Raw genomic sequence first — 72,089 nt, forward strand, 5'->3', positions numbered from 1 at the left:
CAGGTAAATATACCATTCACACAGATGGTGCTGAGAGATGGTTGTGTGGTGGGTAGGAGCAGGGACCCTGGAGCTGGACCGTCCCGACTTGGCCATCTAGCTCCACAGCTGTCTAGTTGAATACCCACTTCTACCACTTAATAGCTGTAATGCCTTGGAGAAGTATTTTAATGTACCTGTTTCCTCATTTAATACAGGTCGGTGAGAACAGAGCCGCCTTATCGGGTCACTTGACGGGATCAATGAGATACTCCACAGGTACAAAAGAAGGGGGCAGTGTTCACAGGACTACCCATCAGAGACCTCCACAGCTAGCAGTGTTAGAATGGAAAACACAAATCCGGAAGAAAACGAATGGTCATGGGACATCCCCCGAAAGACTCTAACGCACTTTAAGACAGAGTCTCCAGGGCCTTGTTTTAGGACACGACCCCCTCCCCTTGTTACCATCCTGTCCTTGGGAAAGGAAGGACGTGAGGTGACAGAGCTCTTGTCCCTTTTGCAGAGAGGATGTCTGTCTGGCAGAGTTGTGTGTGTGTGTATGTGTGAGAGAGAGAGAGACAGACATACACACACACACACACACACACACACACACACACACACACACAGAGGAGGACAGATGACTTCACCTGAGCCCCGAATCAACTCCTCCTCAGGAGACAGCTCTGTCTCAGTGTTTCCATCTACAGGAACCAGTCAATCTCACTTTGTCTTAAGCAAGTGTGCACAGTACCCCCATCGAAACTGATGTTGCCCTGGCAGATGCAGTTCTTCCTAAAAATGTAAAGGACTTTGGGGATAAATATTACTCTCTCCCAACTCCAGTGAATTCTCTCAGCAAAAGCGATGTGTGCTCACTTCATTCATTCATCCATTTCGTGAATTCTCACGGAGCACCTACAGCAAGCCCACATGACTTGCATTATTCTTATTTCTGTGACATCAGCCTGGTGGTCTCAGTTCGTCGCGGTCTGTCTTTCCTCGGCTGTGAAATGGTGCTGCGCATCGCTCACTCCCAGGATGGTGGTGTCCACGTAAGACTTACAGTGTGAAAACTCTGAAGGGTTTTATAAATGTGGGATGATATGTTCTGGAAAGAAATCTGAGCAGGAAACAAGACTTCTACAGTCGTGCAAGTGGTGGTTTTACAGCACCTCTGGGGAGCAGGTAAAATATAATGGTTAGTGGAGACATCGGTGGTAAATCAGACACCACCAGGATTCCACGTGTGAATGAGCAGAGTAGCGCACGGGGATGAACACGTTTAAGCCTGAAGTTGCCTCATGATTATGTGGATTCTTTCACTGGCTTTCTAGACTCTTGCAGGGATTTTTTCAAAGGCAGAACAAAGCTATAGGCATATATTTCTTGCCACCATAAAATAAGGTAGAAAGAAGTAAGCATAATAATAAATTTATAAAGAGACATTTTTAAGCACTACACGCCAGGCACTATGCTCAGCACACCTATAAGATTCTCTCAGTAAAACTGCACATCACCCTGTGAACTTATCTCATTTTATAGCTGATAAAATGGAGGCTCAGGAAAGTTACCTAACCAGCCCCAAATCATAGTGCTAGCAGATGAAAATGGAAATCCGGAGTAAGGGTCATTTTCATGATCGATGTTCCCTGGGAAGCCTTTGAAGAAGGTGAAATAACAAAGTACATGTTTTAGAGTAGGTAGCACTTGGACATAAGAAGTCGGGAGAGGAGAGTGTCTTTTGGGAACAGAGTGAACTGCAGTAGGTGAGACGTGGATTTGGAGAGCAGGGTGCATGAGCAGAAAACCAAAAGCAATATTAATTGTGAATACGCTTTTGAAGTAACAGGAACAATTAAGATTGAAAAAGCAGTGTGGGAGCAGTCTAAGGAAGACTTTGAAGGCGAGATCAAGAGTCTAAGGCTGTTTTGCAAACAAGGGGGAGAAACAGAAAGTTAGAAACCCTGCAATGGTATCATCAAAATGCCACCTCAGAGGCACATAGCAGGCAGCAGAGAATGATCATGGGGTCAGGGTGGCCGAGCAGGAGGCTGACCCAGCATGGCAACAAGACAGACTTCATGCCGACAAAGGAAACTTGAAGAGGAAATTCTATGGTCAATGCCAAGGAGTCTCTTTTCTGATGACCTATTTTAGATATTTTGGTTTTGTTTTACAGCTTTATTTTTGCAGAGGATCAACTTTCTGGCGTAGAATCTAATAAAGCATGTGATTGCCTTTCACATTGCACAAACACATGGGCAGAGAAAAGACTACCCTGCAGGTTCTTGTGATTCCTCATCCAAAGGCTCCATCTGCTTGCCAAGAATGTGCTTGGTGCAGCCAGCCAGTCTGGCACAGTCCCCTCCTCCTCCTTCTCGTCCCGGAGCCCCACCCGCACCGACTCACTGGAGCCCGAGAGCTCCATCTAAAGCTAGAAAACCTGTGGCCACCCCCGGCTTCCCATCTGCTCCCACTGCCTCCCAGTTCAACCAGTGCAGCCTTCTGGCTGAAAACTGAATATTGCTGACCTTGAAGAAAACATGCTCTGTTTTCCCTGATGGCATCTCCAGTGTGGAGGGAAATAGACTGGCCTTTGTTACTGTCCCTGGTAGAAGATTATGGGCAGTGCCCAAAGTTGGGGGGGGAGGCGGGGAGCGGGTGGCAGCAGGAGGTGAGGTCTGGTCAGTTGACTTAGCATAAGGCCTGTATTGTCCTGGAAGCCTCCTTTTGGAGAGACAAAACCCTCCAAGGAGCTGAGCTGCCCACTTGGGCTCAGATCCCGACAGGACTGATGACCCCAGGGCTTTTTCATGAATGTTTCTTGTCCCTCTAGATTGATATGCAGGGTCACATCAGTCTCACATGAGAAGTTTCCTGAAACAGTAGGTAAAACAGGAGAACCCAGAGGATCTTAGGCCCTGCATGACTTAGAAAAGAAGGGATCCTGGAGAAGTCACCATTCCCTGGCCCACACTTTTGACGTTAATAGCTATGGAACACGTTGTACCGGACAAGCTTGAATTTGAACCCAAGACCATCAACTTGAAATTTCACTCTCTCCACCAGCCCAGTATTTTCTGTTTTTTCTTTTTTTCTATAAAGTATTGTCTTCAAGTGAAATCTTACATAGACCACTAATCGGCACACTATCTCTCTCAAACTGTAGGTGGTATGCTAATATAAACATTCTATTTGTTTGAACTTTTGCCATTCATTTAATGGATAAAACCCAAGAGCCATTTCAGACCGTTAGAGTTTTCTGTAAGCCTCGGCATTCATTTTAAGTCTTGCTTTCATTGGATGGAATTAAACAAACTCCTTTTCTATGCAGATAAGTCATTGCAAAGGATTAGCAGTTCTCAGATGCTCATCTTGAAGACTTGGCATAGTTGAGGTTTAGCAAAACTAGTCCAAAAGTCAGAGCTGAATTTCTCTTAATATTTAACTACAACCCTACAATCTTTGTCAAAAACTTAAATGTCCAAATCAGGGGGTCAGTGCTTAAGTGTACAGTCAGCTAAGAAATTGCCTGTGCTGCGATGATTGCCGTGTAAGGCACACTATTCCTTACACTTCAATTCTCCTCTCCTAGGACATGTGAATGCCTAACTGTATTGCAAAACGATCTTTATATAAGCAATTTTATGTGAGAGGATTTGATAAAGAAACAAGAGGCTTTCTGAATCAATGGCACGTTTTAAAAATTTCAAATACAAATATCAGGAAAGGTCCATAGGAGGCCTTCTCCAAAATGACACAGCCTAACAACCAAAAGTAACTCACTGGTGGCCTTGGCTGAGCTAAAATTTAATCGGAGACATTTAAGTGTGTGCTTTTTTTTCAAAGCAGTATCAAATGTATAAGAGAAATAATTAAGGAATAATTTTAAGAATTCCTAAAGCATTTTTTAAAACATGGCCCTAGACCCCCAGGTCTCCATCTCAGTCCCCAAACGGCTTTCACACAAAAGGATAAGCCAGACTGGGGGAAGGCTGTTAGGAGGCGTGGCCCAGGGAAGAGAAGCCTTTCTCTAACCCCTGTTCCTGGGGACACAGCTCAGGAGCTGAGTTCAGAAAGCAGACTGCGAGAGTCCAGTCATCTGGATTGGTTGACTTCATAGTCAATACGTGCTACGGGCTGCTTAGAGATGAACCAGTGAACACAAGAACAACAAATGTCCCTGTGCTCACAGCGTGAGATTTCTAGTTGGGGGAACTAGACATAAAATTCTGGAAGGGCAAGTGCCAAAAGGAGGTATAATTAAGTGTACACACAAATCCAAACCAGTGGGAAAACAGTAAAATATTAGTAAGATGGGTGCTGAGAATTAAAACAGGAGGTTGTTTTGGTGAGTGGTTAGTCTTGACTTTAGCCTCTGCACTGGGAGTCCTGCTGGAGAATGTGAGGCTCAATCTCTCTGTCTCTGTCTCTCTGTCTCTCTGTCTCTGTCTGTCTCTCTTTGTGTCTCTCTCTCTCTCTCTCTCACACACACACACACACACACAGCCACACGCGCACACATGCACATACACCCTGCCTTTTTATTATGACATTTCTTAAGCATCCACAAAGGTCCAGTGACGCACCCCCACTGACCCCAACATCAGTGGTCTTCAATATCTTGGCCACCTTCTTCCATCTATCTCCCTTACCTTCCCTATACTTTCTTTCTTTTTTTTTTTTTTGCTATTCTTAGAGTATTTTATAGAAAATCCAAGAAAGCACATCATTTCTCCCATAAACACTTAAGCATTTTTAACAAAGACTTTAAAAAATAAACTTAAAAACTGATCTCATTAACACACTTTAAGATGAGTATTCCTTAATAGCATCCAATACCAAAACCGTCCCCAAATTTCTTCTAATTCTTTCAATCATGTGTTTTTGCCATTAATTTGGGCAAAAAAAAGTAAGGACGTGGAATTTAAATTGAGACTCCAAATGGCAAATAGGGGCAGGTACAAGACACAGACAGAAAAAGGGCCACCAAAATACAAGGTGGCAAAGGTCCAGTGACATACCAGGAAGGAGCTGTTATTTGGGGAATCGAAAAGCCATTGTGACCCAGCACTGATCCCAGAAATCTTACCTGCAGGGCAAAAGGTGAGTGGCCTAAAGCCAAGCCAAGGAGTTCTCTGGGGCAAGAGTATGGTCAGTGTTACACATGGCTCAAGGTCAAGGTCAAGGTCACAGAAGTTGGCCTGGACAATAGAGGGCCAAAAGCCGCAGAAGAGGATGTTGCCCTGAGACTTGGCAGGGACGGATGCCCCTTAGGTAAGACTTCCTGGAGCAGGTCTCGAGGTCGCACGGGACTTCAGTTCTGTTCTGGGACCAGTGGTCCCAGCAAATCAAATGAAAAGCAGAGGCAATGGCGGGAACCCAACCCAGAGGGCGCGGGCATGGTGGAGTACGGAACAAGCTCTGGTCAAAGGCTTTGCCACTGTGCGGTGTCTTTTTGGTGTTATTGCTACATAGCTGAAAATCCAGAATTTTACATAAGATATCCTAAACTGTTGATATCTAAGGGCTACTATAATTTTACTAAATTCTTCATTCAGGTGAAGACCTGATCTAGCCTTCTGGCCTTTGGTTTTCAATCTTTGGTTGTTTAAAATGATGATTGGGACCTTGGGCTAAGGTAGTCTGCCTGGGATTTGAATCCTGTTTTCACCCATTACTAGCTAGCTGTGGAACCTTGGAAATGTTAACATCTCTGAGCCTCAGAAAGAAAATAAAAAGATAAAAGTCTCTCTGTCAGAGGCCCAATGGTGGTCCTCCAAACAACAAGTCCACATCGCATCCCCTGGAATAAACCAAGAGTCTCAGAATGTGATCACCCTACATTGTCTAAATATGTCCCGAGTCCAATGACAAGTGTCCTTACAAGAGACACACAGAACAGAAGCTGATGTCAATATGGAGGCAGAGATGGGATCCATGAGCCCACAAGCCAAGGCTTGCTGGTGACCACCAGGGGCAGGAGGGAATAAGGAACAGGTTTTCCTTAGAGAACATCCTCAGCCACGCCTCTGGAGGTCCAGGTCTACGACCTCCAGAACTGTGAGACAATGCATTCCTGCTGCTTTAGGCCACACAGTTTGTGATCACGCATTATGAAAGCCACATGTCTTTGGGTAGGAGCAGAGAAAGAGAGAGAATTGAGGAAAATATTGACTCTGCCCATGAATGTTCCGTTGATTCATCTGTAGGTAGATATGGCATGGCCATCTGTATTTGTTCATCATAAGAGATAAAAAGCCCTCCTCAAATGTGTTTATCAAAGAGAAGCATTATCTGTTTTATGTCACTGAAAAGTTCAAAGAGTCACTTGCTTCAGGCATGGCTGGATCCAGGTGTTCAAAACCTATCATCAAAGTGTTACCTCTTTTCCCCCTCAGCTACGATTTTTCTTGGGTTGACTTTCAAAAGTCAGTTTCAGAGGACCAATTTTCAACTAATCCTTTGACTGGAGGTTGGAGAATGCTAACTGATCTGCTTGGGTCATATGTCTACATGTGCTATAAGGTCAGTAGGTAGGTGTTTTGGTCTGTGCCTCTATAACAAAATACCTAAGATGAGGTGATTTATAAACAGAAAATTATTTCTCATAGTTCTGGTGGCCAGAAGTCAAGGTGAAGAGGGTAGCCATCTTGGTTCTTGATAAAGACCCCGTCTCTGTTTCCGAGATAGCACTTTGTTACTGCATTCACAGGAGAGGGTAAATGCTGGTCTGAGGTAGTTTCTTCCAGCTTTTTTTATAAGATACTTATCCATTCATGAAGGTGGAGCCACTGTTACTTAATCAGAGGGCACCTACTCTTCATTGGTATTAGGAGTGGCATGAATCTCAACACCAATGAGATTAGGTTTCCATACACAAATTTTTCATGCTATGGAAGTAGGGAAGCGACAGTATCAAGAAAAAAGAAAATACTGTCACACAGAATAAAAGGAAAGGAGGGTTGGACGGGCAGGTGATAAACTGCATCCATGCATTCAGAGGGGCAGAGGGAACAAGCCACACACGCAGGACCTGATCACATGAGTGGGTGGCATGGCGGGTCCGAGGGGGAAATGAGAAGTGACTTATTAAGGGTCCTGGTGAAATTGTTGGTCCTACTGAAAAGCAAAAAAGGTGTGAAATGAGATAGTTTCCTTACACTAAAATGAGAGAGGATTTCAGATGAATTGAGTACCCAAGATTCATTCTAAGAGCTTTTAAACTTTTATCCAATATAAGGAAAAATATCTTTCTTGCTTTAAGGTAGGAAAGGAATATTTTAGAAGACATAAAGCACTCATCATAAGACACTGCTAAATTTAAGCACAATATAATCAAAAAATCATGTTGATAAATCTGTATGTAGCGTCAATAAAGGATCAAAGTATAAAATATCAAAATATATTTTAAAACTCTTATAATTTAATGCAATATGATAAACAAACCAACAGGAAAAGGATGTTATAAATAAGAACCAAATGCAACTAATAAACACAAAAAGCTGCTCAACCTCATTAGTAATCAAGGAAATACAAATCGAGATCCTAATGTGATGTGAAATTATGGTTGTATAATTGACAAAAATTTACATTCTGACAATGCCAAGTGTTGGCAAAGATGTGAAACAGGAAGAACTCAGGCACACTGCTGGCGGGAATGTGAATTGGAATGTGTGCCCCAAGTTAATCTGTGGCAACCTGACTCCAAGGCCATAGTTTGGGCAGAGAGTCTCTGGGGGCTGATTAGGGCAAGATGGCAGAGCACTCGCCAATGGAACTCATGCCCTTAATGAAAAGAGCCTTTGGTGAGCCAGCCCCTGTGCCACGCGAGGACACAGTGGAAACTACCATCTGTGGAGCTGACGTGTGACCCGAGCAGAGCCTTCTGATTTGCTACCTCTGTGCTCCACAGGTGGTGACGATCACAGAGGATGAGCCATCGGCTCTGTGTGTCTACACAGGAAGGTGGAGATCAGTGCTGGGGACGGACGTACGACTGGGGATTACTGCTCCATTGGTGACGTCTGGGAAGAGTCAGATGAAGAGGGGGAGTCCAGGAAGAGAAGCCTGTGGTCACCCCTGCTCAGGGTCACCACAGAGGAAGATGAACCAGTGGACAGGGCCTGGCCACCAAGGAAGGGGGACAACCAGAGGAGGGCAGGGCCCTGAGAGCTGAGAAGAGAGAGTCTCTGAAGAAGCTGGTGATTGACTGTGGAGGAAGGTGGGGTCAGACAAGGTACCACTGGGTCTGGGAGCCCAAGGTCATGGGTGACCCTGAGCAGAGAAGAGCCTGTGCACTTGCCCCCCACCATGCTGGCTCAGAGCTTCTCGCCTGGGCCCTGGGTGTGTCCCTGCCCCGTCCTCTCCCTGCCCAGCCCACCTGCCCCAGCAGGTGCTGACCCAGCCGGGGCACTTCCCACTCACCTTCCTTGGTGCCGCTTCCGTGACCACAGGCCCACAGCCATGCCCAACACCCTCTCTCGCACCTCCCACACCTGATGTCAGGCATTCCAGGTCATTGTCTCTTGAGTCAGGTGGCCGCCACCTGTGCAGGCTTGGCCACTCCGCCCTCCTGACAGCCCTGTCCCTCCCCTTCTTCTGCTTTCCTGATGAGTGGGGGTCTGGGAGCAAGCTGAGCCCTGGAGCCCAATCCTAATTCTATTTGAGCCACTTCTGTGGCCTGGATGTTGAAGTGTATGCACTGGAAACTCCATCCCCAGCACGACCATGTAGGGGCCTGCCGGGAGCTGCTGGGGTCCCCAGGGCTCCTCCTCGTGTGTGGATGAATCCCATTATCTAGAGAGTGGCCTGACACGAGCAGGCCTCTCGTGCTCTCCTATACATGTGTGGCTTGTCCTAGTGCCACATTAGGGTGCCCCAGAAGAGCTCTCCCCACAGACTGCCCCTCCTCCGGAACTGTAAGGCACTCTGTTACAGCAGCTCCACGTAGGCTAAGACAGCCACTGAATAGCTCAGTGACAGCAGTAAAGGCTTCAGCCGCTTTGGGTGCCAGACTCTTACTCTCTGAAATGAGTTATTTCTATTTGGGTGAGCTTAATATTCTGGAATGTTCTCTGACTCTAAGGATGGTAGTGTAGGTTTACATTTTGGACATCTACCACCAAACTTGTGGAGAGGCCGCTATCCTCTGTTAACTTAACCTGACCTGGCCACTGGCTTAAGGAGAAGGAGGTGGCAGGTGGCCTGTATGTGGGAACTTCTTGGGGTGGGGGTGGGGGGTGCCATACCTATGATGGAGCAGCTTCATTTGCATCTGACAGAAAAACTTGCCCGGGATCCAAGACTGGCTAATGGACCTGCACCGAGTTCAACATGGCCAGTTCTGGGTTTCAGATACTGCTGTGGGTGGCCAAGGCTTTAGAGGCAGAAAGGGGTTTTATTTTAAACCACTGGTGAAAGCATTTTAAAATGCCTACTGATGACTGGCTTTATTTTTATACCCACCATTTTCCTCGCAAAGAAATTAAACAAATAAACAGATGCCACCCTCTCTCCCGCTCTCTTTTGGCTTAGGTCCTCCGACACTGCAGTGCCTTCTGCACCATCTGCTGGCTCCGCAAAGGTAATTAACAAATGCACACTATTCCCAGACGAGGCTGGTTTTTAAGGACAATCACGCCAGGAAAACAGAGAGGAAAAGAGACTGTGGCAGACCTGCTAGGCGTCTGCAGTCCCAGACTCCACTTCAGTGTGTCGTTGGAGATGCTTGTCGAATTGTAACTTCTAAAAATGAATTTGAACGGATTTAAACAAGGAAATGAGATTTCACCTCTAGTGGGAGACCTTAAAGGAGGAGTGAGAAAAATCGCAGGGTGTCCAGGAGTGTTGGACTCCCAGAGCTAATTTTTCTGTACTAATTGTCATCTTTGATTTATTGTGGATATTCTAAAGAAGGAGAAATAAAAACAGTCATCAACAAAAGCACGAGATAAAATGTTGTGCCCAGCGCTAAATGTTGGGTCACACGCAGGCAAATGCTGCCCTTCCCTGAAGGACCTTGTACCTTGAACGTGTCAATCAACCTCTCTGAGCCTCCTTCTCAGACCTGTGAGCTGGGAACAATAGAAATACCAAGCCTTCGGGGTCACTCTAACAATAAACAAGACAATGAATTTGGATCAAGAATCACATGCAGAGACCAGCGAGTACAAAGCCCTTCTTAAGTGCTGGTTGCTGTTAATGTTGTCTTATCAGGTGAGCATCCGTGACAGATGGCCTAGTCCAGCCTTAGCGGCAGGGAATTAATAACCCTTCTAGCAAGCCCCATGTTCTAAAAAGGGCAGAAGCACTGTAAATAAAGTGAGAGAATAGAAGGGTTGACATTAACAAAAAGAAAGCAAGACCTGGGGGTAGGGGGGGACGTGTTGGAGACAAAAGATACAATTATAGCCTGCGTGTATTCAGAATCCATGAACAAGGCCAGTCGGGGCTCACGTGGACGCAGATGAAGGGGTTGGAATAGGAGATATGTTGTCAGAATTTTAAAAGGGGAAAAAAATGTCTGAAAGATGGGTTGCAGTAAAATTTAAATATGAATGTGCATAAATAGAGAACCAACTTCCCGGGAAGGAGGCCTTCCTTTCTTGGCATGTTTAAAGTTAGATAGAACCAAACAGAAGTCAGATCCAGCAATCAGACAGAGGCTCCTAAAAGACAGAGTGTGATGTCTACCAGGGTGACTGTGTCTGTGTTCCCTTTGTGACTGGATGGCAGAGGTGGGGCTCAGGGAACCTGCTTCTGGTGGCCCAGAGACAAACAGCCCTGAGAGTGTCCTTTTAGGAGAGTCGTGGGGCTGCTCAAGGCAAAGTCAGAGAGTTGGCGTTTGTTTTCTGATGGCAACAGAAGATGTCCCTGGTCAGTAAAGTAATAACGTCAACAGTCACGGTCCGTTCCTTGATGGACGGAACGTGATATTTCTAGAGAGAATGAACCTTGGTAAATATCAAATTCACCCATACTTGCCGTTCGTTCCAGATCTCTTACAATGTCAGTGTGCTGCAGGACACCTGGCGGGTTGCCACCAGCTGGCGACAAAAGACCCGGCCATGGCGGTTTATTTAGAGGACTTTCCGTCCTACTCCACAGGCTTCAATATTGACACTCTCCTTGGTGACAGCTGGGAATCCAGGGCCTGACGACCTAAATGTAATCCAATTCTTCCTCAAAACGCAGCTCTGATACCAAATGTGAGCTGTGTTCCCCAAGACCACTACCAAGAACGGAGCTAAAGGACCCTCCCTGTACCCCACCTCGGGTCAGGGACACCCTGGTTATCTCGTTCACCAGCTCCTCTGCCTCCTAATATAACTAGCAGTTAGAGTAGACAGGGAGTCGCAGGGTGGGTTGGCTCACGGAGCACATGGTGTCTCCGAGGAAATTCCTGTAAGAGGAGACAGGAGCAGGATTTCCCCAGATGGATGAGGGAGAAAGCAGAAACCCAGCAGAGACCCAAGGAAGTGGTCATGGTGGGCGCTGACTTCAGTTTCGTGTTCTCAACTGGAGGGGCCAGGGAGGCACGGGAGAAGGTTCCCCAGGAAGGTCGGAGAGGGCTCTGGATGCACATCAAGGAACTTAGACCTTTCCTTGTGCCCTCGGAAGGCCACTGAAGAGTCTTCAGTAGCACCGACATGATGACGTCTGCATTTGAGAAGTCTCCCTCCAGCGACCATGGTTGGGGGAGGTTTGAGAATTAACAAGAGAATTGCAGGGAGCCCATGGCACTGGGGATTTGAGTCATCTGTTGGAAATGGGGGCCCTGGCCTGGGTGGCCACAGTGTGGGCAGAGAAAGGCAGGGAGGCGGGAGAGAAGAGTGTGACCATGATAGGACTAGTTTGCAGGAGGACGGTTTCAAGGTGGGGGACAGGGTTTGAATTCTGACTGGGCCGTTCAGTGGTTGGGTGGCCCTGGGCACATTTCTCTGATGCAATATTGTTTGAATGATTCATAAAGCTGGTGCTTTGTACTTAGAAAGTGCCCAAGGCGGCTGCGCGAGCGTTGGGAGGGCTGAGGAGGAAGAATCTGGGCTGCCTTTGGTCATTTTCATTGATGTTTGGGATTCCTCTATTCAAGAGAGAAGTTTCAGGACAGAACCGTTTCTGTTTTACTCCTGCATTCCCAGGGCCGACTGGTGCCCTACACGTTTCTCAAATGGAAACTCATTATTGGATTTAATGAAGTCTACCTTGGAGCGGGACTAGGAGGGGGCAGGTCATCAAGATGGCAAATGGAGGGCTTGGAGGGCGACCTTGCACTTCTCACAAACGCACACTCACTCCGAAGGTCCACACAGAGCAGAGGACTCTATGTGCTCCCTGTTTTGCAAAAGGAAACAAGGTCTGAGGGGTGAGGCTATCGTGTGTGGAAGACATTGTACTGTGGAGCCACTGCAGCTCTGGGGAAGCCCACTGAGGAAGGCCAGGACACAGCCTCTTGGGACAGTGCCTGCCCAGCAGCACTTTATAGTCAAGGGAGCTGTCTTGGCGGAGGTGGCAGTTGTTATAAACAGGACATGACTGCAGTTTGCAGAGCATCCAGACACTGGAATCCTACAAACACCAGTCATGAGCTGCAATTTGCATCTTGAAAGTCCCCCAAAGGGCCATGGGTTGAAGACTTTGTCCAGCAGGTGCTTTGGGGAGGTGGCGGAGCCTGAAGGAGCGTTTCTCTCCCTCTGCCTTGTGGCTGCCACGAAGTGAGCTTCTTCCTGCACCACATGCTCCTGCCGTGGTGTAGTTACTGCCTCACCACACACCCCAAAGCACTGGGGCCAACTGCTTAGGGCCTGAAACCTCTAGAACTATGAGTCCAAACAAACCTTTCCTCTTTTTAAGTTGATTTTCTCAGATATTTTGTTGTGGGGACAAAAATCTGACTCATAGAACACATCGTGTGTCCCATACTATCTCCCCCTGCCCACCAAGGTCAGTTCAAGTCTAGCCTCATCCATGTCCTTAATCGTGATACAAAGCTATTGACCTTCTCTCTCTCTCTCTCTCTCTCTCTCTCTCTCTCTCTCTCAGCTGAACTTTGTTGTGCATTTAGTAGAGGCCCAGGACTATTTACATGAATAATCTCGTCTGATGTGTACCACAACTTTATGAAGTATGTGTCATTGTTGCCTATGTCTTATAGTTTTGGAAACTAAGAATTAGGGAGATCTGAGAATTGTCTGAAGTCAGGAGGCTGAGTAGGAGAGGGTGAATTCCCACCTAGGCATGCTGATGGAGGGTCCACATAGCTGGAGGTGAAATGCCTAAGCCCTAAGGCAACACTCTTATGAGACTACCATACCTTATATTATGTGTTCAACTCACCCAGTGCTTATAGAGGCCCTACTATGCATCTTCATGGAACATGAATAAGGAGGGGGCCAGTCCTGTAAGCTCAGAGTCCATTGAGAGGAACACAAACAAATCAATCACACCCAACCCTGCAGGCGCACCAGCTGAGCTTGTGGCCAAGTGTGACCCCTGTCCACTCAGCCTGGGGAAGCCAGGGATGTCTCCCCATTTCAAGGCTTTTCATAATTGTCCTTTGTCTGTCAACAACTTTTTCCTCCTCCTCTCGCCCTTTGTGGGGAGGAACTATTCATTAATACCAAGGAAATAAACAGACAGGATTCTATGGGGATAATGCCCTGGTGAAGTTATACGAAGAGACAGGTGGAAAAGATAAATGGGCAGTCTTTACCTATGGGGCGGGATTCCTCTGGGAAGAGTCTGAAGGTTTAAGTTTGGAAGACCCAACAGCACTGCTGCAGGCTGCAGAAAGAGGGCAGGCGGGGCTCCCCCACGTTCTGATGGAGGTCCCCCCCCCCATGCAAAGGCAGGGAAGAGAAGGAGGAAGAGGAGAAAGAGGCTTCAGGAGAGAGGGAAACACTTAGCAGCCCTGCCCTGGGCAATTCTGCATGGAGCAGGGACAATGGAGACACTGGTGTGGGTGTTAACAGCCAGACTTTGTAGATTAAAACTGGTGGAGCCTGGGTGCCTCCCGGACACCTCGGATGTAAGTAAAGGGACAGAACACATCATGCTAGTCGAGAGCCCTGCTCCTCTTTCTCCTCTATACGCTCACAGATCTGTGCTTGCTCATGCTCCTAAGTACATTCTGAATGATGCTAATCGCTGTCGCACCCTCTCTCCAACACCCGTTTCTTCTCCCTGGTGGTCTAGACCCAATTCTAACCCCACACAGCATCCACCCACCACACAAGGGGTCACCCCTGCACCCCCAGCCCTCTGTGGTGACTCTGCCCTTCACTTTTCAAGTTTGAATCTTGAAAGCTCCAACCCTGGGGTTGTTCCCCATGTCGTTCCTGGTCCCATGCTTTTCTCTAGTGACATCGTGGTGCTTCGAGTTGGGAGCAGGATGGACGTCCTTTTTGGTTGGGCTGGTGGACAGAGCATGGCCTTGGTGTCAGAAAAGTCTCAGTGTGATCCCAGCTCAGTCACTTACTGGCAGGGCAAGTGTCAATCTCTCCAAGCAGAGATTCTCCTTCCAGGGTTTTCTGAGGCTTCTCACTGGAGCTGTGCAGGTTACCACCATGTACCCACCTTCTGATAAAGGGGGCCCAGAGGTGACATAAGCACCCTGTGGCTGGTGAAAAGGGCCCCCACTGGGGCTTCATTTACCTGGGGAGGAGAGGGAAGGTGGGCAGCTATAGAGACTCCAGGCCCTTCCAGGAGAACACACCAGTATAAACCCAATGGGCTCTTTCACTTGGGGAAATAAAGGTTCTCTTTAGGCTGCACCTCTCCCTCTGCATCTGCTTAAGAACAAGAGGTCCTTTGCTCCCCACCCCCAGCCTCTTCCTCCCTGTCCCCTTCCCCATCCACTAATTAAGCCTACTGAGAAGCAACAGTGCTCTTGTAGGCAAAGGGCTGTTGAAATGTGGCTGTGGGGAAATCCCAGTCGAGGCCCCCATCCTGGAAGACTTTCCCAGCCGAACACAGACAGGTGACATAGGATGTTTGGCCAGCCCTGAGGGGTGCTCGGGCTCACTTGAACTTGGAAGGTAAAGTAGAACAGAAAAGGAGAGTTTGAGAAGCATGGAGGACAGCATGGCCCAGCACCACAGGTGGAGGCTTATCTTGAAGTCAGATGAGGTGGGCCTGGGGGATGAGCACCCCCACCCATGGCCTCTCTAGAGCCACCTAAACGTCCCCCACTCTGAGGTCTGCCAAAGAAGAAAAACTTGGCTCCAGTCTCTTCCCTTCTAGGAAGGCTTTGCAGATTTCTGCAGGCAGAGGTGACTATTGCTCTTTCATGCCCCATCTGGAGCCAGTGAAAATGATAACAGATCTTCAGGGATGTGTGTGTATGTGTGTGTGTGTGTGTGTGTGTGTGTGTGTGTGTGTGAAACATTTATAAGTGAGATATATAGAGATTAGCAGATGAGAGACAAGAGATGAATGAAATCCACATTAAATTCTTACAGTAGTTCTGCATAAATATCTCATTTTATCTCCAGGCTTCTCAAACCAAGGCTCAGAGGGTTTAAGTAACTTGCCTGAGATGATTCAGCACCTACATTTAGACCAAGGCTCAAACTACTGCCTTCCATTCCCAGGCGCTACCGAAAGCTGCCCTATACCGTAATGCCTGGGTCCTCTGGCTCATATACCTTCCTGCCATCCCCTGTATCAGGGCCTGACACTGGAGAAGAAATGCAAGGCACATCTGTTGAATAGAATTGATTTGAAGAGTGCTGGCAATTAGAAGGCTTCGGAGATGGCTCCCAGACACGGGACAAGGTGCTTTGGAATAAAAGATGAATTGGGTAAGCAGGAGCCAATTAGCAGAGGATGCTACAGCCTATGATAAGGAGCTTTAATTTGATAGGAGACAATTGGGAGTCATTCATCCTGGAGCTCAGAGAAAGGCAGTGACAAGCCCCTAACGACACTCAAGGGCCTTTGAAACCTTTAATTGCTGCCTGCAATTTTGCAATTTCTAAATAGTGTACAAGTGACACAAGAGGATGAGCCCAGAGTTCCATATGCCCCCAGATTGTGCAAGGTCACCATGGGAGCAGCATGCCCCTGCTCTGGACAGAGCAGGAACACTGCAAAGGAGACCGGGTCTCTTTCTCTATGTCCCTGAACCCCAGGTTCAGGCTTTGCCTGACTCCCCTGCTCCACTCCTTGCATGGCCCTCGGACTATAAGTGGGCTCTGGGAGTCAGAGACATCACAGTTACTCTGGCCCTTCTGAAACTTCTGCCCGCCACCCTGACCCTGTGTGCTAACCTTTGCTGATTGCTGTCCAAAGAGAGAGCCTGCGACTTTCCATTTCACAGAGGCAAGACACTTCACCTTCCCCATCACCAAAACCCCGGCAAAGTCAGGGCAGGCCTGGAAGGGAAGGAGGGAAGCTGGGGAATTCTGACAGCAGAATCAGGGTGGACTGCTTGGAGCTTTTGTCTTTTATTTTTTCTAAGCTTGGGATGCCGTTGCTCTTCCATCTGGTGCACAAGCCCATGTAGGGCAGTAGTGGGTCTGGATCCTGCAGGCACCAACAGCAGGGCAGATTCCACACTCCCGGGACAATGGCCCTTTCACAACATGGAAAGCCACTCAGTATTGTATTGTTTGCGTGTGATGCAGCCTCTTGACCGCGCGCGCAAACACTCCTATTTGCACCAGCCCCCGTGACTCGACGGTGGCTTATTTACTGCAGGAGATACTGGGGCTGATTGAAGCGGCAAACCTCTTCCCCCGACCCTAAGAGGAAAACAACAAAAGCCACATATGAAAAATGAAGCCATCCCACTTAGAGCCAGGGATTGGAACGCCGGCGCGGGCACCAGGTGCGTTAATTACACTTGATTGCATGTTGGTTTATGGCTGCGGTCACTTGTGTGCTGTGTTCTGGCCCTGCAGCATCTGTGCTGAAGGACATCCTTGGTATTTCGTTAAGCAAGATGAATATTGGCCAGATGGTGACTTCACGAGGACATAGCTCACACAGCATTTCCCGGCCCCACCACAGATTTCTGTGAAGGAATCTTGAACGCCTTGCTGAACAAAACACAACAAGAAAACTCAGAGCCCTGAGAAGGCTCCACCGTAGGTTGAAGATTAATGGTCTCGATGGTAGCGGGGACAGGAGCCCAAATGGCACTGAGCTCCCAGGCTGCTCACTGCAGATCTCGCCAGCCCGTGTGTCTCTCTCTCTCTGTGGCTTGCAGAGTGAACTGACATCACTCTCTGATGCACTGCAGGGGGAAGGGCATGCTCAGAGCCCCCCGGAGGGACAAGCCTCAGGAAACTGGGTCACTTCCTTTTTAAAAAAAAAAAAATTTTTTTAATTAATTTTGTGTAGTGACAGGCCTCATCAGCACCTGCTTGCTCTGTAATTTGATTGTGACGGCAACCAAGTGAAGAAAGTGCAGTGGGTGTCAGCAGCCAAGGCCAGTTTCTCATGGTCTGGGAGGAGAGACAGGCAGAAGAGAAAAGCTCTCTCCCAGGACACCCTCCAAAGCACCCTGAGCAGCTTTGGTATTATCGGGTCACAAGCTGGCGAGCAAATTGGCCCAGATCCCAGTTGCTTTAGCAAAGTTCTTGCTCCCTGAGAATCGTCTCTGACCCACACGGAGGTTAAAAAAAAAAAAAAGGCAGGCGTTACATATTTGTTAGCTGCACTTTAAATGCCGTAAGCCTGTCTGGAATTTGTGAAATTTCTACGACCTACACACTTGAGTCCTAAACCATGAAATGAGGATATAGAGACTGAAGGTCATTTGGCTCGCAAACAAGGTCAGCCTGAGATAGTCCAGAAGCACATAGAACCAGGGCAAAGTAGGAAGGCAGAGTGTGTCCATGTCCCTGGGGTCCCTGCTCTCCTGCCCTCTATGAATAAAACCAGCTTCGCAAGACAACGTAGTGGGGTTGTTCACGGCTGTTGTCTGTTTGTTCAAAGGACTAGTTAGTAGCAATAACAGCAATGGAGGTCATTTCTTGCACACCTGCTCTATGTAAGACTTGCTGATGCATGCGTCCCATGAGTCCCCTCAGCCCCCTGGAAACCATACCCCTCAGGATACGGGTCCTGGCATCAGGCTATCTTCTCTACCACCCACCACTGTGTGACCCCATGCCAGCAACTTAACCTCTCTGAGAGTTGCTATCCTCATAGGTGAGACAGGAATAAGAAGAGAACCTAGTTTACCAGTTGGTAAGGACTGGATGAGAGGGTGCTTTGAAGTCCTGGAGAGGAGCTTGGCACATACCAACTGCTTTGAGAAGCCAGCAAGCATTATTACCCAGGGTGCATAGTTGTGGAAGCTGTGAGTCTCCAAATCTCCACTGAAGGTACATCATTTCTCCGACGTGAAAAATCAGATGGGAACCCAAGCCCTCCCAGGCTGCTGCCTCCTTCTATGGAGGGCTGATGCAAATTCATGGCAAGGAGCCCAGAGACAAGAGTCCCTCCTCTGCTGGCATGCTTTGGCAGGCCAAGCGCTGGCACACAGCCCACCAAACCCATAAAACAACCTCTATTGTTTCACTGGAGGCTTTTGATCACCCTTTTAAAAGAAAAGACTACTACCCTCCCCGGCCCACCCCCAAAACAGAATAGCTCTGGGAGCGGGGCTCCTTGGGCTAGGGCCTCGCATACCAGCCAGAGCCCAGCAGGTGAGTCAGCAGAAAACAGCCTGCCTGCAGCTCAGAGCCCGCCTACCCTCCACCAGCTGCTTCCAGAAACGGAAGGCCTCTGGGAGGCAAACAGAGGGGACCCTGCTCAGGTCCCCTGGGTGCACAGTGTCCTTTGTCGGCCTGGACTTCAGTCAGGAGCCGCCCATGTTGACACTTCAGCTGGCAGAGCAGGCTGGGCCTGGCTGGGAGAGGCGGGAACCCCCCCACTGCGAACAGGGTCCATACTTCCGCAATCCTGGCCAGACTCCAACGTCCACGGCCAGCGTTCTCTGTACATACTAATTCGGTGAATCTCAGACATGCGAGTGTGTTGTCCATTGTTCCTATTTCCTATGTCCAATAGCAGGTCTCTCCCCCAACCCCTTGCTGTCCCCATCTCCTGATGGGTCCTCTTTTCATGCAGACTCTCTTTCTGACCATCCTGGCTCCCATCTGATGCTCTAGCACCAAGTCCCCGCTGGAGGAGGCTGCACCTTGCTTTGTGCTGCCCTTATCTCCCAGAGCCCCTTTCATCCCCAGTCTCTTTATTGACAACTGCTCCAGTAGGACCCGCCACCTCCATGAATGCATTCCTCTGCCCTCGGACGGACCGTATGAAGTGGCTGGTTGAGGTGCACAGAAATGTCCAGTGGGTATTTCTAGTGTGTCACCTGAGGACACGGAACTTGTCTGAGGTTTGCATCCCCTGTGCTGGGCGCTGTTTCTGATGGCTAGGAGGTGCTCAGTGAACGCTCGTTACACAATGCAGACAGATGTTGCCTCTGTCAACACCACCTGTGTCCAATGTTGAATCTCTATGGATGGATACAGGGTGGTTCCTAACAATGCTGCCCTCCAAAGGCTTTCATTTCTCTGATTTCCAGGTAGCATGATCTTCCCTGGTCAGTTCTGTGGCCAATAAATTGTTGCGTGGAAGTGAGAGTTGTCACTTCTGGTTGGGCATTCAATTACAGACATGAGAACCCTAGAACAGCATTCCTCAGGTGTGGTGACCAGCCTGGGGACAGGGGGGCCTCCATTGGTTCCAGCCCCAGGTGATTGGCAGAAGTGGAAACCAGTGATAAGCATGCAATGAGATTGGCAGGAGTGGAAACCAGTGATAAGCATGCAATGAGAGCAAGAAATAAACCTTTGTTGTTTCAAAGTTCCTAATTTTTTTTCAGCATAAACTATTAGATCTTGAAGGAACATGTTTGAATCTGTTACTAACTACATACGTTATTGAGAGCATTTGCCCAAAGTGGTCTTTCAGATGGAAGGTTGGCTGCAGCACGGACTGCTACTAAGAACTAGCAGAGTTTAATGAGAGATGTAGGAACAAATGGTCAAATATATTCTGTGTGTTTCTAACCAGTTCATTTATGTTCCAGATCACACTCTGCCTTTTATTTCTTTTGCTTCTCACCACAAGCCTGGGCAAGATCCAGGAGATATATCTTCCATTCCACTTACTATGGAGAAAACTGTGGCTCAGAGAAGCTGTTACAGGCTTAAGGTCACAAAGTAGGAAAGGTGGGGCAGGCATCAGAAGTTGATTTTCTGCATCACAGCGGGACCCTTCCTCCTGGACCAAACCTCCAGGTGCTTAGGGTTTTAAATGTTATGTCCTGAGAGGTAAACTTTGAATCAAGCCATGGGGAAAAAATATCAAGCTCTAAATCATATGCCAAGGGCTTTAGCAATTTTTTATTGCTAGAAACAAAACCAATAGGAGTTATTTTCTGTTATCATTTTTTGTTACAAGGTCATTTTATAGCAAACACCATAATAACTGCTGTTTGCTTGTGGTGATGGATGATGACGTCCTTGGCCCCACACAGGGGTCTGCTCCAGAGATGACTAGTGGTGACGAGGGAATGCCTGGAGCTTCTAATCTGGTGTCCAGCTGTCTTGGCATACGGTGCTCATGCCAAATCATTTTTTCCTGGGGTCACCCAAATTTTAAATCAAGATGGTGGGTCCAAGAGCACCTCTTGGAGCCTTGGGGGCTTTAGACAGATGTCCACCCAGCGTCGATCCTGAGTGACGCTTACTTCACCTAAGTGGCAGAGGTGGCCCCCTGGAGCAACTGTGCTTCTCCAGCCCCTGCTGCCCTGTTCCCATCCTCTCTTTGGCTTTGGGTGCACCCTGGTCCCCTTCCACTTTCTGTTCCCCATGCTTATCATCCCTGCCCACTTTCTCTTCCTGTCCACACGCTGCTCTTCTGTGTCTCTGAACTACTCACTTCCACCCCTCTGTGGCTTGTGGATAGCACGAGGTGAACCTTGCTTCTTGCACCATTCGCATACCCTGCCGGGATGGTGGCTCTGAGAGGCTCACAGGAAGGACATAATTGGGCAAAGTCGCTGGGGTACAGGAGAGCTCTTGTAAGCACATGAGAGAGTTGATCATAAAATCACACTCTTCTTCCTCCCTTCCCTCCTGATTTCTTCCTTCCTCTCTCTCCTTCTTTCTCTCTTTAACTCCAAATGGCAGTTATAATAATATGGGCATTGGCTTCTAGAGTGATGGTGTTGGGGGGTCACCTCTGCTCTTGGGTTTGGTCTACTTTGCCTTTTATTACATTTGCATGGTAAGACCTCAGGCAGAGGCTCAGACCAGAGTCTGGGATCCAGAAGAAAGGACCCAGTGCCTGCAGACCTGCCTGGCCTGCGGTGAAGGACAGGTCAGACTCCGGAGCTCTGTGTTGCTGCCTGTCCTTCTCCATTAAGCAAGAACTCTCCACGGAGCGTTGCAGCCCAACACCTCTGTAGTAAATTGTGGATGGGTCGACAGTGTGTTCCCCTTTGCCGACTTCCCTGTAGGACCCTTGGCAACAACAGAGACCTTAGTTGTCTCCTGCTCTTCTTCTCCAGGAAAGAAACTTCTTCAATTATCATCTCTCAAGTGATTTCAATATAGTTATCTTTGTTCCGTGTTAGATTTGAATTCTGTGATCCTTTCAAGATTAATAGATACACAGATGAGAGAGACAGAGGCAGCACAGAAAGAGAAAGAGAGAGAAGAGAGAGGTTATCCTTACTCAGTATCAGTCACTGTGCTATGATTTAGATTCCTTATCTGAGTTCATCCTTACAACCACCGGAAGAGCTAACCGTGGCTCTCCTGGGCCCCTCGCCTTAACCACAGCACTAAACACACCCTCCAGGTTTACCCACGTCCTCCCATCCCTGCCAACTCCACCAGCCACAAACCCAGCTGGCTCCTCTGAAGTGCTTTGCTCTGCCCAGCTTCCGTCCCCGGAGCTGGCCACCCAGGCCTCACCTCTTGCGCTCATCCTCATCTCCTCTGTCTCCCACACCATCCGCTGAGTCACTGAAGTATGTTTCTTCCTTTGCATACTTCCTCACGTCCTCCCCCTCCTTCTGGTCTCAATGCCACCCCCCAGGTCCAGGCCCTCATGATGTCATGTCTATCTACTCTAATTGCTTCCTAATTCGTTTCCCTGATTCCTCCCCTAAGTGCACCCTCCGCTTAGGACTTGATTCATCTCCCTGGAACATGATGCTACCCATCAGCTTCTCCCTGCTGAGCGTCTCCAGGAGTGTCCTGTTTGGTGGAATCCATTGTTTTCCCAATCCTTCCAATGTTATCCATTTGACTTCTTTGCTAGAATCCTCATTCCTACCAAACTAATTGAGCAGTCGTTGTTTCTTCAACTTTCCACAAGATTTGCCTGCAGTGAATGGCCTTTGTTCTTCTGTCCCCTTGTGGATATTCTATGCTTCCTTCAAGGGTACAGTGTCCCTCACGAAGCCTGACCCATAAGCCTTTTTTGGATTATTTTCACTTTCTGAATCCTATCAGGTCTCGGGGACCACATGTTTGGTTCTAAGCCGAGGACGCCTTCGTCATTGTTTCCATGACAATGGCTGGTCTCAGCTGCCAGCTTATAAAGGCAGGGGACAGTGGATCAACTGTGACCAAACATCTTTAATGTTTCAGACAATTTTGAATCAAAATATTTTGCTTGCTGTAAAATCATACAGCTGATGCTCACTTCAGAAAAGAGTAGATGAAGAGCCACATATTTTATCTCTAGGGTCTAGTTCAAGGATATGTAACAAAGACCCTTCGGTCTGACTGGGTCTTTCTACAGCTATCTACAAACACATGCGTCTCTTTCCTTCTCTCAGCACATTACTTTAAAATGGTAGATTAGGGTTTGATGAGTGGCAGTTGGAATAGAAACCTTGGGATTCTTAGGGTTTTGGAGACCTTCTCAGGAATGCTCCAGGGCAGAGGGAAAGCAACCAGAGCCGAGCAGGATCCCTCATCTTTCAGATCCCACTACTTCTTCAGAAATGTTAGTCTTGGATTTTTTTTCCCAAGGGTTTATGTTTAAAAAAGTTTGAAAATCATCACATGGATTGTTCACAAAGCCCTTGCAGTTTTCCCATCTTGCATCTGCAGAAGAGGTTGAAGGGGAGCAATGGCTGACGTGGGTGCTGGATCCTATCAGGTGTCATGCACAGTGCCGACCACAGCTACCGTGATTTCCCTACTTTATAGGAAAAGATAAGAGCTGGCCAGGAAGTGGTGGGGAAAGTCGAGGCGGGGGTTCAAGTCAGCTGACTGACAAGTACACCACCTTTGGAGTGATCTAGGGAGAAAGGTTAGGAGATGGACTATCCTCCACCCCTGCCCCTTTGCCTGCTTGGTGGGAAGACAATGTCAATGGCAAAGCACGACATTTTTCAAGAATTGTTAGTTGAAGGTGGCTTAGTCAGTTGGTCAGCCTTCAAGTCATTGGTGAGCTTTGATAGGAATCTCTGTGACACCCATGACTGGTGAGTGCCTTAGCCATTCTGATTGGATTGTTTGGAAGCTGGCAGAAACCTGAGCTTAGGAGGATTTATCTAGATGTGACCACTCAAGGCCTTAGCATTCCCTGAAATATCACTGACCTCGCCAACAGACCACAATGTGACTCAGAACTTACTATTGAAATGAGTCCCAAAGAACATTCCCTGGGCTAGCCCAGGAAATCAGATACATGAAAATGGCATCTCTAGCCAGTGCACTCTCATATGTAACTGTGGAAATCCAAGACTTGACTGACTCTAAGCCACACCAGAGTGTCATCAAAAAAAAAATACAAAACAAAACAAAAAAACAACCATGAACCAACTGCTAATTCCATTTAGAGAGAGAGATTTCTCCTGAGAATGATTCAAACTAAGCATGATTTAGCCATAGCCATGATTTAGCCATAGCCGGACTATGTACTTTCGAACCTTATTCATGAACAAAGCTAGACAGTAAAATCTGCAAATTCCTTGTATCGTGTGCTACCAAGTTCTCTGAGAAGGTCTGGTCCAACCATCCAATCAAACCCATGGAAAGATGCTCCCTTCTGATAACAAGGATTCTCTGTGTGCCATGTCCTGGTTAAGAACCAGATCAGGATTTCACAGAATCTGCTCCCTGAGGCCGATTTTCCAGGAGCCACTATGTAATTTCACTCAGAAGTGCTGAACTTGATTTTGAAACTCTTGATATTGTTGTGAAAATTATCACCATCCTTGATTCCAATCATTCTGTTTGTTTGTTTTGGAACTGGGGATGGAACTCATGGGCGCTTAACCACTCAGCCACATCCTCAGCCCCTTTTATTTTTCCTTGTAAGAAATAGTCGTGGTAAGTTGCTTAAAGCCTTGCTAAGTTGCTGAGGCTGGCCTTGAACTTGTGATCCTCCTGCCTGAGCCTCTTGAATCACTGGAATTATAGGCGTGCACCATCCTGCCAGGCTCCAGTCATTTTTTTTTAAAAGAACTGGGGCAAAGGAATTGAATGAAGGGGGAAATTAGACCTTGACTAATGGAAGAACACACACACACACACACACACACACAGTTGGACATTTCAGAGGATGAATCCAGTATATTATAAAACTTAATAAAATAAAACAGGGTATTTTTCTCCTGTTTTTTCCTGCTTCCCACATCCTCCTTTTCATCCTTCAAAGAACTTGCCTTCTCTTCAACACATTCACCAATGGCCTCGGCTTCACCAGCTTTTGTTATTTTACCTCCTGATGTGGACTGGGGTGATAATGAGATCTCCCAGGCCGGGTCCTTGGGGATGGATAATAACTGTGTCGGCTGGTGTTTCTTCTTTCTTCTGAGACTTTCAGAGGCTGAAAATAAGGCCCTGCCAAGTGTGTACAGAAAATGCTGTTAAACCTCTATTTTCCTGGGTAAAAGACTGGAGGAGGTGACACCCTAGTGGAAGGATTGTGACTTCTATTTCATTTGTTTTCAAAGCCCAGCTTGAGAAGTTGTCATCGTTTGTATTTAAAAGAAAAAGAGGGAGAGGGGAGCTGTCTAATAATTTCCTATGAATATGCAGTGATATTTATATGAAAGAAAAGCAAGACACAAAGGCAAAGTTGAGCAAACCAGTTTACACTAACTCGTTCCCCATAGCATGAGCTTAAGAAATAGAGGTTTTCCCCTACAAAATCTGGAGTTTGCAAAAGAATGTAGAAAAACTAGATGCGGCCCCATCTCCTGGCAGTCTGAAGTAATAGCGGTAGTAATTCTGATCTTTTGGGTGTTGTTTGATCTGTTTTGATTATAGCTTAAGGTACTGTTCAAGGTTTGCCTTTTCTCAACGTTTTTGTCATCAGAAGATAACTGTTGCTTTGTCAATATTTTCATTCCCCAAAACAGAGGCAGAGGACCCTGCCAGGTGGACATGAAGGGAACCTGGGACCTCGCAACAAGCACATCAGAGGTCTGTTTGTAGTGACAGACCACATTTTGGTCTAAAAGTCTGTGCATCTGCAGCTGCCTTCTATACAGAGAAGTGGAAATCACCTTTGGGTTAGATGATTGAAATAGACACCTGTATGTTCTAGAAATCTCTCATCAGCAGGTGCTAGGGACAACTTCCTTCCCAAAAGTCCAGCATCACTGTACGTTTCCCTGAGCTCTGCAGGAAGGAGGGTGACACGCACATGCACACGCTTCTCAGGTTCCCCCAGGACAAGCATGCACAGGTCTAGATTCACCTGGGGCTCGATTCTGACTAAGAATTCTGTCAGGTATTGGTGTGGATCAGTAAGGATTATAGACAGGAAGGTACAATGATGCTTTCTTTTTTTCCGATATAAAATTGAAATAAAAAGAAGACTGTGAGGCAGCTGCTAACTCTGAGAGTTCCTGGTTGGTTTTCTTGCTCTGAGGGGCCTGAGCTACCCAAGCATGATTGGCTGTCAACTGTGTCATAGGATCAGTCCAGAACTATCAAGGTCCTCCCAGCCAAGGTGGCTCTGGATGGAAAGCTGAGCAAAAGGCCACATCTCTTTCCACATAGAGTTTCAAATGAGGTCTCAACATCCCATGGAAATGGAGACCTGTGTAGAAGTCAGATGGGAGCAATATTCTAAAACCTAAAATGGGATGGTGACGCAGGATATTAACTACCTACATTGGCTGTAAAACCCAGGGTGTCTTTATTCTGAAGCCAGGTAAACATCCAAATTTCACAACAAAGTATAAACTAAGGAAAAAGAAAAGCCCCTGCTATAACGTCCTGCAGAAACAGTAAGCAGCATCCCTCACACTGCGCTTGCCTGCTCTCTCCTGTCTCCTCCAACCTGCTTAGCTTTGGAATGGAGCTCAGTCAAGGATTAACTTTACATAACTGTCACATTGGTGACAAGAAGAACAACTACACTCCTTTACCATGTGCCAGGTACAATGCAGAGCGCTCTGCATGCATTGCCTCACTTAAATTTTAAACACTTCTGTGAGACAGTTTACGTATTATCTGTTTTTAACAAGCAAGAGATGAGAAAATGAGTGAGGGCAAGAACATGCCTAAAGTCATCAGCTTTTTTTTTTCCATGTATTTGTTAATGCTCAGGTTTTATTTTTTTCTTTTTCTGGAACTTTGATTATGTTAGGTGATCTTTGAGGCATCGGGGACATAGCCATGAGCAAAACAAAGACAGGTTTTTGCCCTCAAGGAACCCATATCACACAGATGACAAACACATGTGTCATTCTATGAACTGAACTGTCTCCCCTCAAATGTGCTATGTGGAAGCCCTAGGTGACTCTACTTGGAGATAAGGTATTTAGGAAATAAATAAGGTTAAATGATGTCTTAAGGGGGTCATAATTCTCATCTGGTAAAGATAGCTATCCATATAAAAGGAGAAACTCAGAGCATGCTCTCTCTGAGGAAAGAACATGCAAGAATTGCCATAGAAGGTGGCCTGGAACATATCATAAAGAAAGCCCTAACCAGGAACTGAACACTGATACACCTTGATCTGGAACTTCCAGCCTCCAGAACTGAGATATATATATAAATTCTGGAGACTGGAAGTTCCAGATCAAGGTGTACCAGTGTTCAGTTCCTGGTTAGGGCTTTCTTTCTGACAGATAGATAGATAGATAGATAGATAGATAGATAGATAGATAGATAGATAGATAGAGATATTGATATATGATGTATCTATTTCTGACATATATATATAATTATAGTTATAGTTATAGTTATGTAAGTCACCTAGTGTATGGGATTTTGTTACAGCAGCAAGATGACTAATACATGGCATATGTCAAGTAGTGATAAGTGCTATGGAGATTGCCATTCGATATTTCTGTGCCAGAGATAACTATTTCATATAGGCTTAGGTATCTCCTTCCTTAAGGAAAGCACACGCAAAGAAAGTGGTGAAAAAATTAAGTGGGTACCCAAGAAGAAGGCAGAAGGCACTGAGATACAGGTATGAGAAATTTCTGAGCGACAGCAAGACAGCATGGCTAGAGGGAGGAGTAGCAGGTGATGGGAACAAGTGGGCATAGGCGCAGGCAGTCTGAGCCAGAGATTTATTACTAAATGGCTTCTACAAACAAGTACATGGCTTGATTTATTTCCATTTTCCTGACATAATCTTTGTCCATCCCTTTGTTTGTAATTTATTAAAAATCATTCATTTTTTTAAAAAAAATCTCTGTATATATTATAGGTTAGTTCTTCCATTATAAGCCATTTTGAAGTCGTTTTCTTCTCATAGGTATGTTAAACCCATCTGCATTTATTGACATGACCAACATGCAGTGGTCCCCCCTTTGGTCTTATTACCTCATGGTGTGGTGTATGTGAGCACTGCATTATAGTTACTGTGTTTCATTCTCTATTTGACATGTTTCCCCCACCCTTTGGATTTTTAGAAGAACAAAATTATTTTTAGCATAGCACTTCTCTTGCTATTACTTTTTTTTCATATTCCACTCATTTCCTATTTTCCTTCTTAACATTTACTATCTTCTATGTAAGTTTTAAAAGGTATTCTTTCATGCATATTTTAAAAATGTATTCTCATTTCCACTATATACTCTTACTTTGTGAGTTTTATCTATTTATTAGCTTCATGAACCAGTTCTAGATCCACAGGAAATTGCAAACATCCTTCCCTCAGTTTCTACCAATAGTTATAAGTTAGAAAGGTCTGCAATTTTCTAATACATGATTACAACTGATAAACCATTTTCATATCATAGCAAAACCACAAATATTGAAACATCAGAAGGAGGAAAGAACAACGGAAATAGTAAAATTATAGGTAACTACAGCAGATTTCCTTAACTAGATGAAATGGTTCTCAGTTTCTACAGTACTTGAAACATCTTATTCAGGTCATCCACTTGGTCTTTTCCAGTGGGGGTTGGGAGTAGCAATGCCCTTCCTTCCTGTGTCCTATTGTGGGAGTCCAGCGGTTTGGTCTGAAAGTTTCCTTTCTTGCTGGCTGTCATGTCTGGCACTTGGCTAGAGAGTGCAGGACTTTCCTAGAGCTGCTTTGTCTGTACTCATTGGCTTTTCCAGCTTGTGGCTTCTCCAGCACCCAACCTGTGCTGCAGGAGGAAGTGGAGAACCCAGGAGACACCACCATCATCTGTTGGATCTCGAAGTCCCCAGGGAGGCTTCTTCTCCTCTCCCGGCTTTGCTGATTCCTACGTTGCTCTACATACAATGTTTACGTTTTCAGCATTATATACAGTAGGGATACAGAAAAGGGTGTCTTTTCCATGTTTCCAGAAAGCAGATGCCCCAACCATCTTCAAAGTTTCATTTTTTCTTCTTTGTCAGAAGATGTAATGTCTATATTTTATTCTTATTAGTCTTCTTGCCAAAGTTCTCTCAGCTATGTCTTGGTTGAGTGAACCTATTCAGTAATACAAAATGCTACTCCAACGCTGCTCTGCTTTGCCGGCTGTTTTTAAGAAGTCTGATAATGAACTGGTTATCTGGCCTAAGTTACTCTATCTTTTGCCTAGAAGACTCAAAGATTTCTTTCTTTTTTTTTTAAGTCTATTCATTTTTCTAGTCTATATCCCACAGTTACTAATACCAGGCCAATTTTTTTCTAGTACCCACTAGAAATCATTATGTGTCAATTTAGTTTCTCTTTTACATCTGTAACTTTTCTGGACTTATAATTTGAAATGTTATCTCTATCTGTTGTTTTGGCTTTCTTACTTGGAGATGCCAGTTATAGGTGTATTGTACCTCCTTTGTCAATTCCTTTGCATTTCTACCACTTCTCTTCTGATATTCTTAATTTGTTCCTCATATCAGTATTATTCATTTGAATTTTTTGATTGTTTACCTATTTTTCTTTTATATTCATCATTGAATTTGTATTCAATCTGTCTTCCTCCCAGGTACTTTGTAACTTAGTCTTCATCATATATATTTTTGTCTTAGGATCTATGTCTTTCCCATTCCTCTCTTGCTCATTTTGTTTCCTTCTGGGTTTTGTTGGGTTTGTTTATTTGTTTGCTTTCCTTTTTTGGTCTGTTTCTCTTCCTAGTTTTTATGTTTCTGACCTGTGATCTTTTTCGATATTCCTAAAGTGCTTCCGTTTGGAGTGTTGATTAAAGATGTCTCAGGTTGTTCTGCAGGTTGGTTGGATTACCTCGTCAGAATTTTCATCAGCAGAAATGCCTTCATTCTTGTTTTCTTAATATTTATGTTAGTTTTAAAGGGATTTGGTCTGTTTTTCCTTATTATTATTCCCTTCCTTAATGGGGTTCCTCGTTTAAGATCTCTCCTTTCTTTCAGTTCCTCCCTCTTTGAGCAATTTCTTTAATGGATGATTGGGGTAGGAAGCACATGACAGTTTATTTCACTAAAAGAGTGTTTTATCTTCTTTGCTTATTTCCTTCAATGGTTTGTCTCCAGCGGGTGGCACCCCTCTCTCTCTATGTATATATATCTCTTCCAGAGTAACATTTTTCAAATGATGTCACCTCCATTCTTGTGCACAGAAGAACCTTTCCGTGAACAGTGCCATGTGCTTTCAAAACAACTTGCATTTTGTATTTTAGCAATTATTGTTGGGCTTTCTGTTTCTGGATTGATTTTGCTTGTGGCCTATGTAAGTTCTCTTGTTCTGGAGACTCATAGCCTCCCCTTTTCTACTCTTCTGCTCACAAGTGAATTGGAGGCTAGGTCTCTGTTGCCTAGCAACACAACTTTGTTCTGCTGGTTGATTCTGTGCTTTTTCTTGAGAGAGTGTGAGGAAATTTTGAAATCAAGAAATCTCCATGGTCCTTTAAACCCAGAAGGCTCCTCTGTCTAGCTTTATTTCAGTTAGTTGAGGGAATCACTCACGTCTAGCTCTAACTCTTACTTACAGGTTACTGAGACAATGTGCCCCAGAGTTCCAGTGGTCTACTTCTCTTTACTATTTTTATTTTTCCTACAAAGGTATAATGTTTTCAATGATTTTACCTACCACAAAGGAAAATCTTATTGATTGATTAATAATTTCATTAATTGTAGCCAACGATGTCCCATCTGACAGCAGTATTAAAGCCAAGTTGATAAAACAATTACCACACAAATAAACTTTCATGAAGCTAGAGTTAAACTCATGGCAGCAAATGTGCAACCTTCACTAAAATTATTTAACACTAAAAATAGCTTTTGAATCTTACTTTTTGCTGTTGTGTCTGTCTCTGAATCAGTAGTCCCAAGGTTGGGAATTATTTCTACCTCATTCAAGCTCATTTAATCAGCAAAAGTTCACAGAGGATGGAAGTTAGAGAGAGACACATTCGACACAGGCCGTGAGGTCCTTATAGGCTGGAGGAGACAGATAGGCATCAGTTACTGCACAGGGTTAAGAGCCCCTTGGTAAATGTCTGCTCATAATAGAACAGAGTCAAAAGAGGACAAGGATCAAATTTGCTTGGGTGAATTAGAAAAGGCTTCATGATGGACATGTCTAAACCAGGTTATAAGAGGATGAGTAAGGAAATTTGTCACGTGGACTTATTCCAGCGTGCAATGCCTCTCAAACTGCCTTCCCCAGAGAATGAGCAGCGTAAGTCAAAATACTCCTCCACACCGGCACTCACACACACACAAACACACACACACACACACACACACACACACACACACACACACACCCCAAGCACAAGAAAAGCATAAAAAGAAAGCCAAAATGCATTCTGTTTTTTTAAATGATAAGTTGATTATGAGTGTGTGTCAGAATCATCCAGTCAGATTTTTGTTTTCAAAATGCCCAAGCCAGAGGCCTCTCTGCTCATCAGCCTGCATCACCTGCAATACGGACTGAGATGAGGGTATTTACTGATTTAAAGGTTTAGATAACTCTGTTTCTTAATATAGAGAAAACTAATTTGCCTACTACTCTAGATATCCTCAAGGGACAAAAGACTTCTCCCTCATACAAGAGTAAGTGGAAAGCCACACAGAATGCAAAGCCATGCGCTCACAACACCTTTGAGTGTTTCCAAAATAAGACATGAAAAGACTACTGTTTTCAAAGAACAGACTCATGTCCTCCATGATTCAGGGTAGGGGGCTAAATCCGTCTCGTGATGTTAGTCAACAACACCTTGAAGTGCTCTCATCTGAGTGCCTCTTTCACCATAGTGAGTGAAATGTCATCTCACTTCACGTTGTTTGATCAAAGGGCACAAAAAGTCCTTTGAGATGCTTCTCTTAGGTGGAAGGGTCAGCCTACTGCCACCTGCCATCCTTCCCACTGCCTCATGGTGTCTAATAATGTCCTGGTGAGAAGAATTTTATGAGTCAGTCTTTGAATTTGGCAAGAACCGTTCCAGTGGGACAGTGAGCAGGGTTGGGCACGTGTCCCAGGTCAGAGTGCTTAGCATTTTAGAATGGGAGTGAGTTTTCCAGCTTCCTGGGTCTAAGCTTCCCTGTAGGTTGAGGTGATGAGCATTGGAGGTAATGGTGGGGTGTGGCTGGAAAGATCAGAGGCGTGTTAAATGTTGGGGAGCGCCCTCCCCACTGAAGCCTGGACCTTGCGAAATGGGTTTGTGTGCAGCTATAGCTTTTCTTACTAGACTGCCTAAGGTTTCTTTGAAGAATCATTAGAAGGTATGTGGTACCTGTCTTTTTCTGTTCCGTTTCAAATCTGGCAGAATTTTCAAGTTTTGTTAAATAGAGATAAAATAAAAACACAGGGATGAATGGCTATCCCTTTATTGAGCATTTGTTATGAGCTAGCAATGTGTCGAATTCTGGGAAAATGTCAAGGACGAGACACAGTCCTGGGCTTCTTAAAGTTCCCACCTGAGGCAAGAGCTGGATGAGGGCACAGGTGGGCCATAAAGCATTCTGAAGCATCACCGACCTCGAGGCAGAAACACGGATGGCCAAAATACCAAGCAGCCCCGAGATCTCTAAGGTCCTGTAGCTACTCCCCCAACTCCCCACATACCACTCTCCCTCTTGCTCACTTTTCCCTTTTTCTTCTCTTTTTTTCCCCCAGATGTTAACTTCTGCTTGTGGCTCCAGCCTTTGTATTTGCTTCAGCCTGCTCCTGAAATCCTGGGAAGTCTGCCTCATTATGTTCTTCAGCTCTTGGCTTCAGCGTCTTCTCAAAGGGACCTTATTTAATGGCTACACTCTCTGAAGTAGGTCATAGGTCACCAGAGACCCAGAAAGTAGAGCCTATTATACTAACTCTTTTCAGGGTGGGGGGTACCAGTGAGTGATCCCCAGGGCACTCAACCACTGAGCCACGCCCCCAGCCTTTTTTTGTATTTTATTTAGAGACGGGGTCTCTCTGAATTGCTTTGCACCTCACTGTTACTGAGGCTGGTTTGAACTCTAGATCCTCCTGCCTCAGCCTCCCTCCGGAGCCACTGAGATTACAGAATGCGCCACCGCACCCAACTTATTACACACATCCTCATCCAGATATTTAAACACTGTCAGTGAGAAACAGCACCAGATACTTGTTAAAGGCCCCAAGATAGGTTTCATTCAGACTACTGCAGAAGAGGAGACTCCAGTATAAACTGAACTCAACTCTAGCGAAGACCAAACTGGCTAAGATTTTAAAGGGATGACAGGGAAGGAACAGAAGGGGATTTCAAAGAAGGGTAACAAGGAACTGTGGGGACTAGGGGAGGCTAAAGAGAAATGGAAAATTGCTGAAGGGGACATATAGAAATATCTGAATACGGTTTGGTGGTGTGGGTCTGGGCCATGTTCATTTTTAGGTCTAGCAGCATTGTGTTTTCTTGAACAAAATCAGCCTGTGAGCTGAGGCCGTCTTCAGGGACATGACCTCATGTGGGTGGAAACCTGGATGAAGCAGAGTCAGGTCCCTGAGCACAGAGTTCTGGCAAGCTCTTTGTGCTCAGTTCAAACACACACTTTTAAACACGGTTGTTTATTGTTGTTGTTGTTGTTATTGTCTAGGTTAATTGGTATTTATGGCTTCTTCCCTAATTGGACAATACCTAACCATATTTTAATTTTCTCTTTTTCCTTAGTCTACTTTCAGCTACCTTATTAGGGTCATCTGAGATTTATTTACCAGGCATTTTAATAAACCAAACACTGCTATTTATTATTGATATATTTTACTGATTCCATTTTCTTCTTTTACCACACATCTTCCTCCTTGGATTTATTGTGGTTTGTTTTTCCAAGTAAAACTTCTAGTTATTTAGTTCAAGGGCAATCAAATGACATGTCCAAGTCAGTGATATGTGTCTTTTTCATCCTCCTATTCAGATTGAACAATAGTTTGTCTGAGTGTAGAGAAACCTGATGATACTGTAGATTTTATTCTTGCATCTAATTTTATGAATGAAAATATTTATGTCAATATGATTCTGATTCTTTTGTAGGCAGGCTTTCTGAAATTTTCTTACCTGAAATGTTTTTGGATTTCCTCTTTTCCTTTGGTGGTCTGAGTTTTTCCACAACATATCATTTTTTTTTAATTTGGTATCAAGGATTGAACCCAGGGGTGCTTAACCACCGAGCCACATCCCCAGCCCTTCTTTATATTTTATTAGAGACAGGGTCTTGCTGAGTTACTTAGGGCCTTGCTAGGTTGCTGAGGCTGAGTTTTAACTCACACTCTTCCTGCCTCAGCCTCCTGAGTCACACTGGGATGACAGGCGTACACCACCGCGCCTGGTTCCATGATACATCTTGATAGGGATCGTTTCATATTCCTCCTGCCAGTACCTAGTAGGTCCTTTAAAGGTGAATGCTCATTTCTTATTCAAATTTATTGTTCTGTTTGTATTTTACCACTTTTCCCACTTTTCTGTGTTCTTTTCTTCCAGAACCCTTCTAAAGGACTTTTGAATTCTCCTTCTAGTTTCTTAATTTTTCTTTCATATTTCCACCACTGTCATTCATTTGGGGTATTCTCAGAATATTTTTCAAGTGGCTTTTCCAGTCACTGGTTCTCCCTCAGCTCTGTACATTCTGACTTTCATTACAGCTACTAATTTTCCCTTTTAGGTTCATGATTTTCTATATCCAAGCTCTCTAGTGGTTCTTTTTATTTGACTGCAATGCCGTCTCTCATCTCTCTGTATGCGCTACGTTCATTCGGTTTTCTTAGTTCTCAAAGAACTAAGTTGGGTGTGCTGTCTACCCGTATTAGACTGACTTTCTTAATGTGTGGCGATGCTTGATTTTGTAATGGTCTCTGCATTTTGGGGTTTCTGCTTATCCACTTGGCACCTTAGATATACTCCCTGTTGCTAGTGATGATAAGTCAAGGAATCACTCACTGGTACATTCAGTAGCCTGTATTCTCGTCATGGAGACTCTGTTTCCTTTGAATGCATCAAGCTTCTCAGGGGGCTATCTTGCCTCTCAGCCCCGATGTCTCTGTTTACTGCTCCTGTCAAGGTACAGACCCTCCTCTGTGACCCTCACAAGTGGGTGATGGTGAGGAGAGAAGGGAGGCACGACATGTTTCTCCATTGTAGAAGTCACCTTGACTACTCAGAGTTCCCTAGAGCTTCCTCTCGCTCCAGCATCTTGTCCTGAGCATCAAGACAGACCATCTACCACTCCCAATTGGAAGCATGGACGCCCTGGGTAAATTTATGGCTTGTCAATTATACCTATTCATCTGCCTCAAGCCTCTCAGGAATTCTGTATAATTTCTGGTCTTTGTGGAGTATTCTTATTTTACATCAATATTGTAGATAATTTTTTCTATGTATTTGAGGTAGGAAAATGACATTTCCACCTATGTTCCATTTATCCTCTGAATACCCTCTCCTGTGGTTAATCAGAAACTTGATTTTGATTCATAGCTGTATAAGAAATGTAAGCATGGGGACTATCTTCAGTGAATCTGTACACATGGGAGTAATCTTGAAATCAGTGCAATGGGACAAAACTGAGAGATCACTCTGTGTTTTTTTTTTTTAAATCTTCTTAGAAAGGGTGTCTCTATGCTATCCATGTTTTAGGAATATTGTTCTGGGTTTTTAAATGAGAACTTACTTCATTCAGACATGCAATTAAAAAATTACAGAGGAAGGGACTGAACACAGTTCTCTGTGCCTCAGCCTTGAAGTCCTAACTATGGAAACAACACAAGTGACAATTATTCCCTGAAATGCCACCTATCTTTAGGCTGTCGGGGTCCATTTTGGTCTGCTAACCTGCTGGTTAAAAAAAAAGGGTAGAAGAGGAAGGGAAAGAAAGTGGAGCCAAAAGCAAAGTGGCGTGTGTGATGCCTTCAGCGTGTCAAACAATATTCAAACGTATTTCATTGATTCTTCCTGATCAATAACAGCCTGGATGCTTTGATGTTGGGTGTTCTCTTCCTTTTACAAATGAGAAAAACAGAAGCTCACAGCAATCCAGTGACCCATCCAAGCTTCCAGGGCCACTCTTGACATGGAAGTCAAAATCCTTTGTAGGGTCTGTCAATCAGTGTCCTACAAAGACACAGTCAGTGTGGGCCAACCTTAGGACAACTGAAGGACTTGCAGAGGTGTGGAGGATGTAGGAAAACATAGGGGTGGTGCAGCCCCCCAGATGAAGGCAACGGAGGCAGTTACCGCTGCTAGGCTGAAAGAACCAGGGGAAGAAATGTTTACTTCATGGGCTTCTAGCCTTTTGTCACTCTGATCGACTCCAAATGTCCTATCCTGAGATAATGATTTTAAATGAGCTTGATAAAATATTTACAATTACCAAAGAAGCTAATTACCCTGGAATCCTATGAATAAAATGTCTGAGTCAAATAACTTTGCAATTTATTAACAGAGGAACTGCATTATTAACACACAACATGAAAGATCTAGTGGTGGGTCTGATGCAGTGGTGGGCACAAAAGAATCTTCAACGTAACTACGCCTTTTTTGAAGTGATATGGAAAGATCTGTTATAGCAGCCAGCCACGAGCATTGCTAATTCCAGTATGATGTGTAGCCTAACTTGATCACTGACGAGTATGGGTTAGAGGTTAGTGATTATAAACATGCATTTTCAAACTCTCCATTAAAGTTCACAGACCTCCTGGACTATCTGAAGCTCTTAGATTAACCACTATCTAAGGTAAAGACAGCTTCACAGAAAGAAGTCAATCGAGAGGAACAGTGACCTTTGGTAGAGGGGCACAGACATCCCACAGAAAGTACCACAGGCAGGGAACCGGGTAATAGCTATCCAATGTCCTCACTCTTTCCATGGATGTATCCAGGCAGGCTGGCTTCACAGAGCAAAGAACTGGGAAGAGAAGGATACAGAGTGAACCCGGGCAAACTGGAGGATCCACTCCTTAATCTTCTTGCCAATCTGTCTATGTCCACCCCTCATCTACCATCTACCTACCTCTTTGGTCAAGACTTAACTATTTGAATTAGAAAATATCAGAAACAAGCTAAAAATAAACTAGAAAGCATTGAACTCCTTCCACCTTCGAGGGACATTTTCAACCCTGGTGGAAAATGTTGCACCACCCCATCCATAATTACGTATTCTTATTAGACTTTGCATTAAAACAAATGCATCACTTATTTATATCTGTTTAATGCTTCGTACAGATGAAAACTATATTTGGCTGCATTTAACAGGAACCCATGATCTAAAGCAGTGGTTTAAATATATCAGGAGATTCATTTTTATTAGTTAACAAGACATGTGGAGATAAGCAAGACGAGAATAACTAGCATGGTGGTTTGTAGTCGTCGGGGATCCTGGCTATTTTGATTTTTGCTCCACACCCTTCAGCGTGTGGCTTCCATTCTTGACGTTGCCTTATGGCTATAAGGTGAAGGCTGGAACCACAGCCAATGTGCATTAGTGTGTGCAGTGGGGATAGGACAATGGGGAAAATGCATGCCAGCTGGAGCAGCCTCATCTTTCTGAAGCTTCTTCTGGAGCTGCACGAGAAAGAGTTGGTGTGTGAGATGTTTGTTAAGGGGTGCCATCCGAACTGACACTCTGGAAAGAGGGGGACAGAAACAGGAATGGGCAGAGGAGGAAGGAGAGCCTCTGTGTAGGCCCATGGAGGACTCCTTGTGGAGCTCCTGAGTCACAGCTGAGATGACTAGGCCATGACACTGCCTCCTCCCTGAGCCTCTTCATGGGCCATCCCAGGGCGGCAGCTCTCCACAGCTGAGACCACGCCTGAAGATCCTGGCCCCTGGCCACTCACAGTTCTTCCAGATGCTGGGGCAGCAAGCCTTTGGCTGAAGGAAGATCTATATGAGGTGTCCCAGTGTCTACCACGTTACACCCAGGACTTCTATTCCATTGGCCAGATTTTCTCAAGTGGCCACCTCTGTCTACATGGGGTTCTGGGGTTCACTTACCATAATGTCAACACTCAAAAAGCAAGATTGTGTTCATGAGAAAGGAGGAGGAATGGAGATTAGAGAGATATCTGGAAGCCTAAATTGTGTTTGGTCCTCTGCCCACGGTGACCCTCATGAAGGATTGGAAGATGTTGGAACTTCTTTAATGAGCAAGTAGACTGCTTGGCCCCTGGTAAACTTCTAACAACTATTTGATAAGCAAATGAGTTACATGAAAAAAAAAGATGAATGAATCAGACTTAGTGATTATGAATCCAGGACCCATGGGCTCATCCCTAAAAATTAGGTGAGCCATTTTTATGCCCCTAATTCTCTTGTGTGGAAGGTGCTGAAGGATGAGGGAGGATCTATTAGTTTGCTAGAGTTTTCATAACAAAGTACCACAGAATGGGTTGCTTAAACAATAGACATTTATTTTCTCTACCTTCTAGTTCTGGAAGCTAGAAGTCCAAGATCAAGGTGTTGGCAGTGTCAATTCCTTCTGCATCCTCTCTTCTTGGCATGTAGTTGCAACCTTCTCCTTGTGTCTTCATGTGGTCTCACCTCTAAGCATGTCTTAATCTCTTCTTGTTGACACCAGTCACATTTGGTAAGTTCCCATTCTCAAGACCCCATTTTACTTGAATTACCTCTATAAAGACCATGCACAAAACTCAAAGTGGATCAAGGACCTAAGAATCAAACCAGAGACCTTGCACCTAATGAGAGAAAAAGTAGGCCTTAATCTCCATCATGTCAGGCCCCAACTTTCTTAATAAAACTTCTGTAGCGCAAGAATTAAAACCGAGAATCAATAAATGGGATGAATTCAAACTAAAAAGGTGTTCTCAGCAACAGAAATAATCAGTGAGGTGAATAGAGAGCCTACAGAATGGAAGCAAATCTTTACCACAAGCACATCAGATAGAGCACTAATCTCTAGAATATATAAAGCACTCAAAAACCTTACCACCAAAAACCCAAATAACCCAATCAATAAATGGGTCAGGGAATGGAACAGACACTTCCCAGAAGAGGATATACAATCAACAAATATGAAAAAAATGTTCAACATCTCTAGAAATTAGAGAAATGCAAATCAAAACTACTCTAAGATTTCATCTCACTCCAGTCAGAACGGCAGCTATTAAGAATACAAACAATAATAAGTGTTAGTGAGGATGTAGGGGAAAAGGCATACTTATACATTGCTGGTAGGACCACAAATTGGTGCAGCCAATATGGAAAGCAGTATGGAGATTCCTTGGAAAACTGGGAATGGAACCACCATTGGACTCAGCTATCCCTCTTCTCAGTTTATACCCAAAGGACTTTAAAACAGCATACTACAGGGACACAGCCATATCAATGTTTGTAGCAGCACAATTCACACTAGCTAAATTGTGGAACCAACCTAGATGCCCTTTAGTAGATGAATGGGTAGGGAAACTTTGGTATATATACACAATGGAACATTATTCAGCATTAAAAGAGAATAAAATCATGACATTTTCAGGTAAATGGATGAAGTTGGAGAATATAATGCTAAGTGAAGTAAGCAATCCCAAAAAACCAAAGGCTGAATGTTTTCTTTGATATTAGGATGCAGATCCATAATGGCGACTGGGGTTGGAGCATGGAGGAATGGAGAAGCTTTAGATAGGTCAAAGGGGAGGATGAGGAAGGGAGGGAGCAAGGAGGTAGAAATGACGGTGAAATGAGTTAGACATCATTACCCTAAGTACATGTATAAGACACGCATGGTGTGAAAATATTTTGTGTACAACCAGTGTCTTGAAAAATTGTGTTCTATATGTGTAATATGAAATTAATTGCATTCTACCATCATGTATAACAAATCAGAATAAATAAATAAAAGAAAGAAAGATGTGTCTCACCTGTAGCTGCCACGAGTCACCAGCCTGACTGTGGTGACCCCAGCGGAAAGTGTTGGAAACCCATAGCCTAGAACCCAGGCAGGAAAACAGCTCAGAACTGTACCCCCGTAACACTCTTCATAATAATTATATTGATTCCATTAATTGATGATGTCTCTTTCTTTGAGAAAATTACAACTCCCTTGGAATTAAACAGATGTCCATTTGAACCTCATCTTTATATACTTCTGAAGAAGCTCTATTTTCTCATTTTAATTTGAGTTACAATTATATTTAAATATGTATTTATATGCATAAATACATGCTAGGTAATATATTCACAAATACTTTATTATTGTATATAATATATATAAACATAATTTTTATAGTGCCTACATTCTTGGGTTATTGTGGATATTAAAAATGTCATTCATTGAAAAGCGATGCAAATGGTAATGGTTACGTGACCGACACACAACGGGTACATAAAGGTCAATGTCTTATCCTGAGGAAATCCATCATCTATGGGAAATGTCCGTTTGTGTCATTATTGTCACAGGTGCTGGGAGAGGTGAGACGGAGTCATCAGAACACACAGGGTAAGCACCCACGTAGAACAGGAAGGCTCCCTGAGACAGGTGATCTTTTGGCTGAGACTTCGGGGAGAAGAAAGAGAAAGAAAACACTGAAGCATTGTCTAGGGTCAGGGAAGAGCCCTTGCAAATCTAAGGTGCAAGAGCGCCAGGCATTTGTAGGGAATCAAAATAGGTCACTAGGCTGGGCATGAACAGTGTGGTGAAAGATGAAACCAAAGGGAGGGGGGCGACGAAAAACAGGTTCCGGGTCTCTGCAGGGGCTGGGTCTGCCTTCAAAGAGAGTGATTCATGTGGGAAACTGGGCTAGTGCTGCTTCTGCTGAGGGCCAGGATGCGTGGCCTTCTAGGTGTTGCTGTTCTTATAAAAGAGATTAATAGTGTGACTGTTTTCCTGTAGGTCTGATGCAAGTTCCCCGCTTGGTCTCCTGGTTAATTACCTGCAGAAGACTCGAGCGTCCACATGATTCCTACCTCCACCTTTTTTGTGACTCATCATGGGAATTCTGAGTAATAGGTCCTTGTTACCCCGAAACCTTCCCTGAGATCAAGCATGGAGAAAAACAGGGCAGCAACCGTCGGTACAACTGACACCCTCGGTTAGCCTCATCTTCTCTTCTTTTGGCTCATTTTCTCTCCTCTTCCCTTGGTTCTTCACCCTTCATTCTAATGGTACCTTGGATTTCTTTAAAAAGCCTTAGATTAGTGCTTTCCAGTGTGTCCTTGAGAACAAAAAGGATTTCCTACTACATTCAGTAAACTGAGAATCAGCAGCAACAAACATTAATTAGGCACCTCCTGTGTGCTAGAGTCACAGTTGCTTTGTCACTTATTTCTCTTTTATAGATGAGGAAACTGATTTCAGAGATATCAAGTGCTTTGCCTCTCAGGCACATGGTAAGTTCCCACTGATGGGAGGTAAGTGAAAATGATGTCTTACCTCCTGCCCAAAGTTAAGAGGGTAGCTTTCGTGCACTCCAGCTTTTCCTCATCCCTCAGTGGGATTTAGGATCCAGTAGAGGACTCCAAGGGTCTTGGAGAAAGCAAAGAAGTCCTGCCCATGAGGGAAGGACATGGATCCCCAAGACTGCATGTGTAGGAGCACCCCAACCTCACTCCCTCCACAGCCCATACTGAACTGAGATAGGAGCCAGCAGTAAAGCTTTATTATTTCAGGCCACTGAGATTTAGACTGTTCATTACAGCCATCAGCCTACCATGATCAATGTGTTTCTGGGCCAGGGTTTGTGTCAATCTGTGGAGTGCCTTCTATAGGAAGGTCCTATTGGTGCAATTCAGAGTCTAATGTGTAAATTCCAAGCTTGTGACACAGTCAGTGCATAGGTGATGGCAGTTGAAGGTTGGGTACACACACACACACACACACACACACACACACACACACTGGCCCACATTTCACTCACGAGGCCTAGTAGAACTTCCATTAGTCACTTAGTCACTAATTAAGTTGCATAGGGAATGAAGTGTTATGGCCAACTCAATTTTCTGATTAAGTGAATTAACAGAGAACATCTTTGTATGTGTGTGTGTGTGTCTGTGTATGTGTGTCTGTGTGTGTGTCTGTGTGTGTGTGTCTGTGTGTGTGTGTGTGTGTGTGTGTTTCCTCCTAAAACAATACACTAGCTTCCCTTACCTCCCTTGGTGAGGTAGTAGGACAGTCTGATGAGCTGAATTGAGTGTCCCTTTAGTTAACAGTGAAAGGAAAAGAAGGATCACTTCATTCATCTTTTTTTTTTAATTTTTCCAAGAGAAAAGAAAGTTTCTATAATTGTCATACAATGCAATATTCACAACTGCCTGACATGGGTTTTCATTTCCTCCACGGCATAGCCCGGGAAGGAAGCTCAGGTGACCTATAGCAGAGGCAGCCCTCTGGGCTCCAAGCCGTTGCTTTTCTTTCTGGGCTTCAATTAGACAGCATTTCTAGCCCACTTGCCGGCGGGTTTGGCTGTGTGACTGAGCTCCAGCCAGTGGATGTGAGTGGCAGACACGGTGCCAGTCCACAAGCACTCTTCCATGCCTTTCCCCCCTATGGCTTCTAGGGTGGAGGGAACCCCAGGGTGAGCCTGGAACCCATCAGGGGAAATTCTGAGTGCCTGAGGAATGGAACATGGATTTCCTGACTTGGTACAGGGAGGAAAGCCACCTGCTGAAAAATGTCACTTATTTCAGGTGGTCTATAATGACAAACAGCCTTCTGCTGTGGTTGGTCCATTGCACATTTTGAAACTTGTATGTTAGAGCAGCAATCGATCTTGATCATGGCAGAGCCAGAAATACCTGTTGTGGGCAAAGTGTTCTACTTGTGCTAAAAGATATGATCTCATTCTTAGGTAGACTTTAAACTTATTCCGCCCATAGACAAGGATAGAATATTGGTTATGAGACTAAGGAGAATAGGTGCAGAATGGGGGAGAGAGCGATGGGTTGGTCAGTGGATACAGTGCTATTGTTTGATGGGAGAAATAGGTTCTGGTGTTCTGTGGCATAGCAGGAAACCATAATTAACAATAACACATTATATATCTCAAAATATATAGAAGATTATGGATGTCCTCACCAGAAGAGAATGATAACTATTGAAGGCAATAGATATGCTAATTGCCCTGAGTGGATAACTACCTAATATTCCAAAATATATCATACCTCATAATGTGTGCAAGTATTATATCAATCAAAAATTCTAAATTCTTAAAGTAATAAAATAAAAATCTTAAAAAATATGATCATGAATTAAGAGAGTTCGGGCTCTTCTGAAGCATTAAGAATATCAGGCTCTTGACATATAAACACAGATGGTGTCAGGTAAAATAAAAATTGAAAATAAAGATCTAAAGAACAGTACATATGAAAAGACAAGAGAATTCAGAGAACAAATAAGTTCCCCAGGTGTGTTGTGAGGGATGGTTTCAGGAGGAGAAGGAGGACTTTGCGCTGGGAGGTGGGTGGCATGTACAATTGGAACCCCCAGCCAGCAAAAAGACTGCGGCACAGTGAGCTGTTGAGTGCAGTGGAGATGGGGTGCACCCAGCCGGGAAGAAGACACCCAATGCCAGGTTGGTGACTCTGAAGTTCCTTCACAAGTTGGTTGTGGGTTGTCACCAACTGGCTGAGAAAGCTTGAGAATGAACTCAGGCCGTGTCCTCGGCCTTTGATAGCACCCCCAAGAGCTCAGAATGTCCATAGTTTTCATTCACAAGAGCTGGTCCCATAGCCTGAGGCAGACAGAGATTAGAGGTGGAAGGAAGAGGCAGAGGCGTGGAGAAAGAGCATCCAGAATCTGTCCACCACAGCGAAGGTTCCTCTCTCTGAACAAAGCAGAGGAGAAAACCATCTGACAAGCTTTTCAATCTTGTTCTATTTAAGCCTTGCTCAGGAGACGTTCGTGGAGAGCCTTTTTTTTGTGGAAGTACATATGGAAATGTCAAGGTTGATGTTGGACGATGTGACAGAAAAGGCCGCACTGGGGAAATGGAGTGCTTTGAAATCAGGTCACTTAGAAAAATCCCTACAAAGTCAAAGCTTCAATGAAACTAGCAATTTAGGTCCTTTTCACAGCCTGCCTTATTGGATTCTTTTTCTGAGTTAAAAACTAGGAAAAGCACTTTTGGGGTACACGTCTCTTTAAAGTCTGTTTGAGTATCCCTTTGGTTATTTTTGTAGTTACACATAGATCTGAAACTTTAAATGCCCTTGATATCATTAGAGCTAGAAGCACAAAGCCACCCAGCAGCTCAGTATGTTGGTGACAAACCTGGTCTCTTTTGAACACCATGATTCCCAGCCAGCAAGAGACCCCGATGTACAGAAAGAACAAGGAGCAGAAAGACGGTAGCACCCCTGGCACCTCTGAATGTTCAGTTAGTTGTAAAGATAAGTCTGTTTGTATCAGATCCTCCTTGGTCAGAGAAAGACTTCTCACTGTACCCAAAGTCACGCCAAGCTTCCCTGCAGGAATTTTAATCCAACGTGTGCACTGCTTTATGGGACAGCCGCCAACACCGTATCATGTTTAGGGAAGGACAGAAGAAGGAAGTAGAATACAGCTACTGCCTTCCATAGGTCTACATTTAACATTTAATTATCAAAACAACTCTAAAGCACAGGAATCTCTCCTCCCAACTTTCACAAAATAGGTGACAAATTTAGTAAACTGAAGGAACTTATCCAAGGTCACACAAGTACAAAGGACAGGGACAAAACTAAGCTTGTCTTGGCTTGAGGATTCATTCCAATCAAATGTACACCTGGCTATGTCCTCCTCCACCTTCCAAAGCTCTGCTTTGTGTCCCCACTTCTATGAAACCTCTCCCCATCGTGATCCTAAAATTCCTCACACAGCATCTCCACCACAGTGTGCATGCCACATTATCTTAGGACTATAGATTTATTTGCCTTCCTCTAACTGTGAGATGCTTCAAAACAAAGCATGAGCATATGGATCCTCAAACAAGAGGCACATATAATTATATGTGTTTGGTGAATCACATGCATATGAATGAATCCAAGAGGGATCAGCTTTGTGCATAAATCTGTCAAGAATCATCTTTAATTAGAACTTTTAGGAGTTAAAGCAGCGAACTCTAAAGAGCACCTTTTGATATAAGCACACAAGAAAAGAACATGCAATAGATTTTATAGCAGGATACAATGTTCTGTATTATAATATCCATATCGTTTACAAATTGATAGTGTCCATAAATGTGCAGCTTCCAGACTTCTCAAAGCTCACTTCTTCCTGGACACATACTAGAAATAACCTCAGCTGATGATTAGTTGACATTAGTTTCATTCACTTGATACTTATGGATGAGATGGGCCCTGTGCTCTTTAGCACTCAGTGTATGTGACCTGCTCTATGCTGTTTTGTGAAACTGTCCCTAGACATTGCATCTGTGCTTGTAAGCAGCCTAGGTGTATGGGATGTGTGAGGTATTTCAGGCCAAGGCAAGTGTGTTCAGAGGCTCAGAGAAGTGAAAGAATGCAGGGGGTCTTGTCTAGTTTACTGAAGGGTGAACAAGAAAATCAAGGCTGCCCAGGAAGGGGACCCCAACGCTTTCAACATTGAGAGGTCCACCAGATACATTAAAATGGCACTTATATTTTCTCTGGAGGAAGGCGTCCACGCAGTTGCATTCTTAAGCTGTGCTTTCTCTTTAACAATGATTTCTGCTCATTCACTTCTCCACCCTCTGGGCTCCTTCTGACATGGATCATTACCAGAGAATCAGACCTTCCCTTGCTCAGTCTCACGTTGTGGTATAGCAAGTGAAGCTTTCTGGTCCCTGTCACAAAATAGACACAAGTGTAAAGAGGGATCATGCTTCCCCTCTCCTAAGACTTTCATGAACAAGACATTTCATCAACTGCTAAAGAAAGGCCAGTGTTTAGAACATTTCTGAGCAGCAAGATGCTCTATTTGAACCCCCTGGCAGGTTGCAAAGGGGAACTGAAAACGAAACCCCTCTGGAGAGAGATTAAAACACCAGGACCGTGCCTCCTTGCCGTCCCACCATAGGACCAGTCTGGAGACACTGTCAAGGTCATTCCAGATCCTACGATTCTGCTTCTCTAACACGAATGTCATAAAAACAGCACCTTTTATTTGTGACTCGCAGTTTTTCAGAATCTTTTACCTATGATCTCCTCTGAATGGGAAGGCAGGACTGGAGGAACAAGGGCGCCCCAACCAGACGTCAGGGGTTATACGAAGTTTCACATGAGAGATGTGAGATATCAACCGGGTTATGATCTTTCCGTCCTTGATCTCAAAGATGATTTCCCAGAGGGCAGAGCTGACCTTCACATTTACAAACTTGTGATAGCACTGTGGACAAAGAGGGTGTGTTCTAGAGAAGTCGATGGAAAGGATCATAATGATTAGAAACAGATATGATCTAAGCCACCCGGAGAAACTTTGCAGAAACTAACTTTGCAGAACCAGAAATCAGGGGAAATTATGAGCTCTGAGGAAAAGAGCAAGGAGGGCAGGACTTAGGTACAGGCATCCTTGCCCCAAATTTTCTCTATGGAACCCCTAGGTGACACATTGCTCAGAAGAAAAGGGGGTTCTTCTGACCAAGTAGGCTGAGTGAGTGGATCCCCTGTGACCATATGCACGTTAGCCTAAAAAAGGCTCTGAGAACTCTGCAGGTCCAAAACATTACAAAACTAAATTTAATCCAGTCTTTCTATCATTTTGACCACAGATACTTTGCTTCCCCTTTTACACTGGATCCAGGTTCCGTGAAATATGCTTTGAGATATGCTACTTTGAAGCTGACCAAAGTGAGAGAGAGAGGCTGACCTACATTTTGGCAGAAAAGGAGAACTAGCAGCACTCCTGTCGAACACAAAAGGTTATGTTGCGTTGTCCTTCTTAGAGATCATTTAAAAATAAAACAGTATTCATGGTGAAGTGTCCGGAGAGAAATGTACCAAGGTTTGCAACTTAAAATGGAACAAAAATAATCTGACCGTAATGGATGGAGGAGGGGATGGATAGATACATGATAAAACAACTATAATCAAATGCAAATTGTAGAATCTAGGTGCTGGGTATCTTTGGGTGTTCACTGTGATTTTTTAAAACTTTTTTTTTTCTGAATGTTTGAAAACATTTTAGATTAAGTGTTGTAAAAACATTTAAGCTAACTTGCATGAAGCATGGTCAAAAGGAAGTAGAAAGATTTGTTGGATTTTCATCTTTCCTTTATAGTCCTTGTCTGTTGCCCATGTGCCAAGCACGAGGCTGTATACATTGTATTATCTCTTTTATTATTCAAACCAACACATTTTAATGGGAGTTCCCATTATAATGATCAGACAACTAAGATTTATGATAGTAAGTGTCGTAACAAAATTCCCTCTTGGCAAAGCCATGTTTTTATGTGATGTGTAGGAGGTACCACAACCTTTATTCCCTTCTTCCCATCCTATCCCACACCAAGGTAAATCTGATAATGCTTACTGAGAATTTCCCCCTCCCACCCATCTCCTACCCTCTGTTAGTCAGCTTTCCATACTGTGACCCAATACCTGAGATAATCAGCTTATAAGAAGGGAAGGGTTTTTTTTTTTGGTTCACCACGTCAGAGGTTTCACTCCAAGATTGCTTGGCCCAGTTGCTTAGGCCTGTGGCAGCACAGAACTTCATGACAGCAGCAAGTGTAAAGGAAGTCTGTTTGCCTCGAGATAACCAGGAAGTAGAGAGAGAGGAAGAGACCAGATTCCCGATAGCCCTTCTAAGGGCATAGCTCCAATGACTAACTTTCTTGTACTCTGTCCCTCCTCTTTTTGGGGGGGTGGGGATGGGATATTAGGGGTGAACTCAAGGGCACTCAACCACTGAGCCACATCCCCAGTCCTGTTTTGTATTTAGAGACAGGGTCTCACAGAGCTGCTTAGTCCCTTGCTTTTGCTGAGGACGGCTTTGATATTGTAATCCTCCCGCCTCAGCCTCCCAAGTCACGGCACCCAGCTAAGTCCCTCCTCTTAGAGGTTCTTCCTTTTCCCAATAGTACCACAGACTGGTGGTGCCTCTGGGGACACACAGAGGCAGACTGGTGGTGCCTCTGGGGACACTTCAGATCCAAGCTATAGCATCCTCCCTATTTTGGGGCCTTATTTTAAAGTTTGGGTGGCAGCTATTTCGTCATGGGGCCAAGCAGACAAACAGAGGAGCGTTATCTGTCCCAGAAGCAGCCAAGGTTTGCAGACAGCTGGAAGGGGGTGGTGAGTGAATTGTGATGGGGAGGATGGAGATGGGGGAGGGAACAGAGGCTTCAAGGAGACTCTGGGAGCCAGTTAAGAGGACGAGCAGAACCTTTTAAAATGCTGTGGTGTCAAATGAGATTTTCTCTAATTTTTTTTTTTTTTGAGAGATATAGTATTAAAGTTACCTCCGTTTCTTTGTTTTCTGGGCATGTTTCTTGGAATGTCGTTTTTCTCTGCTGTGGGTCTTCTTCACAATGTTTCTAGGAAGCAGCGTCTGGGTGGCCCAAACCTCAGGGGGAGGCACCTCTCCTGTGGACCTGCTGAACTTTCTTCACCTGGCAAAAAATCCCAATCACTGGATCCAAATCCCTAGGTGGGATGAATGAAGGTGGAGCAGGCGACAGAGCGGGCAGGTGTCTCCTTCTCTTCTGACGACGACGTGTGAGCTGCGGCAAGTTACCCCACCACTCTGCCCGTCCACACCACAGTGTCAGTCAAATTGGCCTTAGTATGGAGGCTTGACTCCTTCTTCCTGTGGACCCCAGAGTGGACACGAATGGGCAGCCCACTGAAGGCCTACTTGAAATCGTGACTGAAAATCTCTGGCTCTGAGAAGACACGTCTGGCCTGAGCCATTAATGATCAAGGTTTCATTTAGGTGGCTTTTGTCCAGAGTCCCCAAACCCAAGGAGTTTCTAGTTCAGTCAGTGAAAGTCCACGGTTTCAGGACTTTCTGTGAGGCCAGGAATTTAGGACTGAGTGCTTAATATTTTCTTTCCTTGAGCTACTCGCTTCCATTAGACACAGTCACACACGCCCACAGTTCTAGAACTTCTTACGCAGAGTTCTACCACAGAGTCAGGAGGTCCCCTTACCTCACCTTCATGGGCCTTTTATTACAGTGGCCCACGAGTGCTACCTGGACGTCGGCCGCCAGAATCCCATCCCTTGATTGGATGAATTTTCATCATCCGTAGCCCAAACCAGTTCAGGCAACCAGCCCAGTGGCATCGTCTCCTGAGGGCCCACAGCGGCGCACACCTCTTCCGGTATCCATGAATACTTCCTCAGTGTGTTTCACACAAGGAGATGATCCTGGGCCAACCTAAGTGGGAAACGAACTGGTGGGAAGCATATTGGATGCTACGTGGTTTCTAGAGAAGTCAGACAACAAGACTTGGAAGCTACACAGCTAAGAAAAACGCAAACCAGAGAAGTGGTGCCTGGTTGCCATTGCCTCTGGGTAGACCCCAAGGTTGAATTCTGGGTGCGGCTACTAGAAACTTCCGTGCTGTCTCTGCAGGCGGGTTATGTTGCTGTTACTCCCTTTCTCTACCCATGGGCTGAAAGAAGCCAGTTTTGTCCCTGCTTTGGGGGGGGGGGCTATTAGCTTCCCATGTAAAGTTAGGGGGCAGTTTTGAGTGAGGGAGCCTAAAGTCTCTTGCTGTGCAAGAGGGTTCCCCTAGAATCAGACTCTGAGATCAGGGTTATATGCGAGTGATTGGTTTAAAAGGGGCTTAGTAATATGGGATGTGAGAAAATGCCATACACGTCATAACAAAATACTGGCCCATATTTAATTCTTATATTGAGGGATTGGTACAATTTAGTAGAAAACTTCACAACTAGAACACCTTGGGTTATGATCACATCATAACTAGCTGTATGTTTTTGTTGAAGTGGGAAGTGAAGGTTTCCCAGCCAAATTTGTATTTCCGACACACAATAAAAATTTTTTGAGTATTTTTTTAAATTTAAATTTTTATTTTTTTACATAGGACATACCTATACTAAAAGTTATGTCTTTTTGTAATTAAAGTTTTTAATTGCATGGGACACATATATACTAAAATCATTGTTTATCTGACACTCAAATTTAACTGGGCTTCTCATACAAGGCCAGCGACCCTACGTTGACATCTCTGAACTTCCTGACCTTCGATTTTCTCTGAGCAAAGTCTCTCCCATTAGTCCATGGGAGATCTCCATAGGTCGTTGTTGTGATTTTTGATTTTCTAGGACAGTTTACTCCTAACGCAGCAGCACAGGAGGTGAGGCAGTATCAGGAAAGCACAAGAGTGAGGGCGTCTTTCTGTTTCCTTCACTTTCTGAAACACGATCCAGACCAATGGTTCCCTTATCAGATGGAAACCTGTAAGACAGGGATGGGGACAGTCACTTAATGTACTGCGTACGTTGCAGCCGACTGCTCCCAGCTGGCTGGCACATTGTTCCTGTGCTCCTCTTAGCGCTGGCTTGCAGGAGGCGGCTAATGGCAAGGCTTGGCAGCCCAGCCTGTGCATCCTCTCCAGTGACAACCCCTCCCCTTGCCTCTTCTGTCCATGACATTTAAAAAAAAAAAATCACAGTTCTGCTTTACTGAGCAGCTGCTTCCTCTGGGACTTATTATCTCTCAGGCCCTAATTCCCACGGGGCAATGCATGAAAGTGATGTTTAGACAACATTGGACATTATAATAACCACAGACCGCCGGGCTTTTAAATTTGGAATAATAATTTCAGGCTCATCAATTTTCAAAATATTCCTATTGTTTCATTTCTAGGGATCTGGGGAAAATGAGGGAGGCAATAGCCTATGTTTGGCATGGGATCTTCAAATGAAACCCAGCACTTTTTAGTGCAGCCTGTGAAATGCCTCGTGGACTTCCCCTCGGTCCTCATGGAAACTGGGGGGCCAGATTCCCCACATGATACATTGATTCTTGAAAGCTCCGGGGTGACTGGCACAAGGTCACACAGTGGTGATCGACAGGGCCGAGCACATAGCCCCTCCCCATTCCTGTGAGTGCCCTCTTTGAGATGCCTACTCATGCCCCCAGGGCCCCAGGGACGAAGCAATGTCTGCTGCTCCATCTCCTGCTCCATTCTGTCTCATCCTGGTTTTTCCCCTCCAGTGAAACTGGTGAGGAAGGACCTGGACTCTGAAAACAATGTGACTCAGGACCTCTGAAGAACATTCAGGTCACAGCTGCCGGAAAGGAGCTGGCCTAGGAGTTCTTAGCTTCTGTGGATGCTGACCGTCAGGGGGAATGAAACTCTTTTTTTTACTCGTCCATCCATCCGGCAGTTAATTGTCAAGCCGTGATGTAAACTGGAATCCCCAGAATCAGGCCCAGAGACCAGAATGCACAGGAGAAGGCCCACAGAGGTCCTGTTGAAAGACCACCCAGGGGTGGTCCAGCTGCTGCCCTCCTGGACGTACCTCCACACCGTGAGGACACGCTTCTTACCGCGCAGTGATTGAACGCAAGGCGTAATGCACAAATGGCCATATGCTGCAGGATCCCTCCACCCGGTGACTTTGGCTCAATGACTCCATCAGCTTAGAAGAATGTTTCCTGAACCCCAGGGCGACCCGCGGCTCTTCAACCCGAGCTTCTCTCCCGCTCTCCTTCAGGGGGTCAGATCAGAGCCTGTCTGAGGACTCTCCTGCTGCCTGCCCTGTTCTCAAACAGGCCTCTCCCCTGAACACTGCTGGCGTCTTTGATGCTACCCTGGCACCTTCTTGTAAGGCCCAAAATGTCAACAAAGGCAATTCCCTCGAGAAGGGCCAGGAAAGGAGAGGAGACCCCCAGGGTCAGGGAGGCTTCTTCCAGAGCCTTGAGCTGCCAGTAACTTCCCCCAGAAACCGTATGGGGCTGTCCCCAGGGTGACATCACGAAGGGCCACAAGACTTGGAGTATTTTTTCACAATTCCTGACCCTCCTGGGTGAGGGTCACTTGGGGCAGCGACTGTCCTGCACAGCCAGGTCGTCTGCATCCCCTCGCAGGTGTGCCTCTGGGGTGGGACAGGCAGGCCAGCCCCAGAACCCAAGCTGTTCATCACAAAGGACTTGACTGGCTGGCTCCAAGCTCAAGCTTTTGAGTGTCGTTGTGAGTGTGAAGGACAGCTTTCCTTCCTGAGCACACACTGAGTGCTAAGGTCTGCACGAGCCGTTTTCCCTCTGAGCAGTAGGTAAACTAGATGGAGCTGCCGTGGAGAGGGAAATGTTTCACAGGAGCCTCAGCCACGTTTTCAGAGGGCAGTGAAGACCTGCAGAGTCCTGCCCGCTTCACGTGGGTGTGCACCGGGGGTGTTTTCAAGACTTCTTTTTATTTCTTCCTGACCTCAGCTTACATAAGGGTCTCAAAGGGGTGAAGGATCCAGTAAGACTTAGGAACCTTCAAACTTGGTACAACATTTGAAAGCTTGAGTTTGAAGCCAACATCATATCCACCTGTTATTATTTTTTTGTCCCGAATTAGAGACAAATGGGCAGTCGTATCTTTCTTATTAATATGTTCTATGAGGGAAAAAAAATCAACTCTGTCCAACTATCTTATATAACTGTGGTCACTGGCAAACTGTGTGACCTTGGGGAGATAAGTCAACCTTTCTGTGCTTCCATTTCTTTGTAGATCAACAGCTGATAATATTACATCTTGCTGACCTTCCAGGACTATTTTGAAGAGCTTTTGAGTGCATGTTTATGAAGGAGCTTTGTGAACTGTTAAGTGCTGTCCAAGTAGGATGGATCTCACTTCTTGGATAACCTTGAACTTTCTCCCTACTTCCCTGCTCCTCTCTGTTTCTGAAACAAACACATACATTGTCCTGTCAGCCTTCCCCCACCTCCACCGGCACTGTTACGGAGTCCTCTGATTACAAAACTGGTTTCACAATCTCACCAGTACAGGATGTTTCATTCTATTCCAACGTAGCTTAGATAACACAGATTTAAGAGTTTGTAATTCATCCTTCATTGATCAGTGCTCTTGACCGCTCCACTCTTGCCTGAATGATCCATTCAGTCGTAAAGCCAGAGGCTTAACTACAGTGAAAGGCTTTCAGACTCTCCCAGGTCATGGCAGCTTCTCCTTAACCCTCTCTTCCTAAGGAGGTTCCTAAATCTTATTGGATAATTCACCCCTTTGAGACTCTTAGAAAAGCCGAGTCCTCTTAGGAAGAAATAAAAATAAAAGCACAGAAGCCTTGGAAACACCTCTGTGTGCACACACATGAGATGGGAAGGACTTTGCGGGTATTCACAGCCCTCTGAATCCTGTGGCTGAGGCTCATATGACACGTTCCTTCTTTACATCAGCTGGATTGAGTCTAAATACCGCTCACAGGTAAATCAGGGGTGGCACACAGTACGTGCTCAGTAAGCAAAGCTCTCCTTATGGGGAGGACAGGCGTCCCCACAAGCCACTGCTGCAGGAAGAGTCCTACAGAAAGTCGACCTTCTCCAGAAACATCTGCATCCCTGGGCAATGTTCAAGAAAACGGCTGGGGGTGTCACAGAGGGGACAGCAGCCTAGAGGGAAGAGTCTGCTTTCAGGAGAGGGGAGCTGGCTCTCCCCCTGCTGGCCATGCCTGACACTCCCCTCCCTCCTGTCCCAGAAGGCAGTGGGTCATGGCTTAGTTCTGGGCTGGTGCACCTCCACAGGGAACTGAGGACAGGGAGGGGTTTGTCCCTTTTTTATTTTGCCCTGACTACTCTACGTGCCCAGCAAACCCTCTCTGAGCATCTGCTGTGGGGAAGCATCCTGCAGACAGAGACGATGCAGCCCCGCTCACCACCTGGGCCTCAGCATCTGCTCTTGCCATAGACTTGCCGTTGAGGTGGAGGGGCACAGATGTGGTGGCTGGGAGCAGGGCTCTGGGTTCTCAGCTCTGAACCCAGTGCTGCCCTTCCTGGTGGAGTGCTTGATTCACAGTGTCTTCAACCCCCTGAGCCTCAGTTTTTTCATCTACAAAAATAGAACCCACCGTAGTTTCCACCCAATAGCATTGTCTTGAGGATTAAATAGTTAACTGGGCACTGAGCAGGGGATGGGCTAGGAATGAAAATTACTTAATATTTGGTAGATCCTAGCATATCTGACTTTAACACAGCATTTTTAAAGCCTTTATCGTACTTAAAGTACCACAATAAAATTAGTTCGTTGCGTGAGATCAAACTACTTGAAGTTTCTTGTGTCTGGCCAGTTTTGACCTTATAGAGACAGCCGATTTTCCTATGGCTTAGGATTGAAATGTGAATTGGAAAATCCAGGTTAGACCATAGAAATCATCCATAGCACGGCCCTCCAGAGCCAGCTACATGTTTGGGGCACGACATTGATGTCCTATCCTTCTGACGTCTGGTACACATGTAAATAATTAGTGCTAATTTGAAGTAGAAATGCAATTCTGGTCAGATCTGGTTTCTTACAAATACAGTCTGCCTACCAGGTGGCAGAGGAAGGGACAGAATATTCCCCAGGGGATAGCAGGATGGCAGGCAGAGCTTGGGGACCTGGGGGGCAATGCTAACCTCCACACTGCTTGAGAGAGACCCTGGGTGTTCTCTTTCTGTAGGATTCCTCCTGCCGCAGTGGCCTGTAGGGATGCCGGTCCCTCCCCACAGGCAGACTGCTGCCTCAGCAGATGCACTTGGCCCTGGTGGGAAGGGATTCGACCTTGACAGGCAATTTCACCAGCTCTTTAGTGGGAGATGAATTGCTGCTTTGACTTTATAACTTCCCAAGCACTTGGGGGTAATCAGGGCTTCACAATCACTTATTAGAGGGTAACTGTGGCGGACTGCAGCCCTCCATCTCTCTTTGTTGTCCCAAGCTTTTGGCCAACATAAATAACTCCTTCCTATTTTTAGAATGGAGAAGTAACTATCAAGCTGTGCACAGCCTAGCAGAGCTTAGCAATGCATACTGAGAACTTCCAAAATGAGCTGCTGCTCCCTCTTACGGGGCAGAGAGAACCAGTCTCACAAGTGTCTGCTCTCTCAGTCGTCTGGCCCTGGGCTGATGAAAATCTCACAGAAGTAAACACAGTTCAGCAACTGTGCTGTCGCTCCCAAAACTCCGTTCCCAAACTCTAAGTTAATGAACTGTGAATGTGCTTATGCAAAGACACTGGGGTAGGAGACAACAGCCTCTGGCCTTAATCCTGGCTGTGCTGCTCATGGACTCTGTAACCAGGAGTAAATTAACCATCCTATGACCTGTAATTTTCCAAAAGAAAAACAAGAAATAGAGTAAGATGATATCTAATTTTTTTTTTTTAGTTACAGTTTTCAATCTCTATATATTCCTAATGGAAATCCTGAATGGAAATAGAAAACTGAACTTCTGGTCCAGTGAGTCTATAAACTAGGAGGATCAAGAGTCCAGTTGTTCAAGGGAAGATTAAGAAATTGTGGTAATGTACTTCATTCAATAAGAAACTAATGAGAGAAGCAACTAATGCAAAGACAAGGCAGACTTTGACACACATATCTCATAGAGGACATATATCCAACATATATAAAGAACCCCTACGAATCATTGAGTAAAAGGTAACAACCTAACAGAAAAGGGAAAAGTATTTTAATACAAAAGATATATAAATGGTTGATTCATTTCTAGAAATGTATTTTGCCTCATTAGTCATCAAGACAATGCAAATTAAAACTCCTAAGCACACTTTAGAGCCGCTAACATGAAGAAAACTTATACAACCAAGAGTTGAAGAGGATGTGGAGCAGCTGGGGCTTTCTGTACTGCAGATGGGAATATAAAATGATACAGTCATTTTGGGAACACAGTTTAAATTTACTTAGGAGAGCTGAATAGATACAAATAGTCCCAAATTTTAATTGTTTTTGATTTTTCAACTATGTAATGGTAAGAAAGCATACTCATACAACCATTCTGTTTTTTCACTTTAAGTACAGTACTCAGTAAACAGCAGAAGAAATTCAATATTTTATTATAAAATATTACATTATATGGCTTTCTATAACTGTCAGCTAATGTGAGTGTTCTGAGCACATTTAAGGTATTTCAGTAGATTAGGAATATTAAATGCATTTAATATTTATGATATTTTCAATTTACAGTGGATTTATTGGAATGTATCCCCATTGTAAATTTAGAGGCATCTATATGTAATTTATTATCCCATAATCTTACTCCTTAGGTATATACTCAACAGAAATGCATATGTATCTCAAAATACATTTCGAGAAAGTAGTATTCAAAAGTAATGGAAAACTGGAAACAACTCAAATTTCTATCAACAGAAGAGTGGATTTATCAATGTGGTATACTTATGCAGTGGAATTCTAAACAGTCATGAGAATGAACAAACTACCACTGTACATAACTTGGATGAATTTCAAAATGTAATGTTGAGCAAAACAAACCAGATGCAAAAGAGTCCACACTATATTTTTTCTTATTTCTATGAAGTTCACAAATAGACAAAAGTCATGAGTGATGTTAGAAGTCAGGGTGGTGGTTTCCTTGGGGGATAGGTTGTGATAAAGGAAATACAAAGGGGCTTCCAAGATACTGGAGTCTGTTTTCTAATCTAGGTATTGATTACAGAGATCTGTTTGGTTTGCAAAAATTCATCAAGCTGGATACTTATGATATATATAATTTGGGTGGCATATTTTGTAAGTCAATAGAAAGGATTCTAAAAGGCATGAATGTCGTGATACGATTGGTATTTTCACCTTAACACCACCTTTTTCTTTCAACCATTCTAGCTTCTGTTCATCATCCTCTTCTCCGGGACTGACTCTGAACTATAGACCCCAGCATTTGACGATGTACTCTCTTCCCATGTCTCTCTGTTTCACTGACTGACATCTTGCCCTACAACTGCATTGTGAGCTCTTGAAAATAGAAGCTGCTTACACTGGACTCAAGTAGAAAATAAAGAATATAAAACATGCCAGCTTATTCCTCAGATTCCACCATTTAGAGGATCCAGTGTTTCCATGCAATATCACAGCCCTAAGACTTTCCTAGACTTATCCACAAGCCTGTGAGCTCTACAATCTCTAAACTTGGCATTTATAGCATCTGCTGAACAACCCGCCCCTTTTTCTCTTGGTTGCTTGACTTCACTGCCTCCGTCATGCACAAATTTAGCAGCTGAACCTTTCTGGACACTGTGCTGTGCTCCAGGGATGTTGCGATAATGAGACTTGAGTCACTGGCCCCAGGAGCCCCCTGGACAGTCAGGGAAAATTTCTTACCAATTCACTAAGTAAATAGAAGCATAAATGGCTAAGAAAAGCCTTCCAGCAAGGAGAGTCATTTTAGAACCCTGAAGGATGATTAGACTTCCCAAATGAAGAGAGTGGAAAGTCTTTTCAGGCAGATAAAACAGCAAGCGTAACGTCACAGCGTCATGGAACAGCAGGATCTCTGCATGTGGGAGTGTCGTGTGTGTGTGTGTGTGCACATGTGTGTGTTGGAGGGTGGGAAAGCCAATCTGCACCTGTGGATTCTAAGTAGAGGGGAAGGTTGGGAAAACAGTAGGCAACAATAGTACATGAAGCTATAGCGACAGGTAGGGGCCGGGTGGGTAAGGAGGGCACTTGAATACTAACCTGAGGAGCTTGGGCCTCGTAATGTAAAACAGGGCTGGCAAACAGAGTTAGCCTGCTACTCATTTTGTAAGTAAAAGTTTACTGGAACACAGCCATACTTGGTCACTTATGTGCTGTGGCTGATGTTGCACAAGGGCAACTTGAGCAGTTGCTACAAGGACCAGAGAGCCCCGACTCCAGCCACCCATGAACTAGAAGATGATGAGCAAACAGCAGAGGGTAAAGATGCCCCGTATGTGAGAGGAAAGTCGTACCATCAGCCTCAGACCGTTCCTTGAATGGAGACAACTTATTTTGCAGAAATGATCTGGACACAACACAAAGGGCCTACTCAAGTCAAAACTGCATTTTCTGATCCCAGAACTATTTTGAGCCCTCATCCACCTCCGTGAAGACTGACTAACATGATGTCCATGACCATGAATGGAAATGGACTTCAGGAGACTGAACACAGCTACACCAACCTCGAACTGCTTTCTCCAACATGCAGGCTTAAGTTTAAAGAAGCTGAAGTAATTCTCCACTTTTCCCCTTTTGAGTTTGAAAACCAATTGGTAGTAAACTCTAAGCGTTGGGTAAATACAAATGAAAATATTTATGACTTCACCCCAGAATTCAAGGCGGCAGGGTGTTCCTGTAAAGACTTATTCTTGAATGTTCACTTTTGCAAATAAGCAGTGACATCGAGAGAGACACAGAGAGAAAGATGGAGCTCCTTCCCATCCACGCCAATAAGAGCAGTCGCCCTCTCTCACCTAGAACGGAAAAGGCAGAGAGCCATGAGCGTCATCTGATGGCGCTCTCCTCACATGCAAGCATGAAAGCTGCGTTTCCACTCTCTGGGGTTATTTCCACGGAAGAAATTCATTTTGTAGTAATGTACTTGTGTTGGACTCTGTGAGATTGTCTCTTTGGGGCCACCGAACAGACTTGCCACATGAATTGAGGATTCCCTTACAGGGGACCCAGGTCCTCACTGTCAGTAATCCTAGGAAGATGCTGGTACTGAGAAAGGAAGATAGGTCAGGCATAAATCCTGGATCGGGGATCCGCTGGGCCCACAGCCTGAGCTGGGAGGACGACTGTGGTGTGAAGTCCACTGAATGGTCCAGCATGGGAGGAAAGGGTACATGGAGGAGGTCAGGATAAGAGGAGGTCTAAGAACAATCCCCAGGACGTTCAGTCAGTTGGAAGGATGGTCAGTTACTGCCCACTTCACGCAGCCCTTCCACCATCCCTGAAAGTTCAGTGCAGTCCTGTCCCACAAGCTGATCCCTGTTGTTTGTGGGGTATTATATGTGGCCCTGTTCTGGGAGATGGAAGGCAAAAGATGAGAACGAGGCCAACATCCTCTGAGGCCAAAAGGGTAGAAAGCGTAACCACTAGCTCCTCCTCCCAGGTGGAGGCTATCCCACCGGCCACTGGGAGCAAAGGAAGCAGCATAACAGGAAGTGGGCAGAGGAATGTTGGTATCCCTGAGCTTCCCGGACATCACAGATGGAGCCAGGCAGCCTGAGTTAGAGAAGGGCTAACTGGCCCCCAAAATCACATCATTAGGACTCAAACAGTCATAACTCAGGTGTACAGGTAAGTCAGGTATTTATTTTATAGCCACTGAACCCATGAGGCAGCTCATAATAGGAGATAAATAATCAACTGAAACGTACAGGAACTTTTGTTATTTTGATTGCTGTCTCGTTGTGCGCTGGGCACCTTGGCCTTCATTTCCCTAGAGGGCCTGATTGATAGTTGCTATGGCTTTACAGCTTTGGGGGGCTCCTCAGCTAGGCACCCCCACCAATGGAGAGGGAGGTTCCCAAATTACATTTAGAGTAGAGATGCCAATCAAGAGCTCCACCAAACCTGGGGTGAGATGAGTGGAAGCTAGGCCGTTGGGCAAAAGGTCAGGAAAGGATGGAGGAAGCAGAAAGAGTCGGGAGAGAGGAAGAGAAACAGGAAGTCTATACAAGGCGATTTTGTAGATCAAAGCTGGCACATTTTTAGGACCTGCATAAAAAATGCAAAACAGTCATCTCTTTTAAGAGCCATCTTTGAAATTGCAATAAATTCTCCTTGGCAGAAGAGAATGAATCTGCTGTCAGGAAAAGCAATGCTGGTGGTATGTGTTCTTCTACATTATGAAAAAACTAAAGGGGTGTTGTCTTGCCCAGAAAGATGGAAGTTAATTTGTTAGTTACTTTTTAAGGATCAGCTTGCTCTCCTTGTAGGATCTCCTTTTCCTCAGTCTCATGAAAAAACAATTTGTGATGTGAACAGAGAGCCTACATCCTGGGAGCGAATCTTTACCCCTCACACATCAGATAAAGCCCTAATTTCTAAGGTATATAAAGAACTCAAAAAGCTAAGCACCAAAAATCTAATAACCCAGTCAATAAATGGGCCAAGGACCTGAACAGACACTTCTCAGAAGAGGATATACAATCAATCAACAAATACATGAAAAAAATGCTCATCACTAGTAATTAGAGAAATGCAAATCAAAACTAAGATTTCATCTCACTCCAGTCAGAATGACAACTATCATGAAGACAATAAGTGTTGGCGAGGATATGGGGGAAAAGGCACACTCATACATTGCTGGTGGGACTGAACATTGGTGCAGCCAATATGGAAAGCAGTATGGAGATTTCTTGGAAAAGTGGGAATGGAACCACCATTGAACCTAGCTATCCCTGTCCTTGGTCTATACTCAAAGGACTTAAAAACAGCATAGTACACGGACACAGCTACATCAATGTTTATAGCAGCACAATTCACAATAGCTAAATGTGGAACCAACCTAGATGCCCTTCAATAGATGAATTGGCAAAAAAAGGCATACACACACACACACACACACACACACACACACACACACACACACAATGGAGTATTACTCAGCAATAAAACAGAATAAAATCATAGCATTTGCAGATAAATGGATGGAGTTAGATAAGATAATGCTAAGTGAAGGTAGCCAATCCCAAAAAACCAAAAGCCAAATGGTTCATCTAATATAAGGAGGCTGATCCATAGTAGAGTAGGGAGGGGGAGCATGAGAGGAATAGATGAAATCTAGATAGGGCAGAGGGGTGGGAGAGGAAGGGAGAGGACTTGGGGTTAGAAATGATGGTGGAATGTGATGGACATCATTATCCAAAATACATGTATAAAGACAGGAATGATGTGAATATACTTTGTATACAACCAGAGGTATGAAAAATTGTGCTCTATGTGTGTAATAAAAATTATAATGCAAAAATCAATCAATAAATAAATAAATCCTTTCAGGGGTGTCCTCTTTAGCCAATTCTTTCCAACCACTTCTCTCCCACAAAGTAAAAATGACGTGCCAATCATTTTTCACAGTGTGTTTTCCTCACTCAAGGTCAGAGACTCAGGGATCCACAGTTATGCTATGGAGCCATGACGGAGGGTGAGTTTGAGAAAGAGAGACCAAATGGTTTTTAATGTGCTTCTTCTCTGCTCTTTCATCCCAAGCAGGTCGTGTGTGTGTGTGTGTGTGTGTGTGTGTGTGTGTGTATGTGTGTCTCCTTCCAATTTATTTTAAAAACTCTATTCTAACTCTAACTTCACCCACAAAGATCGTTTGAGAGCTACTCTTGATCATCCCTATCAGCACATAAATGTGTACCAATTACAAAGAAGAAAGAGCCTCAGGACTGCCTGACTCCTTCCCACGCTGCACACTTAGCGGCTGCCCTTCACAGCAACACTCCTACAGAGATCTGCAGGGGCCTCCTCTTCACCCAGACCTCCGCCTTCCCCAGCAGGCCCTCTTCCAGCACTTGCGGAGACCTCCCTTGTCAAAGCCAGCAGTGACCTGGAGATGCCAAATTCACTGGCCATCTCTGTGTCCTTGGGGCTCTTGATTTCACAGCAGCATTCAGCCTTGTTGGTCCTCCCTTGTCCCATGACACCAGCTTCTTCTGGAGCCCACAAGCTGACATTCTTTAGGCTCACCACCCTGCCAAGAGTGTGTCTTTTCAGTATTTTTTTTTCCCCCAATTTCTTCCAATGACTTGAAATGCTCCGGGGCACTTCCCACTATCCTTAAAATCCTCCATCCACTCGCCCTGTGAGTCTTCCAGTCCAGTGGCCTGAAGTGCCATCCATGCCACTTCCAAGTCCAAAAATGACCTCATGGTTTAACTGTTTCCTGATGTAAAGGTTAACCCCTATAAGGGTCAGTTCTTCTGAGATTTCTTGTTCTGAGCAGAGCAAGGAGAAATCTGACTGTCACGCCCTGACTTAAAATCCACCCGGGTCCTTCAGGACCACAGCTGCTCTCCCAGCCTCAGCTCTCAGTATATTGTGGTCCTGCTTACCCCGAATGCTCACCCTGGGCCCCCCGCACAGTTCTTTCACTACATTAAGCTATTTGACACCTTCTGCGTGTTTTTCTCCTGCGTTTCCCTTTCCTGTTTCCCTGCTTCATGTTTGCCTCCTTTCTTTATCCAGTGATCTCCCACTGTTGCAGACACCATCCGGACACCACGTCCTCCTCTCGTCAGACTCAGGTGCTCCTCATTTCTGCTCCCAGGGTGACTCGCAACTGGCCAGGGACTGACCCCTTATGTGCATTGCAGGTTCTCTCCCCCTACCTCTTTCCCTTATCAGGAGTTAAGCACATCAGGAGTTGGATCTGTCCTTCAGGCAGTGGTCCTAGCATTTGTCATCCTGCCAGCAATGACATTTAGCACTTAGGCAGAGCTATGATGGACCAGGCATTGCACCAAGTATTGGAGCAACCCTATCATTAGGGAGAAAGCTTTCTCATTCCTGATTGCCTTCCATGTGGAGGGAGCTATTAGTGTAGCACTTCTAATCCTCTCTGCTCCCCAGGGAAGATGGAATGACGGCTCTGAATGGAGAGTTTAGAAGGAAAAATGAGCACGTTGTAGTTTGGCTCCATCTTCTCGGCTTTCTCCTGGGAGTGAGTGGTTTGCAGTGAGCGCTGGCTCCTTCGGGCCAAAAACGCCCCTGTCGCTGGGTGGATTCATCTTTCTAATAGAAGGGACTGTGCTACAAATCAGACTGGTCTGATTTTTCAAATATCGGCAAAATCAGGCTTTCTCGAGATGCTATGTGGGCCCCTTGCCTGGGAGCTCTGCTGTTTCCCACTTGGTTCAGCGTTCAGTGGAGGAAATGGAGACTGTCTACAGAGCCCCACTCACAGATCCCTACACTCACGAAGTCTGTAATTATTAGCCCACGCAGTTGGTTCTCAACAAAAGTTGGTTGAATTAAAAAGAAATGCATTCTAACGTATTTCCATGTCACAGTAGATAGGGGATGCTGCGGTGACAAATTAAAAACTAACATTCCAGGACTTACACCCGTTTATACCTTGCTCATACCACTGCCCAGTTTAGCTTAGTCGGGCAGACTCTGTTCCCCAAACTCTCACAGAGCCAGCCCTATGGAAGCAACACTGTTGTGGCTCATGTTGTCACCTCTGCTCATGACTTCAGGGCACTCTCAGCAAGAGAGGTGCTTTTGGAAGCTCACCCCATACTCTCCTATTTCCAAATAGAAGTTACACTTTCCCTCACAGCCACTCAGAATGCATAATATGACTCTGTCCTAGCTATAAAAAAAAGGTAGCAGAGCACAGAGGACATTTAGTATGCCTTTCTGTCTCAGGCACAGAGCACTTCAACACTAAGTCACCCCACTTGAAGACATGGAACTCCTGACCAAAATTCATGGTGAATGTCTACACTGTTATAACCAAGTAGCTAAAACTGGGTTATTTATAAGGAACAGAAGTTTATCTTCTCAAAATTCTGGAGGCTGGGAAGTCAGAGGTCAAGGTGATGGCAGGTTCGCTGTGTCTGCGTCCTCACACAGCAGAAGGCAGAAGACCCCAAGGGAACACACCATGTCCACACGTGGTAGAGGAGCAGGAGAGCAGCCCCACTCCCACCTGAGGGCGCCACTGTCAGACTCCATCACCCCGCTGAGGCCCCACTTCTCAACACTACCACAGTGACAAGTTCATGATGTGAGTTTGCAAGACACACTCAGACCTCAGCAGTGAGTATGATTCATACTGTGCCCATCAGAATAAAAGGAGTTGATCAGAGATGGCGCTCAGGAAAAGACCAAGCAAGGAGGGCCAAGGGGCTCCCTCTGTTTCTTTAATTAGGGTATTTCCTGCTTCACAGAGAATTGTGAAGATGAAGTAAGACAACGAGAGCGCCAAGCAGGGCACCTGGCTGTGGGTTAGGTTCGCAAGGAATACTGCTTTCCGTCCTTTGGTGCCTGGAAGCTCCCATGACCCTTGATTTTCACCACATAACACACATGCCTACACCTATGGGGGCTTTCCCCAAAACTTGTTTCTCAGGACAAAGGAAACGTCTTATTTTCAAGGGTTTGCAAGTTTTCTCATATTCTAAGAGTCATTCTTATTACTTTATTTAGAACAAAGAACTATTTGTGAAGATGCAATTAGCCAGAAATGTACTCAATGTTGATTTTCAATGTCAATGTTTCGTTGAATTTTTTAAAAGAAAAAGGGAATTTAATAAGGATCTAGCAATTACTTCTGGGGTGGGGCGGTATGGTTTTCCAGACAGAAGCACTGCTTGTCATTTTAAACATGACTTTTAAAAATGACATCTAAAACAATTTTAAATTAAAAAATAAAAACTTACACATGCTATAACATGGATGAGGCTTAAAACATAATGCTAAGTGAAAGAAACCAATCTCAAAGGAACACATTGTATACTTACATAAATACTGACATGTATATGAGATTTCCAGTGAATCTATAGGATAGAAAACAGATCAGTGCTTGCCTAGGGCTGGGGGCTATGGACCAACTGTGGAACATCTGCTAAGAATAAGAAGTTTCTTTTGGGGATAATGAAAATTGTGCTAAAATTGAGTGCTCAAGACTGCCTTGCTCTGTGAATACACTGAAACCATTGACTTACACATTTTAAATGCAGAATTATATTTCAGTTAGCTTTTTTTGCCATATTGACCAAAACACCTGAAAAGAACAATTAGAGGAGGAAAAGTTTATTTGGGACTCACGGTTTCACAGGTCTCAGTCCACAGATGGCCAGTTCCATTCCTTTGGGTCTCAGATGAGACAGGACATAAAGGCAGAAGGGTGTGACAAAGGAAAGCAACTGCAAACATGGCACCAGGAAGCAGAGACTGTGTCTACTTCACTCACAGGGACAAAAATATATACCTCAAGGCACATCCACAATGACCTATCTACTCTAGCCACACCCTACCTGCCTTCAGTAACCACCCACTTAATCCTTCTCATGGGATTAATGCGCTGATTCGATTAAGACTTTCATAAACGGATCATTTCACGTCTAAACTATCTTGCATTGTCTCACAAATGAGCTTTCTTTCGGAGGATGCCTGGTATCTAAGCCTCGACACATCATACGTAAATCATATCTCAAAAACTTATTTTAAAACATAATTTACTAAATGGCTACCATGTATATATTACACAAAATGAATTTTTAAAAAACGGTAAAAAGAAACATTGATGGCTTGGAATAAAGCCAGTGACAACATCGTGAATCCAAACAGTCTTGAATCCCAAGCCACTTAGATGGGAATGGAGATTTGTTCTGAACATCTGTTATGGTTTGGATACGACGCGTCCTCCCCAAAAAGCTCATGTTGGGCAACACAGGAATGTTCAAAGGTGAAATGATTAGACTATGAGAACTCTGACCTAATCAGTGGATTAATCCATTTGATGGGCAAATAATTATTAGATTACTGAGAGGTACCTATAGGAAAATAGAGCCTGGTTGGAGGAATTCGGTCGGGAGGTGGGGAGGGTTTGGGGATCCTCTGTGTCCCTGGCTCCAAGCTCTTGCTCTGTTTCCTGGATGCCATGAGCTGAGCAGACCCCTCTGCATGCCCTTCTGCCTTGATGCTCTGTCTCACCTTCTACCCAGAGCAGTGAAGTTGGCCAACCATGGACTGAATCTCTGAAGCTGTGAACCCAAAACAAAATCTAATCTAAATCATTAGATTTAGCAATGATCAAAAAGTGACATCAAAGAGGCACATGGAGAGTTGCATAAAGCTTTTTCATGAAATGTGATAATAGAACAAATGTTTGTAAATTAATCTCATTTTTATGATATTGTTCATGTTATGAAAATAAATAAATGTAAAATTTGCATACTCTAGACTTTAAATCATGTCAACAATATCCTTAAAATTTATTTAATCAGATTTGTCACAAATTTTGAGGGGAATTTCATATTTAAAAAAAATAGATTTTTCAACTGAGTAGTATAGCACCATAGGATTATGAAATTACATCAAATGAGGATGAGCCCTAATGATATTGGAGAATCCTGATAGTCCGACTAGCAAAATGGTTCTCTACTTTGAGATTGGAGCTTACCAAAGTTCAAATCTGACTTAGATGGAAGATTTCTTAAAGACAGAAAGTGCTTTATCCTAAGCCTAGAACAGTGCATGACGTAAGATGGTGTGATTAGGAGCCAACCCTTCAGAAGTATTATAAATGTCATATCTTCAGGAAGGAAATGTTACCATTTGTGGCAACAAGAGTGAACCTGAGGACATTATGCTCAGTGAAATAGCCAGACACATAATGATAGAGAAGGTGATCTCATTTACACAGAGAATCTAAAAAAGTCAAACTCAGAGCAGCAGAGAGTGGAACCCTCGGTAACCCTGTGGGGTGCAACAGTGGTTTGGGGTGGGCGTCAGGAGATGTTCATCAAAGTGTACAGACTCTCAGTGACAAGACAGGCATATTCTAGGTGTCCAACAGGGTGGTGGCAGATATGCTAGTTAACTTGATTGTGAAAATCATTACACGATGTATACACATATCTAATCAATGATTAGATATGTGTATAAATATACAAAAATACTTTTGTATATTTATATATATATTTTTGTATAAATATACAAAAATACTGAGTATATTTGTATATACCTCAAATATACTCAGTATTTATTTCTCAATTAAATATTTTTAAAAGTTTAAAAGCATTACACATAGGAATACTGTTTATAAAGTATTAAAATTCTCAGTCCAATGGAAACTAAATGACAAAATACCTACTAGCAATTCTGTCATCCCAGGTCCACAAACTCCAAACCGTAACACATTAGTGAGACATGAAGTCAATTTACTGGGTACACAGCCAGTACTGATATACATCGTATCTTCTGTCTTTTATGTATTATATCACATATACATATGACCAGAATGCAATAAAAGAAATGCAATAAAATAAATTATAATGAAACTGATAAGCATCAGTTGACAATAAACGAAATAAAGTTAAAATTATCATTATATATCATAAGCATTGTGAACTCCTTTTAAAATGTGTGTATGTATATGTGTGCTCACTTGTGGGGTAAATTGTACTTCTCCCTATGATCTGCAGTTTAAGAATGTTTGAAACACAATGTGATAGAAGGAATTTTTTTTTTCAGAGCTGGATGTGATGAGCCTAAGTTTCTGTCCAATTCTTGATTGATAATTCTGGAATTCTCATCCCCCAAAAAAGAAAAAAAAATATTAGTCTCTTCCAAGACTGAAGAGATGGAGTGTCATTTGGCATTGCTGAACACACACATGAGGCCCAAGCCTCCCGGCCATTTAGTAATTACAAACACATTGCTTGACAGTGTTAATCAGCTCCAGTGAGAAGTCAATGGAGAGGCACAATCTAACTCTTCCCCAGTTGTTAAGAGGAAAGTATTTTAGTGGTCATAAGTCATAGGCCCAATGAGTCTAAATGGCCAGCTATTTACATTTCTAGACAGAGCAGCCTTGTAATCAGTAAACTTCTTACCCTCGGTTCCTCCTAGGGACCCTCACTTGTGCTAATAAAATTGTCAGTGCAGGTCTCTTACCACTGATAATATTTTCAACAAGGCGTTGGTGCCAGCTCGGGGTCCGCAGTGAAGCAATGCAGCTGGAGGCTGAGCACGGCCTGACCACAGAACACTGGAACACCTCTTAAAAACTCCAAAACAACTTTTAAAAAGTGAATTAGGCTTTTTTCCCCTTAAAGGATGAAGTGTCACCACTTGGCATGAAGCTCTATGAATAGAATATTATTATTAACATATTTAGATTTTTTTGGAATAAAGTGACCGAAACTGAAACAATTACCAGACCTCAGTCTGCAGTTCCTCAACTCACAAATACAATGGTCCAACTTAAAATTAAGTTAATATTTATTGGATACATACTACGCACTAGGCATAGTGGTAAGTACCAGGGGTTGATTGTAAAATCTATTGATAATAGTTCCTGTTATGAAAGTCTCAAGTTTAAGAGTGGAAATGGGCTGTGCCCAAATAACCAAAACAGAACAGGCCCATGTAAAAGATTAAACTTTTGGTGGGTAAAATTCTTTTCAGATGAAATAAAGATTACAGGATCGATCCCCACCCCAGAAATATGCATGCACGTGTGCATACACACACACACACACACACACACACACACACACACACGCACACACACACACACACACACACACACAATGCATTTGCTTATAATTTAATTCTATGTATGCATTCTGGGATCGAAACACTTAAAGAGTTCAATCACAGTCCTATGGAAGAGTGGAGAATGAATTCTTGTCAATCCCCTGCTTCCCAATTCACTGCTTTAACTAGTGCTCTTCATTTCCTTAAAAAAAAAAAAAAAAAAAAAAACTGAGGGCATGGTACACTGAATGGTCCCCGCTCAGAGCCCTCTCTCTGTACTTCTGCTCCTGACATTTCAAAGTTACCCTGACTGAGGGTTGGTGGAGCTTACTTCTGCCTTAGTCTGCTTGGGCTTCCAAACAAAATGCCGGGACCAGCTGGCTAAGCAACATGATGTCATTTTCTCCAGTTCTGGAGGCTGGTGATCCAAGAGAGGGATTGCAGCAGGTTTGGTGTCTGGTGCAGGCTGTCTTCCTGGTGGTAGGCAGATGTCACTGGGTCTTTACATGGCTCTCCTGGGTGATTGTGAAAGACAGGGAAAACTCTGGTGTCTCTTTTTGTAAGGATGCAAACTCTATCAGATCAGGGCTCTCCCCTTATTTTAACCTTAATTAGTTTGCTAGAGTTCCCGTCTCTAAATACATCACTCCAGGAATTAGGATTTTCAACATATGGATTGGGGAGGGAGGGTACAAACTTCCAATCTATAACAGCTCCCAAACCTGGTTTACAAGGCAGTTATGCAATTGGCTCAAGAGAACGTCACTGACGGTAGGAAACAGTATGGGCTCTGTGGCAGGGTAATGGTCCCCCAAAGATGCCCAAATTCTTATCCTCAGAATAAATAAATATGCCAGATGGCATAACAAAGTAGAAATAAATTCACTAATCAGCTGCCTTGGGAACAGGAAGATCATCCTGAATTACACAAATGGACCCAATTCAATGCCAAGAACCTTAAAAGTGGAAGAAGCTGGAAGAATTTAGAGAACCAGAGAGGGGATAAGGAGCACGACAGGAGAGGGAATCAGCCTGAGTTTCCTGGCTTTAAAGATGGAGGAAGAAGACCTCAAGTCAAAGAAAGTTGACAGGAAGAAACTTACTGCCCCTACAGCATCCAGAGGGTAATGCAGCCCCCCCTGGATTCCAGCCCAGCGGGACTGTGTTGGACTTGTAACTCCAGGTTTGTCACTTAACAAATTTGTGTTGTTTTAGGCCACTAAATTTGTGATAATTGATTATAGCAGCATTAAATAACAAAAATAAACTCCAGCGTTTTGTTTTTCTATAAAAACTTTGAAAAGACTAGAAAACAAATTGAGTCCAATGAAATACCCACTGTCCTATCAGGTATCAACAGGACTCATTTTAAATCACTAGTGGAGAAAAACACAAAAACTAAGATACCTTGATTAGTATTCCTTATGAGCATCTAGAGTCTAAAGAAGAAAAACTGGTATCAGGTTTGATGGTGGAGGATATAACTTTTTGCATTTGTCAGAGTTTTCCTGGGAAGGAGAACCAATAGCAGATAGAGACAGAGATGGAGAGAATGAGAGGTTAGATCATGGGCACCAAAATACAATCAGCTAGGAGGAGTGAGTGCTAGCACTCTACAGCACAGTAGGGTTACTACAATTTACAACAAACTATTATATATTTTATGAAACACGAGGAGAAAAGGGATTAAAGTCTCTGAACACCAAGAATTGACAAAGGTATAAGGAGATGGGAATGCTAATTGCCCTGGTATGATGGTTACACATCATATACAAGTATCAAATTATCATGCTGTGCCCCATAAACATGTACCACCATTATGCGTCAGTTAAAAAGGAAAAAGAAAAATTTTAAAAATAAAGCATTTCACTTTTCTAACTATAACTATTCTCGTAACATTTATGTTTCACTTAAATGCAGAGACTAAAACCCTTTTCCAAGTGTGACTAGTGTAAAATGGTGTCGTATAATAGAACGCTGGTTAGAGATCATTGATTTGATTCATATATGAGCCCGAGTTCTCTTTTGAAACCCCAATAAAAATAAAATGATCAAAAACATCTTAAGAGGATAAGCCCATGAAGGCAAAAGGAATGAAAGAGGAGACTTCGCCATAATATTTTTTAAGATGGAAGAAAGAAAGATTTATCAATTTGGCTTAAAAGACTCCAAGATATCAAATCCTAAAAAGCAATGGGAAAAGGCAAGAGGCCATCAGATTTACCACAAAGAAAATGTACATTGTCAAAAAGTCTCAAGAATCATCAGTACCATGTCTTTTGTCAAGTGAGGGAAAGATGGGGCTAAGACAGGCCTAACCATGGGTTTGTTTGAAGAACCCTCATGGCCCTCCTCCACTGTCACAGTGGCAGACTAGTAAAATTCAGTGGAGTCCCAATAAAAACCTCAGAAGAATTATTTTTAGCTATTTCTAAAAATTTTAGGCTAATTTGAATTTTTTTACGAAAAGGCAAAGAATTGAGTGTCCAAAACCATTTGGAAAAAGAACCGAGTTGTGGGATTCACTATAAAGCTGAGTAATAAAGACAGTGTAGAGTTAGTGAAAAGATAGCTTCATAGATCAACAGAGCAGAATGGAGAGTCAGAACCAGACCTACCCTAATGCAGTGAACTGACTTTAACAAACTAAGGAGAGTAATTCAATAGAGACAGATAGAATAGATTCTATAAAGAATGTCATTAGTGTTTTAATGGACATTGCATTGCATTTGGAGATCGCTTTGGGTAGTATGGACACATTTTAGCAATATTAATTCTTCCAATCCATGAATATGCGAAGTTCTTCCACTTGTTTGTGTCTTCTTCAATTTCTTTCATCAGTATTTTGTGATTTTCATTGTAGAGGTCTTTCACTTCCTTAGTTTACTGCTAAATATCTCTGTGTATGCATGTGTGTATCATAAATGGAATTGTTTTCATGATTTCTTTCTCAGCAGATTCATTATTGGTAAGGCCAGGTGTGATGGTGCACACCTGTAATTCCAGCGCTCAGGGCACCAAGGCAGGAGGATCACGAGTTCAAAGCCAGCCTCAGCAAAAGTGAAGAGAAGGCTTTTAGTTTGCTATGATCTCTCTTATCTATTTTTATTTCTGTTACCTGTGCTTTGGAAGTCCTACCCAGATAACCACTGCCTGTACCAATATCTTAGAGTTTCCCTTGTGTTTTCCTTTAATAATTTCAGGTCTTACATGAAGGTCTTTGATTTGTTTTGAATTGATTTTTGTACAAGGTGAGAAATTGCAGTAAAATTTCAATCTTCCGTGGGTCTATGTTCAGTTTTCCTGACACCATTTATTGAAGAGGCTCCTTTCTCCAACGTATGTTTTGGGTATATTTGTTGAAAACCAGTTAGTTGTGAACTTGTGTGTTTACTTCTGGGTTATCTGCTCTGTTTCATTGGTCTATGTATCAGTTTTTACAACAATGTGTCTGTTTTGTAAACAAAACAGCAGGTATTGTTGTAAAAACAGGCTCTAGGATGCCTGCCCCCAGCACTCTTAAATTTTGACAAGATCATCTTTCCAGTAAATGCTGCTAAAATATCTAAGTGTTCATATAAAAACCAATGAACTTCAATACATACCTCATATATGATGTATAAATTAGCTCAATATGAATCATAGACCTAAATGTAAAATGCAAAATTTTAAATTTATGGGAGATTACATAGGAGAAAATTTGAGAATCTGGAGTTTGATGGCAAGTTTTTAGATATACTGCCCAAATCATATTCTATTAAAGGAAAAGATTGATAGACCAATTTTGTTAATGTTAAAAACAAAAGACACTAATAGGTGAAAGATAAGGCTGAGAGAAAATATTTGAGAACCACATATCTGATAATGAATGAATTTATGTCCAAAATCTTTATATGTCCATAAGAAACAACCCAATATAAAAGACAAAAGAGATCTAAAAAGGCCCTTAAAATACACAGTCGTCAAAGAAGCAAATAAAAAAATATTTAATGATTTTTCATCAGGAAAATGCAAATTGAAACCGTGAAATGCTACCACGTAACAAGTAAACTAGCCAATTTTTTTTTTTTAAATCTAGATTTGAACTTGGAGGAGGCAATGGAAGTTGGAAATAAGTTGGGTTTCTCTGCAAAGAAAATGAAGAGAGGAAGGAACCAAAGGAAAGAGGGAGTAGCTAATGAGACACTGAAGGAAGGGAAGTAGGATGCTAGCCTTAGGTTCTGAGTG

At 44.2% G+C, this 72,089-nt stretch overlaps 3 long non-coding RNA genes across 3 annotated transcripts; 2 read left to right on the top strand and 1 right to left on the bottom strand.

Annotated features, from left to right (window-relative positions):
• Positions 1-16,417: 16,417 nt before the first annotated feature.
• On the bottom strand, positions 16,418-18,626 carry LOC144366620 (uncharacterized). Its single transcript, XR_013425705.1, has 2 exons — positions 18,178-18,626; positions 16,418-17,289 (listed from the first exon to the last, which is right to left on the bottom strand). It is a non-coding gene; the product is annotated as an uncharacterized LOC144366620 (long non-coding RNA).
• Positions 18,627-31,812: 13,186 nt separating this feature from the next.
• LOC144366621 (uncharacterized) lies at positions 31,813-39,861 on the top strand. The gene is made up of 3 exons (XR_013425706.1): positions 31,813-32,060; positions 32,455-32,599; positions 38,212-39,861. It is a non-coding gene; the product is annotated as an uncharacterized LOC144366621 (long non-coding RNA).
• A 9-nt stretch (positions 39,862-39,870) lies between these two features.
• On the top strand, positions 39,871-49,718 carry LOC120892406 (uncharacterized). The gene is made up of 4 exons (XR_005737081.2): positions 39,871-40,235; positions 40,629-40,827; positions 41,075-41,125; positions 46,459-49,718. It is a non-coding gene; the product is annotated as an uncharacterized LOC120892406 (long non-coding RNA).
• The last annotated feature ends 22,371 nt before the right edge of the window (positions 49,719-72,089 follow it).

Source organism: Ictidomys tridecemlineatus, chromosome 9 (genome assembly GCF_052094955.1).
Source record: "Ictidomys tridecemlineatus isolate mIctTri1 chromosome 9, mIctTri1.hap1, whole genome shotgun sequence".
Classification (NCBI taxonomy): domain Eukaryota; kingdom Metazoa; phylum Chordata; class Mammalia; order Rodentia; family Sciuridae; genus Ictidomys; species Ictidomys tridecemlineatus.